At 28.6% G+C, this 72089-nt stretch overlaps 4 protein-coding genes across 5 annotated transcripts in view; all 4 read right to left on the bottom strand.

Annotated features, from left to right (window-relative positions):
* LOC136081869 (SCO-spondin-like) overlaps positions 1-11196 on the bottom strand; it is a 105548-nt gene extending 94352 nt beyond the window's left edge. Inside the window, exons 1-2 of the mRNA XM_065800172.1 lie at positions 11167-11196; positions 3651-3706 (exon numbers count right to left, since the gene is read on the bottom strand). Coding sequence (XP_065656244.1) covers positions 3651-3702 — 52 coding nt within the window. The 5' untranslated portion in view covers positions 3703-3706; positions 11167-11196. The remainder of the gene's footprint in view (positions 1-3650; positions 3707-11166) is intronic.
* Positions 11197-22205: 11009 nt separating this feature from the next.
* LOC136081868 (uncharacterized) lies at positions 22206-24868 on the bottom strand. The gene is made up of 5 exons (XM_065800171.1): positions 24130-24868; positions 23767-23997; positions 23371-23599; positions 22570-22729; positions 22206-22454 (listed from the first exon to the last, which is right to left on the bottom strand). The coding sequence occupies exons 1-3, from the start codon at positions 24293-24295 to the stop codon at positions 23415-23417; spliced, it is 582 nt and encodes a 193-aa protein (XP_065656243.1). The 5' UTR covers positions 24296-24868; the 3' UTR covers positions 22206-22454; positions 22570-22729; positions 23371-23414.
* Positions 24869-25457: 589 nt separating this feature from the next.
* On the bottom strand, positions 25458-46377 carry LOC136081867 (uncharacterized). Of its 2 annotated transcripts, XM_065800169.1 has the most exons (6): positions 46183-46377; positions 46012-46093; positions 44877-44969; positions 30772-30869; positions 28318-30680; positions 25458-27900 (listed from the first exon to the last, which is right to left on the bottom strand). In XM_065800169.1, the coding sequence occupies exons 5-6, from the start codon at positions 28552-28554 to the stop codon at positions 25777-25779; spliced, it is 2361 nt and encodes a 786-aa protein (XP_065656241.1). In that variant the 5' UTR covers positions 28555-30680; positions 30772-30869; positions 44877-44969; positions 46012-46093; positions 46183-46377; the 3' UTR covers positions 25458-25776. The 2 variants fall into 2 exon arrangements, with proteins under 2 accessions (XP_065656241.1, XP_065656242.1); XM_065800170.1 differs by lacking the exon at positions 44877-44969.
* A 14974-nt stretch (positions 46378-61351) lies between these two features.
* LOC136081408 (E3 SUMO-protein ligase ZBED1-like) lies at positions 61352-63196 on the bottom strand. The gene has a single exon (XM_065798722.1). It carries the CDS (start codon positions 63194-63196, stop codon positions 61352-61354), a length of 1845 nt encoding a protein of 614 aa, XP_065654794.1.
* Positions 63197-72089: the final 8893 nt, after the last annotated feature.

Genomic DNA, 72089 nt, shown 5'->3' with positions numbered 1-72089 from the left:
CTATATTATTAATGCCAAAAAATTAGCAACACCAAATTATTTTCGACAATAGACATATCCCGCATTCCAATGACGTAATGATGTAATAACATCAGGCAATGATAAAACGTAAATATTGAAATAATTGTTAAAAAAATGAACTCTCAAGTAGAGCATGTTCTGGTAGATTTACAAAATTATTTAACTGAAATACCAATTGTTTTAGAAATAAATAGAAATTTAAATATTTTACCTAACTTTAAATCTGCAGATGAAACTTTAGCATGGTGTAAAAGTTTAAAATACTTGCCACTATTCACTATTAAAGAAATAGAAAACTACAGAAAAAAAAAAGCTAAAAACAAAAGTATTGCAATAAAAAAAAACATTTGAAAGAGGTAAAAGATTTAAATCTGAACGATATATATCATCCGATAGTATTTACACTTCATATAACCTAACGTGTATCATAGTAAAAGCAAAATGCAAAGCAAGCATGAAAAATGAAGTTCGTGATTTAAAAGTTTATATTAGCAGATTGACTAGCTCTGTTAGAAAAGCATATTGCTCATGCCCTGCTGGAAATAGTGGTTATTGTAATCACGTGATGGCTATATTATTTGAACTTGCAGAATATTCTTTAAATTTACTTGAGTATGTACCTGAAGAGATTGCTTGTACAAGTAAATCAAGGCAGTGGGGCATTCCAGGTCATAAAACTAAAACAATTAAAAATCCTGTTATGTTTACAAATGTTCAAAAATTTGAATTTAGACGTGGCATTAAGCCTACTTTATATGATCCAAGGCGAATAAAATGTAAAAAAGAAACTTTAAAAGGAAATATTTACAATCTAAAATCAAATGTTGCTTTTTTCAATAAAGATATTGGTATTGTTAATTGTGTACCTGGCATTTTTAGTTTTACTAAAACATCATTTGGAAATTTTCCAATTGGTTCTCCTTTATCTTATCAACTTCAGAAAAATAAGAGTTTTGAACTTATCACTAATATTGAAAAACTTAAAGCCATTTCTTTTAATGTGTCTGATACCCTACCTCCTTTACCTCTTGGCTTTTGTAATAAAAATCATTGCTATATACCTTGCAATTGGGAGCTTAAGGAGAAACATAAAGACTTTTTGTAATCAATAAAAGTATCTTCTGAACAAAGCAGAAAGTATGAAGCTGATACAGTTACACAAAATAAAAATCAGCTGTGGTTTAATCTAAGAAAACATAGCTTAACTTCAAGTATTTCTCATAAAATTTATATACGCAAAAGAAAATTTGAAACTCTTGCTCAACAGTTAACTAATAACTCATAAAAATTTGACTTGCCTAAATTTATTCAAGAGTCTTTAGACCACGGGCTTGCTTATGAGCCGCATGCACGAGAGAAATATATTGATGTTTTGAAAAATAGATTAAATCGCAATATTTCAGTTAGGACAACTGGAATTGTAATACAACCTAATTTATTTTGGTTATCTGCGAGTCCGGATGGTCTTGTATATGATAAAGAGGCTAAATATTATTATGGTTTAATTGAAATTAAATATCCTAGAATGAAAAAGCACTTGTCAATTTCCCAATGTTTGATTGACAATGATTTTTATATTAGACTAGACAATGGACAACCTTATTTAAAAAAAGATCATTATACTAGTTATTATACACAAATACAAATGGCTATGGGGTTAAGTAATTCCCAGTTTTGTGACTTTGTTGTGTACACATTTAAAGGAATTGCTATTATAAGAACACCTTTCGACCATCAGTTCTTTTTTAATTAATTACAAAGTTAAATAATTTTTACATTAACTATTTTTTACCACAAGTATTGGACAATAATGTAAATACCAAAGAAAGTATATTATCCTCTATATGTAAATAAATGTTTTTACTTTTGATTTTTGATAAGTGATGGCAAAAAGTTACATAAAAGACAAGTTACTGTCCATAGTTGGTTAATTGAACCATGAAACACCAAAGGAATTTCTGTAGCATCTTCTTTACTTAGCTGTAGTTGTCCATTTAAAAAAGATGGTATATTTAATTTAACATTGATTGTGTTTAAATGGTATGAAATGGTAAACCCACGATCAGCCATAACTGAATCATTTTAGTTCCTTATTAAGGAAACCTGATCTTACAACAATTTCTTTGTCAGAAATAGCTCCATCATAAAGTTGACTTATAAAAGTTATAGCTCATGAAGGAGAAATACCTAACAAACCTTTGTAAGTTACATGATGTTTATAACTAGAGAATAAAGAACTCTGGTGTCTCAGTGATAAAGGTTTCTGACAAAATAGTTCAGTACAATCAATAATGCATCTTGTTGATAGAAATGTTATCTTAAAGCTTTCTGGCATAAACTTATTAACTTGTTAACGTAAAGGCCAAATAGGTACACTTCCCAAAGAAAAATATAGTAAGTTTGTCCATTTATTAAATAACGAGATGCTGTTGATTTTGAAATTTTAAATAACTAAGATGTGTGCAAAATGGTAAATCCATTTTTTAGCCACACTAAAAACATAAATAACTGATTTTCTGTGTTTAATTTTGTTTTTGGACCAGTTTTTGCCTGATTACCTAACCTGTGCAAATTTTCAGATAATCCTGAGTTGTGGTATTTAACATTTTTACCATTTTTTCCTGGATTTAAAAAGTTGTACAAATTAATATACTGTTTATGTTCAATGCCAGTATATTTTTGAAACAGTTTTTTGTCTGTTGACATATTTTCATAACTAAGTATATATTTACTTTTATATTGATTCAGTCGATTTTTATTTTTTTATTTTTAGATTTTAAAATGCTTATTTGAGATTTCAACTCGTGTTTTTCTTTTTCCAGTAGATCAATTTTGTTTTGAAGTTCAACACAACATAAGCAAACTTTCCCAATCTCAAAATCAATTAGTAGTTCTCTATCGTTAGTTGTAAAATTGTCTTCATTTCTAGAAACGTTTTTAATATTAAAGTTTTCGATAAATTTTCTTTTTTTAGGCGAACATCGTTTTTGTACATCAACTTGTTTTTTAAATTCAAAAATAGATGGAATTGCTTCTTTTTTTAAAGTTTTTCTGCCAATATTAGATAAAAATTGAATTTCTTTATTTTTATAATGAAGCTCGCATACTAGAGTCGTGTCCTTCATAACAAAATTATCATTACCACCTTTTCTTCTAAATTGAGAAATAATTTTTGCCCACTTATTTCGACGAGCAGTATTCTTGGGTATTTTAAAAAATCCAATTCCTGACTTTTTTTTTTTGAAAATCGCAAAATGAACTTTTGCATTGTGGAATACAGCAATAAGCTCCACTTCCTCCTCCTTTATTTAATGTACAACAGGCAAAATCACTCATGTTAATTTGAAATAATTAAAACTACAATATTCTAATGTTTACGCTTTATCATTGCCTGAAGTCATTACATCATTACGTCATTGGAATGCGGGATACGTCTATTAGTTTGCTATAAACTGCTTTATTTGAAGTTTTACAGAAAAATCTTAATTGTAAATTACAGTAATCTATTCGAGATACGATTCATTTTTTTGACTTTTGGAAAGTAAAAATTGTATTAAGATAAACGAGTTGTTATTGTGCAAAAAAAAAAAAAAATTTATATTTCAAACCAATGTATGAAAAATGCTTACCTTCTACAAACACAACCAAGTAAACAAACAAGATGCCAACTGCGTACTTCATATCACTTTTTTTAATCATTAAAAAACTTATTGTATCAATAAAACACTAAAAAAATATTTTATACAAAAACACAAAAACATAAAAAACAATTGCGATATCAATGATATTTTTGTATAATGCAGATATAATCTATGAATTTCTTGGTGCTTCAAATGTAGTACATCAATGTATGCAATAATGACAGATTAACTCAGTAATAATGCAAACTAAATAGTTTGGATTATTACTGAGTTAATAATTAGTTTGGATTATTAACTAAGTAATAATGCAAACTATTTAGTTTGCATTACCCCAACCTCTGATTAGCCCAGCTAATTTTAAACAATCATTGGTAAAAATTCTTGACTAATTGTTTAGATAAAAAAAGGTAAAGAGGTTGTTTATTAATAATTAACATAATTAATGGACGACTTTAAAAATGAACTTGATTCATAGAATTAAATCGCTTTATATTTATATTTTCTTTATTTTGGTAATAAATATTACCAAAACATTTGTTGTTAAAAGTTTTTACTTTTAACAATAATAAGATTTTCAAAACAAAAGATTTTTACAACAAAATGATTTTTTGCTCTCTAATTAAACTTGCTATAAAATCTATAGTACAGTTAAGTGTACAATAGATATTACAGCAAGTTTAATTAAGGAGCAAAAAATAATTTTGTTTTGAAAAACTTTTGTTTTGAAAATTTTTTTATTTTCAAAACTTTTAATAATAATTTTTATATTGGAAACACTAGTATTTCCAAAATCAAGCTTTTTATAATAAAAAGTAAAAATATTATAATAAAAAAAAACTTTGATATTAAAAATAATAGTTTAAGAGTACATCGTATCAGCCAGTAATTTTTATGTTAAAACCATTGTCTCAATATTATGAAACAATTATTATACGATGGAAAAGTAACGGCAAGTGTTCGGAGGAATCTTTTTTTTAAAAGAATGAGGTAAGTTGAAACAGTTGAGTTATTGAGTTTTCTTGAAAATTTAAGGAATATCTTTAAATCATTTTAAAAGAAAAATCTAAAAGTTTGACACCATATTGCGGTTTGAAGTTTCATAAAACATTGACTTTTTTTTTTCATAAAAAGTTTTCCATATTTCGATATAACAACTTCATGCAGTTAAAAAAGTTGTTTGAAATGAGAGATCGGGCTGAGTTTTTGATAACACTAGTAATATCAAGTTTTAAACATTAAGGAAAAAATTGAGTTTTTAAAATATCTGCAACATACTTTTTCCGGTTACCCAAAACTACCCCAGGGGTGTTCAAAAACGCAAATTCTGTACTTTTGAGCACCAAGTCTGTGGTTAATTTAAGCTTATACTAGAGAGTTAAAATTTTTTAACAAAAAAAATCTGTTTTTTTTTGTTACTGAAAAACCAGTCAAATTTATTTTAAACTCAATATTAGTCTAAAAATCATGTCTCAAAACCTCGCCTGCTTTAAAAACGATAAAGTTTGTGCTAACTCGGAGAAGCAAATGGTCAATGTGCAAACGAGCTATTGACTTATAGTTTTTTGAAAATGTTCTAAACACCTATATACTTTCAATAAATTAAAAGACTTGATTGGGTGGTTTTGCTTAAATGAAGATATCTTTAATTCAAAATGACGCACAAAAAAAAAACTCTTAGAATTGGTAGGTATTTATTAAATAGAGTTTTCCAATTTTGGTTGTTCTTTGGTAGTTGTTTAATATATGATATTTATTTATTTGTGAACCCTGAATTCAAATATCTTACTTATTTTAGCTATGAAAAGGTATATGATTTTAATTAAATTGTTAAATACATTTAAAAAATAAAAATGATTACTCTATTTTTTTTATTAATGTACAAATTATTATAATATTTGTAAAATTATTTCTCTAATATATTTTTAATATTATATATAATTTAATATTATACATATATTTAATACAATTTATATGAGTTTATAGAAATTATATATATTATATATATATAATTTCTATAAACTCATAAATATTTTTAATTAATTGGTATTAAAATGCCTAGCAATTATTATTAATTATTATAATTATTAGCATTTTGTATAACCATAATTATTATTAATTATGGTTATACAAAATGCTCTTTATTTTCTTAAGCTTCTTATGGGGAGCATTTAAGATCAAGACTAACTGAATTTTTAAAAAAACTTAACACAAGTAGTTATCAATGATTTTACCGAAAAACATGTAAATGAGTCGTGAATACATTTAGAACTAAGTAATGAATAAGTTATATGTGCTTTTCTTAAACAAAAGTATGACAGATACTGGTATGTACCAAGCAATACGTGTTATAAAGCTCCTCCGACAAGTAAGGGTAGAGATAGACAAAAGGATATCCAAAAAGCAACAAGAAACCAGTGTGAAATTATTAATTAATGTTTTCCAGTATCTGGTCAGCTGGGCAGATTTCACAGAGACCGAGTAGAGACCAATTCCATTTACACAAATTTATTGTCTCTGGAAAGCTCTTTTTCTTCAAAAAATGTTAATGAATTCTGAGTAAGAAGCACTCCAGATTTAAACCCTGTAAAATGGCATATTAGAAAAGCACATATCAATGAGGCATCAACTTTACAATTACCTACCATAAAAGTAAATTCAATGAAGCTGTAGATATCTTCAAAAACATCTGTTCTGAAAAAGTACCAGGACAAAGAGGCCAATTTTAGGAGATTTCGGAAGACTCAACGTAGCCAATATCAGTTATTCTAGATAATTTGATACTGCTCCATACATCTTATAAAAACACTCAAACATATTCAGCCAAAAAGTACATGTTTTATCCGCAATACCACCACTGCTAAATTGTTCAAAAGAATAACTCCTAAAAACTTTTAAATGTATTTAGTAATATTATTTAATTTAACAGCACTGGATTATTTATCTTTTTATTCTTAAATATACAGTTAACTTTTTCTTTAGCTACACAGCTGATTTGGCCAAAATGCAAAGAAGGGAAAGAGGAGCACTTAAATTTAAACGAAACAAGAAGTTAACTCGTTCATACTTTCTAAGTAATATATTTATCAGGATTTATTTGAGGTATAGCTTATTATGTCTTGTTTTCAAAACTGAGTCTTAAAATATCAATAAGTTATTCTAAATATTAGCATGTTTTATTTTAAATATTTATTTACATTCCGCAGGTACTACCCGAGAGCGAATCCATAAAAGGGAGGGGAGGGGCAATAGGGTGATTGAAAGAAGAACTTAAATACTATTCTGTCAAAAGAATATTTTTGCATGAAGCATATTTTTCGATACGTATAACAAAACAAAGCCAAAGAGTATGTTAAGAGCTAAATTAACAAAGATACTAGCTTTTGTTTAGTAATTGGTCTCAAGAAATAGTTCCTATTGAGTTCAGAGAAGGACAGAAATATATCAATGCATATTGACTGCTTTTATTTACAAAAAGGATGTTCGTGAATTAAAGAATAGAGTATATAACACAATAACACAAAAATTGATTAGGACACATGAGATACTTTATGTCTGGCTGATCATATAGTAAACCAGTTTACTCAAAATGTTCCAAGTGTGAAACAAATATAAAAAAAAGTGATAATGCTGGTAAGAATACAATTATTATAATTGTTACTAAAAAACAAAACACAATTTAATTTCTTATTAGGTTTACAGAGTATTAGTTTATGCTCTTGTAATGTGTGATGATATAGTTTACTTTTTTATCCACCACTAGATTTTATAAATCACTATCTGTTTTTGTTTTAGGGTCTTTTTCAACTAATGAATGGGCTTCTTTAAAATGAGAACAATGAAAGATAAAAAAGGTGTCAAATCATTAAATCCTATTGAATACCTTAATTGACAGCAACTTCTCTTTTCAGTTGACAGAATGTTAAAAAAACCCAGCAAAGTTTGCTTAAAAAAACTGAACAAGTTGAAGCTATTAAGGAATATACTAATTACTCAATACTTGATGATGATGATGTGCTTATCAGCCTCATGGTTATTACGGATATAACCTTTTATTGGCCACACCACAAACAAGAGTTTATTAAAGACAGGTGTAACATCCACAAGATATTAAACATTCCTGAGCAAGAACATATAAAGCATTTTGTTTTTAGCATAGACGACATGGAAGTGAATAACAATTGAAGTAAAGAATAAACCAGTATTTTATATTATAGATTCATTAATAGATTTCATAGTATTTTTAAAGTTATTTTTATGATTTATAGACTATTATTGAGTTTTAAATAAGTTGTACTGTTTAAACATTCTAATGTAAGCCTACATTAATCAGAGAATTGGTGCTCAAAAGTACAGAATTTGCATTATTGAACGCCCCTGGGGTAGTTTTGGGTAACCGGAAAAAATATGTTGCGGATATTTTAAAAACTCGATTTTTTTCCTTAATTTTTAAAACTCGACACTTTCTCTAATTTTAATCGACTTTTTTAACTGCATGAAGTTGCTGCATCGAATTAAGGAAAACTTTAAAAAATGGCAACGTTTTATGAAACTTCAAACCGCAATAACTTTTCAAGCGCTTTGAACTACGGTGTCCAATTTTTAAGTTTTTCCCAAGAAATGATTTGAAAATATCCATAAAATTTTCAGGAAAATCTAATCACTCAACTATTTCAAGCTGCTAATTTTTGCCTTACTTTTATCTTATAAAAAACGACTATTAGAAATACTGAGCGCAACCTATTGGTAGTTGGTACAAAATAGTTCAAACAAAATAAAAATGTACACCAAAAACTGAATACATTTTTAAAACTACCCTATCTTTGCTTACCATCCACAAGCTAATGACCTTGTAAGGAAAGACAGAACCAGACAATTAAGAAAGCAATTATCAACTTCTTAAATGAAAATGTTTAAGATTGGCCCTCAGTTTTAGATGGAACCCTTTTTCCTTAACGACAATTCAATGGGGTATTTACAATTTTACCTTATGTATAACCAACAACCCTGTCTTCCAATTGATGTAAAGTACACAGATGTACTCAATGGGATAATTGCAATACGATAAAGAGGTTTTACAAAAAGCGTTACGAATGAAAAGAGGACTTGAAGAAAAAGCCATGAAAAATATCGTTTGTTCACAAAAAAAAAAAAAAAAATAGACTATGAAAGAAAGCATGCAACATCATCAAAAAATTTTGTTGGTCAAAAAATACTATTGATAAGTCTTAAAAGAGAAAATAAAAAAAACAGAAAAATGACTTTCTTGTGGCTTGATCCATATGAGAGACTTGATATTTTGACAAACGCAACATATTTATTAAGAAACAGTAAAGGGAACAACGCATTAAAAAAGAAATACTTTTTAAATCATATAAAAGTATTTGTCGAAGAGAGAAGCAATTCAAACGTGTATCATTTTATTTCTGAGTGCGATGGTTAGGATAAATGTCAACATAATCTCAAATTAATGAAACACCAAAAAATAGCTGAGGAACAAAGACTCAAAATATTTATAATGCCAGATCTTATTGATGGAGAAGAAAGTTATGTACCTTCAAAAATACATGTTTGCAAAGGTGATGGAAATTGTTTTTTTCGAGCAATTTTGTTTTTGCTGACAAGTTCTGACAGCAAAAAAAAAATTGCTCGAAAAAAACAATTTTCATCACCTTTATCAAGCCACATATACGTGTTTGTGATGTTGTTGTTAAGCACATGGTATCAAAACCTTGTTCCAGTCTCTAATCAGGATATTTAGGTGATGATGTGGCAAAAACCAGCATGGGTGAAATATCCAGCATCCATTAAACTCGACCAACAAACAACTCATAAAATTCTTTTAGAAAATAAAAACAATCATTATCATGTTGTTTTGTCGCTAAAAACTTTGTAAATCAAATGATGTTTATACTGAGCTAAAAAGATGCTTGTATATCAGTTGTTTTACATGTCGTTTTTTATAAAAAAAATAATAATAATAATTTGCGCAAGGTTGCATATTCTTCACAACTTAATAGAACTTAAATAAACTTGTTTATATTAAAACTTTACTGAAGTGGTTTTATAGTTTACTAGGTTATTTAATTTATTCTTTGATTTTTTTTTGTCGCACAATAAAGAAGAATCGCTTTACTTGATGACAGTAAAATAACAACGAGCGCAGTAAAATTATAACGTTAAAATATTCCTGTCTCAGCAATATTTTAACGTTATATTTTACTGCAAATTAAGTTTGAACAGTTGAAAATTTCCGCGCAGTAAAATTTTAACGCAGTAATTTAAAAATTGCTACAAAGGCATTTCAAATGTAAAGAACTTGATAATATTTAAATGTTTAAACCACAACAAATATTATTGTAAATGCATCATATAACAAAACACAACCAAAAATAATGCAAACAAACAATCAAACAAAAAAACTCGTAAAAGTAAATGTGGTTTTAAATTATTTTGATTTTGGCAACAACGTGTAATTTTGAAGGTTATTAAAATTAGCGTGACACAAACTTAGAAAGGTGTACCTTTCTAAGTTTCAAACTATAGTTTGTAAATTAAAAAAAGTAAACTAAAAAAAGTTTTATAAAACGCATCAGTAAAATTATTTTTAAAAATGACATCAGTTTATTATCCAAGCAAAGGACTATGTTAATGAAGCAAACAAGGCTCTGAATCTGTTCATCTTGCTAACCGTGTCCCTTAAGGTACCCCAAAAGTTACTGGAAACAAAGAAGAATTGTGGACCAATTTTGTTTCTTATTTACATTAATGATCATCCTAATTATTATTACAGACAATATTACAAAATTTCAAGTTTGTGCCATTTCTGAAAGTTTTTAAACACCAAAAATTCAAGACCCCGTTTAAACCCACTTTCTTTTGTAAGATACCGACAGAATATCTGAATTTTAAAAATTCAGATTGCACAAGGCATGGTCGTTTTAAAAGTTCTGTTTCTAGTGTATTTTTTGAATAAACTATTTCTAATAGGGTGTGTAAGAGTCAGTATATTTCGTTTCTTTTTTAAAAGAATTACATTTTTATAACGCTTATAATAACAGATAAATCTTTGAAATGTATAACTAAAATTATGCTTTTACGTCAAAATTATTATAAGTTTTCAAATTTTTAATTGCAAGAAATGTTCACCGAAAAAATAAATGTATACTCTAGACCCTAAACCTTTTAGATATTATCTTTTACATAAAGACATATACGTATTTGGTTACTTCTTATCATATGTAAAATATTTGAAATATAATGGATTGCGACAAACTTTTATTATATTTTAGGTTTAGTAACTTATATATTTTTAAAAAAAAACATTAATTAAAATTGAATATGTTATGCTTATATCAAAGAAAGATGTTTTAAAAGATTGCAGCGATTGGAGCCTGGGAATAAAAATATCCTTAAACCATACATCTCGGTAATTTACCCAATTACTCAGAAAATATAAATAGAGAATTTTAAATAAAAATTTTAAAAAACAACAAATAAAAGTTACCTTATTTGTTCACATGAGCAGAAAATTTTGAAAAACACTCTGCTAATAAAGAGTTTACTCGTTTTAATTGTATTAAAGGGGATTGTCCTTAGGAATTAAAAGTCTAGAAGTTTGATTTTTTTGTTGATAACAAGACAATGATTAAAAATAGCTTATAAGAAATGAGTGGGATTAGTGGAGTAAAAAATTATTCATGAATACTTATAAAGTTAAGATATTTTATTTTACTTTATAAGTATTTATTCATAATTGTACAGCATATGAGCGAATTTTACAATTTTTTTTTTATGTATCTGGACTATTATTCTCTTAGGTTAAAAATTATAAGTGGCAGATGTACCGACAGTGAATTACTTACAAAGGTATAGGTTTTCGATACCATCTCGAAGTATACGTAAATATTTTTGAACGCTTTTTGATACAAAGTTCCAGCAAACATTTTTCGTTGTTTTGACGTTAAACTTAGGTCAATTTTTTCGATTTTTTTCTTTTTACTAAAGATCGACGTATTTTTGACGTCAAAATACAGACATTAATCCAAGTTAAGAAAAGCTCTCGGTATGTATAAAGAATTCAAAGGGAATTAAAAATTTGTCAGACTTAGTAAATTAGGTTTTTAATTAGGTTAATATTGATAAAACAAGATTATTGTGACTATAGTTTAATTAAATTTGGGAGTTTAAATCAATATTAACCAAATTAAAGTATATATATATATATACATTGTATATATATATATATATATATACAAATTAAAGTATATATATATATATATATATATATATATATATATATATATATATATATATACATGTTTTAAATATCTAACTAAAGAGCATTAAGTTAAAAGTAAGAGCATATAAAAGCAAGAGTTAAGTAAATAATGCAAAACTTGATAAGTAACAAGTGTTCATTCAAATTAAGTTGGTATGAACCTAAGTTGCACAATCTAAGATCTTGTGCAACATCTGTCCGCATTCTCTATGCCATCTTTCTAACTTGAATTCTTTTAACTTTTACTCTAATATCCTTCGTTCTTTTTAAAATCACTTACACTTGTTCTGCGAAGCGGGTTGTGCTCCTTAACGAGCTGAACTCGTCTTTGAAGGCTTTGATATGCGACTTCTTTATGCCAATTAACCGGAGGAGGATAAACCACGATACCTAATTAAAGAGTAGTAAAAGAAACTCGATACCAGACTACCTAAATCTTTTTACTGGTATACTTCATATATTATAATGTCTTTAGAACTTTTGGTTAAAACGTCATCAGTTTAGATAAAATATCACTGTTATCAGATTTCAAGATTATCAGTTATAGAAGTTTTGAAAAAGACGAATCAGATGTTTTAGGATTGTCTATGAAACCACCATATACCCAATTGGTTATAAAGGAACTTTTTTGATAACATTTTAATAACTTGTTTAATAAAATTTTCACATCATCATGATATCGCATCATCACAGTGTTGAAAAATGTTTTTACACAAGTTGAGTCCCTCACTGTGAACGACAGAAACCGTCAGGTTTGAAATCTCCCCAAATCAGATTTTATTTTATATATACTTAGTTACACATAGAATAATAAAAAATTGTAATTAAAACCTCCATTTGAGTGGAAAAATGCATAAAAATCAAAAAATAAAATTAACACTTTTAATTTATTTTAATTATCCGCCATTTTTCAACAAAATAATTTTAATTTGACGGCGGTTTTTGTTTTTAAACATTCTCTGGTACACAACGACTTAAAGTGTGATTAAGTGGAAGTCAGCAATATATGTGCTGTTTGTTTTAAAGCCTTTAGTAAAAAGTCATCAAAGCTTCATAAAATGACCAAAGCTATTGAAGAAAAAATAAAAAATTTCATTTGGGATAGCTATGATTAGAGTTTAGTTAACCATCCTAAAGTTATTTGTAGCAATTGTTATGAAAACCTTTATTGTTTAGAAAAAAATGATACAAAATACCTTATTAAATGGCTGAACGAAATTTCTCAGGTTAGTTATTAAACTGAATTAAAAATTATATTTATGACTAAGCGTTAAATTACTTAAATTTGTTTCTTTTTTTTAATTTTGTAAAAAGAAAGAACTGTGTCTCTATGAACCTCCATAAATTTTAAAGAAAAGGTATTTAGGCAGCTTATTTTAGCATTTAAAATGCTATCTAGGTAATGTGTTATACTACTTATATTACCAGTTTATATAGTTTCATATAAATAGAATAATGGATTTAAGTAGTCTTTTTTAATTTACAAGGTCATTGAAATTCAGTTTTGCTCTAAACCATAAATAGTAAACTAGTCTAAATTGAGAAATATTTTTTTGATTGGATAAACCGTCAAGTTGTCAAAGGAATTTCAGATGTTTTAGAAATGTCAAAAGATAACAAAATTATTACTTCTGAGTTAAGTAAAGATAAAAATGAAAGAATGTGTTTTATATGTTGTGGAACTGTTAAGCCAGGAATTATTCACCTTTGTGGGGATGATCAAGCTGTAAAAAATTTAGTTAATGCAGCATATCCATTGGGATCAGCAAGTGCAGAACGTGTTGCTTCAAGTATCCTAAAAACTAAAATGCAAAATAAAAATATTTTTAGAAGTGAAAAATTTACAATTGCTACTCATGGGAAACCATTGAGTATTGTAGCTGGAACTACGGATAAAAAAAGTGATCGTGCAAGTTTAAATCAACTGTCTTTTGGAACAATTACGGAGCTTGTAAAATGTTTAAAACTATTCTAGTGTAAAACCAAAATAATGTGTTCTATATTTAGAAAGAACCTTGGCTTTCAAAAGTAGTATTGAAAGAAATATATTTAAAAAGTTAGAAACTTTGAAAGCTGAAACGAATGAATATTTTTTATGTAAAGAAGAAGATTTTTTTGAACCTTGTGATATAGTAAATATATCATATAAAGGATATTGATGAATTTATACATGTTATAATCACTGAAAGAAATATTGACCCTCTTTCTACATATATAAGGTTTGCAGTAAATCTGGTCAAGGTTTTTTAAAGGTCACAATGAATGTTTTTAATCCGCATGATAAAAATAGCAACCAACCTTACCTTGATGATGCTGGAGTGAAGCATTGTTTAATTCTTACTTTTGTAGAAGGAATATCTAAACACAATGGAAATCTTAAGAAATCAGTCAATCGTCTTAATCTTCAAAATATTAAGTATTCTGTTTCATTCGATTTAAAGAGTGCAAACTCAATGTTTGGCATTACAAGCCATGCTGAAAAATATAGTTTTTTGTGGTGTGAAGGAGAGAGTCTTTTAAATTGTAGAGTAAAACGAAATCTTGGTTCTCTTGATTATCAATAAAGTAAAAACGTAGAAGTTGGAAAACCAAAATCAAAGATTGCTGATTATGAAAATGTAATTAATCCAAGAGTTTTATATATTGAAGAAGAACCGGACACAATTATAGAAAATTTAGTTCCAGTACCTGAGTTGGATATATTGAAATAGTTTCAACTTTTGGAAAGCTTTTATCAAAACTATAGCCTGGCTTTGAACAATGATTAAAGTCAAATTTCAAATTATAAACTTTATATATGGCAATATTGCCTTTTAGATAAACCTTTTAGATAAGTTAGATGTTCTTGCTCGTGAAATTGCTGATCAAAGAAAACTTGGTTATTTCCATTTATTGAATGTTTAAGAAAGTTATAAGCAGTAAACCAAGCTACCATCGGAGAAAAAATCATTGGTAATATGTAATCCGCTAATATGGAATTTAAGAAGACTTATGCTAATTTAATGGAATATATTAATCATTATTTTAAAAATATTTCTTTAAATATGACATGGAAAGTTCATATTGGAATTAATATTGTACCATTTCTAAAAAGTACCAATACTGATAAGGGACTTAGAATTTACTCAGAGCAAGCAGGTGAATCTGTTCATCATGAGTATAAAAAAACATGGTCTAAGTATAAGAGGCGACAAAACCACTCTGGTTATGCTAAACGATTGAAGTCAAGTGTTGTCGAATTTTCAACATTTAATAAATAGTTAACATGTATATGATTTAAGTTAATATATTGTTGACCCACAATAGTGTCAAAAAGTGTTGCTTCTTAAGTATTTTAATAGCATGTAAGATTAAGTATCGATAAAATTTAATACTATTTAAGTAATTCTACAGCTTAGTCTTGATATTTGTTCACATTAAATCCATTTATTATATTTTGTTTTTGTTTTTTACCTCAACTTTTTTGCTATGTTATCTGTTGGAGAATATATGTTCAAGAACTTTTTAATGCATTTATAATATAAGTATACACGTATTGTATTGGATGTGGGGAGACTTCAAACCTGGCGGTCACTGTGGTTTACAGTGGTGTAAACGAAAGAATTTGAACCCACACGAAGCCCTTCAACCACTTTGACATGCTTTATCATCTTTTTAGTAAACAAAAGACTTATTAAACTTTATAAAACGGCTTATAAATGGTATAAATCAAAATTAAGGAGATATTGCCGAAATAAAATTTTTAAGTAAAAGTAAATCTGTAAAATTTGATATAATTTATATAACTTGAAGTTTACATGTTAGATATTTGCGTTGACTTTCGTTCAAATAGATAACAATAATAATAAATACAGCAATACAACAACAACAATAAATAAATACAAATCATTAAGGATTGTGGTTTTAAAAAAATGCCTAATAGCTTTGTAAAATAAAAGATGTTTTTATTTACACATTAACAAATTAACCAAACTTAACAAATTTTAATAGTTTTCAATTGTATGACTATATTGAACAAACACGTCATCTGATTAATTTAAATTAAAATTAATAGAATTAAAAAAAGAAAAAAATACACCACATGGATTAACTGGAAGTCAATTTATTTGTACATAATAACAAAACAAAATAGTTAAAGAAAAGTTTTATTTACACAAAAAAAATTTAACTACATATGCTTCATCAATTAACAATTGGTGGGTTAACCAACCAACTACAAAAACTTATTTTAAATTAGCATCTTGTCAAGATACAATTTCAATAAATCACCTATTAAATAGAACACGTTTCATTTAGTAAAACATTAAAAAATTAAACTTTAGTAACTTTAAAAAAAGATTAAAAAATTAACAAATACAAATAAAAGTATATTCGGCGGATTCTTGATTCACGTGTTAGTAAAACGATGATTTATTTTAGCCGTTTTTTAATTGAAATCAACTAAGATATGCCACCCTCTCCTAACCCCATAAATCAAGTACACCTCCGCCGTATATTCAATAATTAATCATTTATGATAATAATTATAGAAGATTCAAAAATGTTTCAGAAATTTATAAAAGTTAAATTTTAACTTTTTATTATTTTAAAAATTTTTGAATTTAATAAAATGGTTTATTTTAAATATAAAATTAGAATTTTCAATTATATACTTAACAAAAACATATTTTTTAAACCCCCTTACTGTTTAAAATAAGTAAAGGTCGCCGCGTGGCAAGTTCAAATCATCAGCTTGCTTTTTTTTTTTTTAATTTTTGTTATTTAAAATGCAAAATAAAACAACTTTCTTTCTTTGGAAACAAACTTCTTTCATCGAAAGCGTTCTACTCTGTATTTTAGAAAAACCGAAAAAGAATAAATTTCAAAAAAATTAAAAAAAAGCGGTGTTAGAAATCAAACCTGGACTTCCTGACTTTTAGCTTTGCGTGCTAACCACTCGGCAATGCAGGCATAATAACTAACTAAAATTTCAAAACTATATAACATATTAAAGACTTTATCAAACGGAAATAAGTGCTACAGATCAAATCTTAAGGAGATGTTGCTACAATGCAATTTTCAAGTGAATGCAAAACTAAAAAACTTGACATATGCTTTAGTACGTTTTCAACATTACATAATTTGAAGTTAGATATTTGCATATACTTTTGTTGACTTTCTTATAAAAAAAAGTGCTGCTACTTTTCTCGCTATTACCTCGGTCGTAATGGCTGCCGAGAGTATTGTGTCAAACACGCTTGAATGAGTATTAATACGTTCCTTATATCATATGATACCGTATTGCATTTTTACAAAAACATTATTTTTGACGTCATAGTGTTTTTACAAATAATTTATTATTTTTTACTGAATAAAGTAAGCAAACCAAAAATATCGGTAAAATGTCGGTTTAACTTTGTAAAACTATTTCAAAAAATGCCGCTTAAAATTCCAACCCGCATAGAATTTGAGTAGTTGGCGGCGCCTTTGATTCATAATAATGCGTTAAACGTCAATCTATTAAAACGTCCTAATTTAACTAAGAGATCGTCCATAAATTACGCAACACAAAATATATTTTAAAAACGTAAGTAGGAGATATAGACTTTTTTGCGGGGCGATTTTCATTAAACTTAATTGACTATTTTGATTTTTTATTTAGATTAAGACTCTGCGAGGAAAAACTTTTGATCTTTCTTGTTTTGTTTATTGTGAAATTTTGCGTTACGTAAATTATGGGCGATCCCTAACGTTATTTTGGATAAAGTAACAACTGAATTACTTAATCTAGATCCAAATTTTGTGCCATTAAAGAATAAAATCCCTTACATGGACTTAATAACTAATATTGAATTGTGCGCTTTGCGACTCGAAAAGTAGGATAAATCAACACAGGCAGAATCTCTGAGACAAAACTATTCTAAAATTTTCACAAATTTGTTAAAAATAAAATTTAAAGATAATCTAACTAAATAACAACGTATTTCTTTAAGAAAATTAAAAATGATTTAAGATATTAAGATTTATCTCTTTGATAAGATTCCTATTCAAGGGCCATCACGAAGAAAACCACGGTTAGAATCCCAGTCAGCTTTAAGGTAGTTGTAAGAGGTACAATAATAGGGGGATTCAGGTGATGAAGAAGAATGAGATATTAGTTTTAGAGAGATCAAACTGTGATCAGAAGCACCTAAGGGTGAATGTGGAGAAACTGAGCACTGACTAAGATCAGAAACAAGACATAAGTCTAGTAGAGAAGGTAATTGATTCGGGTTGTCTGGAAAGCGAGTTGGAAAGTTGACTATTTAAGTTAAAGATTGAGAAAGGCAAAAGTTGTGGGCCTGTAGAATCACTGACACTAGAGCCAAGCAATTCAGAGTGGTGAGCATTAAAGTCACCGACAACAACTATATTAGCTGATGGATAAAGAGAGAGGGCTCGGTCAATATGATTAGAAATAATATAAAAAAGAGTGCAGTCTTGAGATGGCGGAGAGCGGTATAGAACAAAAAGAAAGACGATAGAGTGAAGTGGTGCTAAACAAAAGCACATGAAAGAATAGTCTGCGGATTCAAACCTAGTTTCACGATAAATGGATGAATTCTTACGAATGTAAATGCCCAGGCCAAGCATGTGATTATTGGAGTCTTTACGATTTAGTTAATTAAATTAGTTAATTACGATTTTTAGTTATTTAAAATTTATTTAGAAAAAGTTATTTAAAAAATTAAAAAGTTATTTAAAAAATTTTTTAGTTAATTAAATTGATTAATTACGATTTAGTTAATTAAAGGAAGTTAACCATCAACACTAAGATTGGAAGATGAGACAGCTGAACTTGAATTAGTCTCACAAAGAGCAAGTAGGTCTGGTGAACTTTGCAAGAGATAAGATTCAACAGAAGAAAAGTTACTTTGAAGACCACGAATGTTAGTATATAGTAAATAGGTTTAGAAAACTTGGTGATAATGATGATTTTTTGTGTTTTATAGTTTTTGGTATTTTATTGATTTTTTAATTTGTTGAAGAACTTGACTCAAAGTTTAGATGGTACTTAGAACACCGTTTAATAGCCCAAGCAATTGCCTCATTACTATTGATAAATCCTAAGCCGTAACAAAGGGCTCTAAATGAGGCATCCGCAATGCACACCAAAAGTACAAACAGGGACACCATCCATGCGCAACATGGCACTGTTAATACTTTGATATTTTTCAGCTGTTGATGGAATCAGCCTCTCTGAGAGCAACTTCAGAGTTCGGGAAACCTGACTACCAGCTGGCCTCAGACCATAAAACTGAGTTTTAGAGCTGTACCCTCATTAGGAGAAAATAGAATGAGTTGCCTAGTCATAAAAACATAGACACAAGCAAAATCCATGCATTGAGTCAGGAAGATCCAGCATTTAACATCCTAAAACTGAAACAATATATTAAAAATACATCTGCGCCAGCCTAATAGATAAAGAAGGGGTGCGAGGTTGATCAAAAGAATCAGTTTACCCCTTAAGACTTAACAGATAGAATCAGTTTACCCCTTAAGTTTTACCTTAAGGTGTTTTTTACTACCTTGTATAAAGGTAGACTAAAATATCTTATTATGTAGGGCATATTTTTCTACCTTAAAGGGTAGGATACGTCATATACCTTTAAAGGTAAAAAATTCATACTTTTTTTTTACTGTGCAGATCCTTAAACTGTTGGTTTAAACAATGATAGAAAACTCACTGTCTGGTAAACATTGATGAGGTATATCAGGACGTAATATATTCTTCTTGGATTGCACGAATAACTATTTATTTTTCTTTTGCCCTTGCAAAAGAAAAATAAATAGTTATTCTTGCAATCCAAGAAGAATATATTACGTCCTGATATACCTCGTCAATGTTTACCAGACAGTGAAGAATATATTACGTCCTGAATATATTAAATTTTGGCAGTAAAATAAAATTTGTGCAATGACTGTTTGTGTGATATGTTCAATAACAAAACGGGTGAAGACTACAGTTTATTGTAAATACTTTATTCCTAATATTTAAAAAATATCTTTTTTTTCTTAAAAATTATAGAAAAACAGTTCAAATTTAATTCCAACGTATCACTACTGAAAAACGAGACTGGATTTAATGATACATAATTTCTTTAGGGTATAAGATAAAATAAAAAGAAAAAATGTTTTAAAATTTTTATTCTAGTTTTAAAATACTGTATGTGTTTTGAGATTAGAAAATGTCTGTATGAATTTTATTTAAGTTACAGAAATTTTGGTAAAAAGTTTACTCATGACCACTTTAAAACTAAGAATATACCTAAAAGTACTATTTACAAGATAATTAAACGTGCTGAAAATAAATATGGTTACCAAAGAGTTCAAGGAAGTAGAGGAAGAGCTAAAGAAATTAACAAGACAAACATTGAAAGGCTCAAACTTATATTTGACTACAAAGACGGAGTTTTTCAACGACAGACCTCAAATAAGTTCAACTGTACTCGGCAACACATTAGTAAAATATTAAAACAAATTGAACCCAAATAGCAACTCAACCAAAAATATTTATATAAGCCTAGCCGTATACATAATAAAACTCGTCGTTATCATCTAGTATGATCATAGTTTTTTATGATTTTAATTCTGAAATTAATCTGCAAAAGATAAGCAAACGTGTTAACCTAAGACACAAGACCATTGCAAATTATATTACGATATCAAATGAATACTTCGCAGAACCATTATAGATTAAGAATGTCTTAAATCCAAAAAAAATAAATGGAAAACAAAGTTTTGAGATGGATTGATCAGATTTGGACTCAAAGGAGAACTTAATTCCAATAAAAATAATCCAGATCTTGATAGATATGCGAATTAAAATTTTTAAATTGATCAAATACTAGATACAAAAACTGTGGTCAAAAATTACTTTTTATATATCAAAATTTTTATAACTTCTTCAATTTTTATCGAAATCATAAAAATTGGTATTAAAAAATAGGAGTAACATTGAGGTACAACTTTTTATCGGCTTCTCACTGCAAAGCATATCTTGAGGGACAGAGGGGGTGCAGAACTACCGCGTTACCTTAAAAAATGAATTTTATTTTCTTCATAAAAGTGTTTTTTTACAAAAAAAATTTCATAATATAAGACTAAAATTTTATTCCAGATCACAAATAAATATGAGAGTATGAGAACATCTTAGAGCTGCAGGGGAGTTGTAATGGTTTAACAATTCCTATTTTCAAAAATTTCTTCTAATAAATAGATTGTGAAACATTAATAAAAATAATAAAATAATAACAAAATAAGTGAAATTAATACAATTTACAATACATTCAATTAAATTTATTTTGCTATTTTAACAAGCTTATACAAGTATTAGTGCATTATACATTATAATATGGCGACCACCCCCCTCCTTCCTCTCAATTAAAAAAATAAAGAAGAAAATTTTTAACAAAAAAAATTTTAAATAAAATTTTTTAATTACTTTAAGGTACAAAGTTACAAAAATTATATTCCAGGTCACAAAAAAATATGAAAGGGGCATTTTGGATATGGATTTTGAAGTAGGGTGTGGTGGTAATGGTTTAACACCCTCTCCCAAGTAGCAAACAATATTGGCGCGATATTGTTTACAATATTGGCGCAATATTGTTAACTATATCGCGCCAATATTGTAATGTCAACATTTTGCCAATATTGGCGATACAATATTGCGCCAATATTGTTAAATCAATATTGGCCAATATTGGCAAAATGTTGACATTGCAATATTGGCGCGATATAGTTTACAATATTGGCACAATATTGTAAATAATATTGCGCCAATATTGGGGATTTAATACTGACCAATATTGGCGTAATATAGTTTACAATATTATGCAAATATTGTAAACTATTGTATTGTCTGTTATAAATTTTTATTTTACATGTATATTTTATTAAAATACAATATTGTATTTTATTAAAATACTGTACTATAGTACCAATTTGCGTTATTCTTTTGGGTTAAGCAATTAATTGTTTAGCCCAAAAGAATAACGAATACTATTAGATTGTAAACTTGAGTTAATGTCAAGGAGGCAACAATATAGGAACCCTTCTAAAAAACAAGATTTTTAAAATCTAATAATAAATTTATTAATGGTTATATCCAACTGATACAAATGAAAAAAAGAAAGAAAACCAAAATATAACAAAATATAACAATCAACGCTATTTAAAAACACTTTTCTTTATATATATATATATATATATATATATATATATATATATATATATATATATATATATATATATATATAAAAATATATATATATATATATACACACTATTGCATTATAGTCTCACTATCAAATAGTGGACATTGAACTTCAATATCTTGTCGAAAATCATTTTCATCGCTCAATAGTGGACGTGGCTCAGTTGTGGTTCTATTCTTTCTTCCACCGTTTCTATCAATGGCCGTGGCCAGAAAGCTACCAATTCTTTCTTAAATTTTTTGTCATTAGCATTTTCAAACTTTTTTTTTATGGCAGCTGTAAACAAATTTAAATTTAATAATGGTAAATAAAACATAAATAAAATGTAATTTTACATATTATTAAATTTGTAAATTAAAGGAATAAGAGGATAAATAATTATTTAAATTACCTATAACCACCTTGCATGACGTAAGTGCCGAAAATGATTTCTTTTGTTTTCTGCCATACAATGAATATAGCAAACATACTTCTTTGGCCATTAGCTGTTTTAAGATAGCCGTAGTAAGTTGCTTATAATCGTCTCCTCCAACCGATGCAAGGAAGTTCATCTTAAGTAATAAAAAAAAAACCACATATTATTTAAGAAAAAATAAAAAATAAATGTAATTGATTTTGAAAAAGATGAATGGTTACATAAATGTGTGTGTTTCATACAGGTTTCCAAATGTGACAATATGATTATATATAATGTGATATTTAAATACGATATAGAAGAAAAAAAGCAATTTGTTACTAATAGACCCATGAGGTCAACCTGATTTGCAGATCAAGATGGCAAATTTTCATAAATGTTTTATTAAGTGATAATAACATTAGGAAAAAAACCGTACAAAATTCCTTCCAGGTTTATGAGCTTCTCATACCCTTACCCACAGTTATACAATATTAACAGATTTTTCATTCACCAGCATTGGTTGTCTTTGCTACACACAAAAGCGGGCCCTAAAGTTGCTAAAGTGGGGCTCCATATGACTCTAAGATTAGTAGACTCATTGCTCTACTAAATGAGCTAATTGTGCATAAAAGTTAAAAATCACAACACAATTTAGTAAGTATACTTTATATAAAGCATTTTATTCCATATCTAAAATAAATGTATCGTATATATAAATGTAAGGTATACTAATTTTAAATGCACATGGAACTGTTTCTAAAAACTATTAACGGATATGAATTCTTTGATACATACCAAAGATTCATAGGTGTCTTTATTCCTTAATTTTTCATCCAGGTCTAGAAGATCTTTTTCCTCTCCGGCAAATAATTCCATTGCATTGATGGGGATGGTCCTGCTATGCTATGATTGCAAACTGTAGGAGGCAACACTAAACCTTTTTCTAAATTGATTAGACGAGTGTTTATTTTTTTCAAATCATATTGAATGCCCACAAGCAGATCTAAACTTTTCTTCTCAAACGCTGCAATAAAATATGTAAAATGACATAAATAAGAATGACTGATTATGACTTAAATAAAAAGCAAATAGATTAGATCTAAGAACACACAAAAAAAAAGAAAAAAAAAGGTATAAACAGTACATTCAATTAAACATTCAAATAAATAACCAAACTATGTAATTCTTTACCAGCAAATCGGGTGCCTAAAGCAGCCACAACAGTAGCGAGGCTCTGGTCAGGAGAGGGAGATATTGGTTGATAATGGTTCGATATAGATGGTTCAATATATTGAACAGCATTACAACTTGCTAACTTTTTAGCTGGAGGCATGGGATATTCGTCGTCACTTTCAACGGCCGTTTCAGCACTTGATGCAAACTCTAATGTTTCCATCTGTTCTAAAGCAGTTTCATCACTGTCTAAAAATATATAAAGTAAAGATGAATATAGCTGTTCACATCATTAGCATCTTGCACAAATGTAACCTAAAAGACAAAGCAAGACTAAACACTAAAACAAGCAAAAATGACATAGTAAACAACGACAATTACCAGAATAATAAAGAATTCTTATTTTCAGATGTTTCCAGTTACTTTCAGGAGTAAGTGTGGCTTCCCGAATTGCAGCTGAAAGGCGAGATGATCGTAAGTGATTTGGCCAACACACCAAACTTTCACTGATCAGCCATGACGAATAGATAACGTCCATGGCACACATACCTTTTTTTTTTTTTCATCAAGAAATTCAGCAACAGCAAATTTTTTAAACTTGGTTGCCATCCTTAATTTAACCGTACAATATGTGTATATAAATAAAAAAAATTCAAAAAATTCAAAAAGTAATATAATTAAATAAGTAATTTTTTAAGTTTAGTGGTTCCACACTTGTGTGATCAGCGTAATTAATGAAAGAGCCGAAAAAATAAAACTGTTTAGGTTCTATCTTTTTTGGGTGCATTCTTATTGGTTCATTTTTTTTAATCATGAAACTCAGTTTTATTTTGTTTTAAAATGTTTGGTGATTTTAATTTCTACGAATTTCAAGTTTTAGCTAATTACAATGGGGCAAGAGTTTTAAATGTTTTCACGGTATATGGAAAGGTAAATTATGAGGTGATTTATCAAATATTTTAATGCTGGAAACAAGGAGACTATATACTCTTGAATAAGAGACATTTTCAGATTGAAAATATTTAAAACATTTGTTTGAACTGTTTTATGCTGCCCTTCCGTGTTATATATTTCAGTGATTTTATTTTGTTTGATTCTTGGATTGAAAAAAATTTACATAAAATAATAAATTATATATGAAAAGCCTACTTTAAAAAAACTATTTTAAAAACTTATATAATATATTATATAAAATTTTATAAACTTATATAATATATTATATATATTATATATAATATATTATATAATATATTATATATATTAATATATAATATATATATATATTATATAATATATTATATATATTATATAATATATTATATATATTATATTATATATTATATTATATTATATATATATTATTATATATATTATATATAATATATTATTATATTTATATAATTATATTAATTATATTATTATAATTATATTATTATATATTATTATTATCTATAATATATTATATATATTATATATACTTATATAATATTATATATATATTATATATATTTATATATAATATATATTTATATATATATTATATATATTATATATACTTATATAATATATTATATATATTTATATAATATATTATATATATTATATATACTTATATAATATATTATATATATTATATATAATATATTATATATATAATTATTTTATAAACTTATATAATATATTATATAAAAACTACTTTAAAAAAATATATAACATTAAGAGTTTAAGAAACGCTATTCGTTAGGATCTCTCCTTAACTACGCTGAGATGCAACACTAAAAAAAATAAAAATTAATCGGTACTATTTAATTTCATATTCATTTTTATATATAAAAAAAAGAGTTTGTTAACTTGCATATTGCAGTAAATGTACAGTGAATTGTATAAATTTGCTTTTTAAGATAAAAAAAACTACTGTAAACTTAAACTCAATCTGAAAGCAAAATCTACTTTAGTGAATAAATTATTATCTCTTTCTATAAAATAATGAAATAACATTAGAATAGCGTCCTAACATTTCAAGTATGTCTAGTGGCCCCAATGAAGTAAAGCAAAACTAACAAAATAATTTTCTCTAGGTAATAATATGCATTTTTTCAGTATAGAAGTTATTGGAAAAGGAAAAAATTGATCAGATAGTTGACTAACTCTAAAAACATTGAGCAAAGAAGATTCACAAGGATAGGTGTAGAAATTTTCTTTTAGTCCAAAAACACGTGTAATTATCATAACATCGTCAGCATCAATAACATTTTCAATAAGGACAACTTTTCCATTATCAAGTAAAGCACAGTTGTTGGAATTTGCAGAAAAATATGAGAAACCAGCATATTCAACCTTTAGATATTGCTTTCCATAGTATCCTAACGTAGGGCCGTTGCTGTGTATCCTTTTCAAACTTGCTATCAGGTTCATGTTGCGACTAACATATGTGTTGCTATCAACTCTTTCTGACAAACGTCGACACAACTGCTGCAGTGGCATGTGACCACTTCTTAACAATCGTTTCATAATGCCTAAAGCATTTTCAAAAGGAAATGCACTGTACTCATCAAGTGAACCATACTGTCTTACGTCATCACAAATGTGACAAAGGCTATGCATTGTATAGGTTATGGAACTGCTGCCATATAATTCTGGCATTTGCATGACAAATATGTTTAACAACTTTTCTGCATAATCAACATGCGTCCAACACATATTTGGATTAGCTAAAATACTAATTGCAACATGCAATAACATAAAATGCTGGTACAGATTATTGGTAAGATGGATTCGTAATACAAGAGGCCCAAGGTAGCACAAAAATAACCGAAACTCTGTGGCTTTCCATTGATCAATGTCCTTTAGTGATCTTGGCTTACGTGCAAATTCAACAGTAACATTAGCTGCAAAATTTTTCAAGCCATTTGAAATTATATCTGCAATTAGCGTGCTTATTTTTACAGCACGTTTTCCACGAATCCAATGCAGAAGTAATCTTCGTGTGGCACCAAGACAAACTAGATGCATATATTCTAGTGGGAATTGAGAGATGTGACCAATATTAGGCTCTAACAATGGGGATACTGCATCTGGTTTGTGATGCTGAACTTGTTGGAATAAAGCAAATGAAGCATCTGTTCTCTTCAATGCATTTATATCAGGAAATACAGTTCTATTATCTACCCTAGTTCCCTTTTGAATGCATCGCTCACAACCATAAAACCCATTATGTCCTTTTATACATTTAACAAAAGCACATGCCGGTGCATCACACACAAAGCCTTTAGCATGCACGGTAAAGTGATTTTCACCTATAAATAAACCTTGTTCCTTCAAAACATTGAATTCAGCTACAAAACTAGCTAGAAAAATAGCTGAACTTTTTGGTTTGCTGTTGCCACAAAATATGCTAACTACAAACGGTTTATAAATATTGTCGCCAAGTGTAACACTGCAAAGTATTGGCCAAAACTGTTTTCCCGAGCTCTTATACAAAGGCAATCCATCAATGCAAAACAATAAATTGACTTTGCAGCTTTTAATGCTGTTAAACACTAGTAAATTAGTTAACTGATGTTTCAAACCAAAATAAACAAACTCTGCTTTTTGCCCATACATGTCTTGCATGATAATAATGTAAGAACTGCTTTTTGTTTTTAATAACGTTCTACTATCTTTGGGCAAATCTGGATATTGTTTTGACAAGATCTTTAGTAAGTCTGATAGAGCACTATGTGTTACGTTGTGTTTGACTGACCAGCAAACAAGCAGTTCTTTCAAAGTAACCTCATCCTCAGCCTCTTCATTGTCACTGGAACAAGAAGGATAATAGCCTTGCTCATCATCAGTTACATTACAGTCATCATCGGCATTGATAGTCAAATTTGAGGATTGGTTTTCATCAAAATGTGATATGTCACCAAACTCAACATTTAAGGATTTTAATGTATCTTCAACCAAACAATTGTTATAAGAGTTTTGAGATAACATATTATGATTAATAGATTCATCACTAAAGTTTTTTGCTTTTTCAAAGTCACAGTTAAGTAATTCATTCCTATTATCAGCATTACTTGCTGAGTGAATTTCACTTAAATGTTGCTTAACTACTCTTTTAATATAATGTGATTTAGCAGATCGAGTTGAACTTATTGATTTTTTCATTACCTATAAAATTGCATGACACTATAGCATTAAAAAAAAGTAAAATAAAATAATGTATATATATATATATATATATATATATATATATATATATATATATATTAAATATATTATACCAAAAAAACAAATATAGGCAGTATTACAAAATTGTAATTGGTTATACATAAATTGAAAACCTTATAATAATTAGCAAATAAAGAAATTAGATTAGAAATGAAGAGTAGATTAACCTAAATCTAAATTTAATAATACCTTATTTAAAATTTATTAATTTAAGAACTTAGTAATGTGTAAATAATTTACTAAATTATATGGCGTATTTATTACTTAATTGAATATCTTTAACAGTAAATAGAACGCAAAAACTATATCTTACAGATGTAACCAACTCAATGTATTTTCATATAAAAGTAAACTTACTATTTCAATTTTGATACTTATATTATAGCAATATTTATCCACTTCTTCTCGTGATGCAATCCGTTTTAAATTGATTACAACCACGTCTTCTCGTGATACAATCCGTAAATTTTCAACTAAAAGGATTTCTTTACTTTTACCACTTCTTCTCGTGATACAATCTGTTTCAAAATAAGTTACAACCACTTCTTCTCGTGATTCAATCTGTAAATGTTTAATTAAGAGTACTGTGGACATGAAGGGACAAAACCAAAGGACTTTATGAATATCAGATAATGTTACGCATGCGTACCAATATGTAAATTGGCAATATTGGCCAATATTGGAATAATAATAACGAAACAATATTGGGCCAATATTGGCAAACAATATTGCACCAATATTCGCGTAGCAATATTAGCCAATATTGGGATGCCAATATTGCGCCAATATTGGCATTCTAATATTAGTAAAACAATATTGGCGTAATATTGTTATGCTAATATTGGCCAATATTGATATGTCAATATTGGCGCAATATTGTTTGCTAATATTGGCACAATATTGTATATCTTGGCCAAGATTGGCCAAGATACCCAATATCGCGCCAATATTGTTTGCTACTTGGGCTACTATCAAAAATGTTTACTCCATATAAATAAACTTATATTTAAATCTGAAGTTAGTATAAGTTTAAAATACATACAACAAAAATTATATTAATCAAGAATTTACATGTAATTGTAATGTACATTAACTTAGGATAGGGTGTGTCCTTCTCCTTCCTCCAAACCCTTTATAACCCCAAAAAAATAAAAAATAAAAATCCCTAATCTAAAAAGGTTTTGAGATAAGTTAAAAAATCAATTACTAAATGAAAAGCCTTTAAAGCAAAACTTGAATTTTTCTAAGTTTGGGTTTTGTTTAGTGGTCTTCTCTTTTTTTTCTTTTATTAAGTTTATCTAATCTTTTATCATACATCAGAAATGGAATACTCAGTATTATACCATTAATGCGGAGTTTTTTCCTAGCAACTGTATTTAACAATATGTCATCAAAATCATCAAATTGCCAACTAGACAATTTATGTAAATGATCAATTTTGTTAAAAGAATAGCGCAAGTACTCTCGCTAAAACGTTTTTTTCATCTATCATTTATTTATTGGTAATTGTATAACTGGCTTTTTAAAATCTCTGTTCATATATTAGCATGCATCAGTCAAGTTTTTTTTTAATTACTTAAGTGGACCACAAGTCTGCATTTTTTTTTAGATATACGATTTTAATCCAGATTTTTCCAGATCCAGATAATTCTATCCAGATGATTGAAAGTTCTATAATTTTCATCTTAAATTGCGTAAAATATAATATCTTGTTGCATTAAATGATTTATATAAAGCATCGCCAAACATTCCAATTAACTCTTCACTATCTATAATGTAAAACCATGCACTTACAGCTTTAAATTGTGGCTGTTTTCCACAATTTAAAGCTGCGAAACTTTAACTAATACCATGTAAGAAAAACGCCTTCAAATTAAAAAATTAAACCATCTGCAAAATTAAAATAAATTAATTTACCAATTATTTAACGTTATTTGAGTAATTTACAACTGACATAGGTCATATCAGTGTATGGCAGAACTATTTTCCTAGACATTACTAAGTTCAACACAATACGTTTTTAGTTACTGACCCAAAATACACTTCATCATGTTTTATATTGACGAAAAAGTAAAGCTAAATTCTTGTTATATTTTTTATAACATGAACTTTAATTAATAAGATTAATATGAAGTATATTTTGACACTAATAAAGAACAGTATATTGACAGTTTATTTGAAGTATATTTTCTCATATATTTTGACACTAATAAAGGACCTCCCTTCCTCGTTTTTGCCTTAATGGCCAGGAGAATAAAGTTATTTTTATTAAGAATAATCTAGTTTTTGATGAAGACTTTTTACCAAAATAATAAAATGTAAAACAATGATTTACATTTTTAAGAATTTTTTCTTTTTAATATATATAAGAATTTAACATATATAAGAATTTTTTCTTTCCTCAAAAGTGTTGCAAATGCAAACTAAGCTAATTAATTAGTTAAACCCGTTATAAAATTTAAGTGACTTCGTATTTCACAAATGCGCTAAACTACAATATTCTCCATGTATTTAAAGGCTTTTAGTTTGTTTTTAGTTGCGACCCCTCTTTAAAAACATCCCTTAAGTTACGTACAACAAATTATTAGGCATAAAAAAGAGAAATTAAAAAAAAATTGAACTAAATGCATATATTTATATCATTTTAACTGACAAAAAATTTACAATAAAAGGAAATCAGGTTTTTTTTTATAAATCGTATAAATGCGTCAATCGTAAATCTTAAAGAAAAAAAAAATGGAATTATGATACCATAATTACAAAAAAATAAATAAAAATAAAAAACCACATAAAAACTTAAAATCGATTTACCTATTTATAGTAACCTATGTTGAAATGACAGTTAATATAAACATTTATCGAAAATGTAACAATAAAATCTGTTTCCAAGTACAAAAAGATTAACAATACTAAAAAAAAATAAAAATCAAATTAAGATATAAATTGCATTTTTAGCAAAATGTTGTCTTGGCTTTTAGTAAATAAATAAAAGCAGTAAGTTCCAATAATGAAACTACCAATTATTCATTTTTAACAATAGCCACCAACGTAAAGGTAAGTGAAGCAGTCTATCAACACAAAACATCACAACAATAACACATAACAATAGAATATTTACACACTTGATCCTAAAATCCAGCGAAAATAACAAACCAAATTAAAATATGAAAGACAATATTAGAAAACCAATTTTAAGTTAACTATATTTATCTTTTTACTAAACATATAAATACATAAAAGTATATTTGATTTATATTCAATATTAGTTATTCAATTACTTCAAATTTAGGACATTAAAACGCCCTAGATTTAAAGATCAAGGTTGCATACTCTCTCATACACATTACGCTAAACATTAACAGATATTATGTATTTCCAGAATAATTAAAAAAAGGCTAGACAACACAACCTAGCTCTAAAGCAGTAACACCGCCTGGCACTAAATACTGCCGAGTCACACATCTGCTATAAGTACACCGCTTGGCTGGCAAGGTTATCAATCTTGCTCAACATAATGCCAAGTCACACCACTTTGAAAACATGGAAACAACATAATTTTAACATATATACAACTATAAACAAATATGGTTTTATATAACAAATATAAACACATTTTATAACAATATTAAATGACAGGTATATTTATCAAAAACTATAAAAAAAAAAATTAAAATAATAAATAAAGTTATACATACAAAATGTGCTCACAACCTACAAACAGTAAATTTTCGAAATGAAAATCTAAAGACTATAAATTAAGAACATTAAAAAATATAACATTATTTGTGTAACACTTTCCACCTACCATACCTTAAATGAGATGTTTATCAATTTTGAAAAAACAAACTATTAAATGCTCTAGTTCTTAAACATGCAACATATAGTTGACCATGAGAGAAACACGGTTTTTTGAGATATATCCCAACTCTATCAAATGTCTGACCTTGACTTTTATTAATTGTCATTGAATAAGCCAATCTGACAGGAAACTGACAACATTTCAGAACAAAAGGTAAATTAGAATCTGAAAACCCGTTTACCACCGGAAACACCTATCAAAACCTCTGCATCAATATAATTATTTTGAAGAGCACTAACTTTCATTCGAGTACCATTGCATAGCCCAGCTTTGAGATCTAAATTCCTAAGTAGCATAATTACACAACCCATTTTCAATTTTAAACAATGAGGTGGCATACCTGAAGGAGTTTAGCTGTTCAAAAACTCAACAGGAAAGTTATTTCTTTCATTAAGGTCATCAGTATCATTTCTTTCATTAAGGTAGTCAGTATCAAAATTTATGTAAGTGCTGATCAAATGATCAGCACTTACATAAATTTTGACCTCACCCGGCAGACATTCAAGCACTTCTTCATTGATTGATAATGAATCAACATTAGTTGGTGTTAAAATCTTGCATTTAGAATAATCATTTTAATCAGCATCTCTAAAAATCTTTTCAACAATCGATTTTCTCTAATACTGCACTGATTTGGTATTTCAATGCATCCTTTAAAAGGATCCTCCTCTTTAACAGGCATTGTTCCACTACCAAGTTTAAATAGCCATTGGGAAAATTCTCTTTCCCCATCATGTGCTCTCATATTTTCAGTTAATGTAAATTTCTGCACCCATCGCCACTGTAAGGAACATTTTATACACGATTCTACAATTTCAGCTGGTTGTCCTCTTTTTACAACAGGCAGTATTTGCCTGAAGTCACCACTAAAAAGAATGACTTTTCCTCCAAACGGAAAGTTGTTGTTGCAAACATCTTTAAACAACCTATCAATTGCATTTAAGGCATGTTTAGGTATCATGGATGTTTCATCAAGCAAAAACAAACTAACTTTTTTAAAAAATGTCCATGTATAGAGTTATGGGTTACATTACATGTGCTGTTATCCAATATTGGGACAGGAAGTTTGAATAAACCATGCAATGTAGATCCATTTGAGTTGCTGCTATGCCAGTCCATGCAGCTGTAGCAGATTTAAAACCCCTACTTATGGTTTCAGCAACCAAATAATTATACGTAAACGTTTTTCCACTACCAGCTGGTCCATCCATAAAAAACAATCGGGAATGTTGATTTTCTACACTTGGATGCTCATTTAATGCAGCATGGACAGCATTACTTACATTTAATTAATTGACATTAAGAAGCGGTCTCATTCTATTAGCTTCGTCAATTGATTGCTAAACATTATCATTTAAATTTTCTAGATTAAAATCTATGAATTCATCAACAACAGGCAAATTATAATCAGATAGCATTTTACCACTTTGATTAATAATCTTTTCGATTTGACGAAGAGTAGCTTGTTTAGCTAATATAAATGGAACTTGGCGATGAATGAAATCCTTCATCATAAAAGCTTTGTATGTATTCCAAAGATGCATAGGGTCGTCAGGTTCACAAAAGGTTAAAATAACTGAAAACAGTCTAATTTGCTTAGGCATTTGCGTTAAAACTGCCTCAGAAAAAGTATTCTGCCATTCAGTGTCATCTTGCAACAAACCTTTTAAAACACATGCTTCACGAAAGGTTTCAAGAACTATTCCATTAACAGTATGCAAATCAGCCCAAAATGTTGCTCCTTTTGCCTGCAAAAGTAACAATCTAAGAAAAAATAATTCTCCAGTTGGACTAACTTTATACATTCTTACTATCACCTTATTTCCACCTCTTTGTCTAACCTTCCATTTACAATGTTTATCATCAAATACAAAGTGATATGGAATGTTTACATATGAATAGCGATGCGCTCCTTCATTTTCAGAATTTAATTTAAACCATGCTGTAAGGTATGTATCGCGTTGGGCAGCACGATCTAAAACCACTTGTTCTTCTTATTCTCTAAAATACACAATCCAATTCGCAGGAAGATGAATCTTAAGACGGATAATAGTGTGTGACATATGACTTATAGGATACTCAAATATTCGCCACAGTGCCTCAGGTGCACTAACATAATGACAATCTAAAAAAGTATTTACTTCATTGTGATTAACATTCATTTATCATTTATTGTTCATTTATCAAAACATTCGCACAATCATGCCATTTGTATATGTATTTGTACAAATATTTAACAGCCTTTACAGACATGCAAGCTTCAACATTAATGTGGGGTTGATATTTCTTAGATAACCAAGGATTGTAAGGTACCACCCAACGGTTATCTACATTGTTGCCTTTAATATTGATAACCAACCCATCATCACGATGTTTATATTGTGGATAACCATTGTGAACAGCTACTGTGTTGGCATTAAATTCTTTAGGATAATTTTTGCTGCACACTCCATCTTTTATGCAGGGAGAATTAGGATTCAGTATCCCACATGGGCCGTGAATCATGCAAGTTTTAATAATATCATAAAGTTCACGATTAACAACCGGATCTGGAACTTCTGCACATATTAAATTATTGATATCCTGTGCTGTTTCAAGTTTATCATCATTGGCTAAATGAAGTAAAATGTGAGCATGCGGCAAACCACGCTTTTGAAACTCAATAACCTGAACATGCGTTATAAATTTGCCAAATACACCATGTTTGAATATATCATTGAGGAGGTTATTTAACTTGAGTTTAAATACTCAAGTGACCAAATCAGGTCTATCATTTGCAGTCTGACCTGGATTTAAATTTTCTGTTATTTCACGCCATTTTGGGTTGCAAGTAAAAGTAATAAAAAGATCTGGTTTACCATGCTTTTTAATAACTGCCATAGCATCTTCAAAATTTTCTTTTAAAGCTCTAGGACTTCTTACATAAGATGATGGCAAAATAACTACTCGCCCTGGTCTAACATTACGTTTGTTCGCAATGTTGTTAACATGTTCATGTAAGGCATAATACTGCTCGCTTCTCAGTTATTGTGATTATTTCTGATAAAAGCAAGACGCTGGCCTTCAATTTTTACATATGCATCTACAGCATATTGCTGAAATAGTTTCTTGCCATAAAATAATGAACAGAAAAATTGCCGAACAGAAAGTCTATAATTGTAGAGCTGAGATAATGTAACATGATTTCTAACCAGTGTGGCACGCTCAGGGTTATGCACTAACTGATTATGCCAACCAGCATCACCTCTTGGGAAAAAGAGAGGATAAATCATAGGATCTAAGTTGGGTGACATACTTGATACAATTTTTAAAGGATGACCTCTTGGGTAAATAACAACTTCCCTGGAAGTTGGGGGAGCACCATCTTTGCCAACAAATACAACTGCAACTTCATCGTGTGAAGGTAGATTATAGCAACGCCTATCACCCCCTTCAAGTAAAGACATTTTTACAACAGAAGCTTGGCGACCTTCTATAGCCGCTTGACGTATTTTTTCATCTTCTACTTCAGCCATATTTTTAAATGCAAGAGCAAATGGACTTAGTTCAGTAATTATAGTTTGCAATTGAAACATTAAATCACGTAAACAAAGATTATTACCACGTTGTTGCATTCTAAAATTTACTGCTGCAAGTGGATTATATATATATATAGCTGAGAATATATTGGTGGAATATCTTGATCTGGTCTAAGATTACCTACACGATGATAAATCTGGCCACAAATTTTAAAACATGGAGGCCCATGATTCATTGGTTGAAGTACAGTTGCTTTAAAAGAAGCGAAAGAAAGACAGGCATTATAATTTCGAACATGTTTAAAAAAATTAACATTAGCATTACGATCTACATAATTCCCTGTAAATAAATCCTGTAAAAACTTGTGTGAATGGTGAAAGTGGAGGTAAAGCTACCTTACCAATATGGCAACGTAGAAAATGTGTTTCATCTGGAAATTTCTTAGCACCACAGTGCTGACAAATTTGATTCATTTCTCCTAAATAATTATAATCTGGAATAGTATTACTTCTTGCTATAGAATACATTCGTCCTTGTTGAACAGATCTTCTTACATTTTGGCGATGATTAACTTCACCTCGATTTAGCCTATTTCTTTCATTTTGGCGACGATTAACATTTTCTCGATCAAGCCTATTTCTTTCATTTTGGCGACAATTAACTTCATCTTGATTAAGCCTATTTCTTTCATTTTGTAAATGATTAATTTCATCTCGCCTAAGTCTATTTCTTTCATTTCGTCTACGATTATTTTCAACACGCCTTATAGCACTTACATCGTCTTGTAAATACATAAATTCATCTAGCCTATCATCCATTTCAATGTCATCATTATCATTAAACATTTATATCAAAGCAACACTAATTATAATAAATAACTCAAAAAATCTTATTCGAAAAATTATAAAATAAAGAAACCAAATAAATGCAAAATAAAATTAATTTGCCATCATCAAAAGTAATACACCTGTATTACTTTTTCTAAAGTTTATTTAATTAAAGTTAAGAAAAATCTGCAACCATATTAGCTAAGACTTGTAAAAAAAAGTTAAAATTTATTTTGTTTCTAATAAAAAAAATTTAGAAAATAAACAAATATCCTTTTTTATTAGAAACAGTAAAGTGTTTCTAATAAAATATATATATATATATATTTTGTTATACATATACATATACATATATATATATATATATATATATATATATATATATATATATATATATATATATATATATATATATATATATATATATATATATATACATACATACATATATCCTTGGAGTCACAGACAGCACCATAGTTCATGTGTTGGGAGAAAACATTGAACAAAACGCATAATAAAACTTATAACTGCGTTATGTACAAAACAGGTTATTAACGCGGGTTTGTAAATCTCCCCCTCCCCCTCCAACACACAAACTATGACGCTGCTGTAACTCCAAGGATATATATATATATATATATATATATATATATATATATATATATATATATATATATATATATATATATATATATATACAGTGCTCGAAGTGGGAAAAAAAAGGTAGTGGGATGGTTTTTAATATTTTCTAATCACCATCCCACCTATCCTAAAATTATAGATTTTGTATTTTATGTAGATTAAATAAAGAAATTATAAATCCCAAGAGTATCCCTATAGTAAAAAACCTATATTAAAAAAACAACTTGAGGTCCGTTATATTCTTAAGAAACTGTGACCGTAAAATATTGAGTTGAGTTTCACATCAAACGTCATTAAGCAATCAAAAAACAATGGTATATTTAAACATTTTATTTTTAAACAAGTCTTATTTTTTTGTATTTACCAATTTTTAAATAATTGAAAAAAAATTTGGTCAGAATATCTTCCAAAATGTTTCACTTTCATTTATAGACTTTAATGCCGGCGCTTCACAATTCCTAAAATTAGCATCGCGATGTCCTTTCCCAAACCACTTAATGACATAATCCTTTGGATCGAAATGCGTAATTGGTGGACCTACTAATGAAATGAACATTAAACTCGACACAGTTTTTATTAATAAAGAGTTTCGCAAGGAAGATAAGATTATATTCATTGTAGAAAAAGAACGCTCACATTCAGCTGTTGAAACAATCAAGGTATTTATAGCAGTTCTCAGAGGCTGAAGATCATTAGGGGTTTTATTTTATATTATATATTTTTAAGTCACCAGTGGAAATGTATTCACAAAGCCTTTGGGCTGCCATAATTTCACAAACATTTAAAGTTTTTGCTAATTGTCTAATATCGTTATCTCCAAATCATGGATCTTGGTCTGCAAACCATTGTGGCTTATCAAAAATTTGTAAATTTTTTATTAAATTATTGTATTTTTCTTTGTTTGGATGTCTTGTAAAGATTTATGCGCAGCTCTAGTTGTAAACATTCTAGAATCAAGATTTTCACTTAGTTTACTAAAAAACTCATTTTGATTAATTTTAGAAACTTTTCCGATCTGTAGTTTGACGCCTTTAAATTAAAACTTTTCTGCTGCAAGCTGCGTTTGCGAATAATATTTACCTGAATTATTTCTCATCGATTGATATATATGGTATTTTAAGGTGATAAGCCGATGTGCATCAGGTAAAGAAGTTTGCCTATCTTGTAATTTTTTAAAAAGGTGTTCTAGTTCCTATCAAAGCATCTAGCATTAGTCCCATGTTGAGTATGAAATTGATATCACATAATTTATTTTTAAGACCTGCATATTGGGCTTTATCTCCTCCATTACGCTTTAAATCTAATGAAGATTTATGAAAGTGTTGATACAATGCTGTATAATTATTCGAAACAGCCATCACAAATCGAGCGCTAGACGACACCCATCTAGTGCCTAGAATTCGTCCAATGGAATTTAGTTTTACACTTAAAGCCATAGCAACAGTTTCCAGTTCTTTTTTGTTTTTAGGAGATGCACTGTAAATGGAATATAATTTATCAAAAAGCTTTTCATGTGACAAATTAGTAAGATATCGCGCAAAACATTATTTACTGCTAACTCTAATCGGTGATTGCTACAATGCCATAAAATCAAATTAGGAAACTGATTCAAAAGTAACTGGGCCACGCCTGCCTTTTTGCTAAGCATATTAGAAGCACCATCACATGAAAAAGACACCCAATTATGTAATAAAAATTTGTTGTCAAAACCAAAATCGTGTAAAGCGCATATAAAAGAGTTTGCAATAGACGAGGCTTCTGTATTTGTTAATTCCATAAGATCAAAATAAATACTATTGACAATATTTATTTCTGGAATGTTCACTTTCAAGCAGATTGACAGAGCAGACTTTTTGCTCATCGTGGTAGATTCGTCTATCATAAACCCTACTTTATTATCGTTATGAAGAATATATTTTACAAGCTTAGTGCGCATTTCATTTGAAATATGATAAACAATATCAGCGCATGCATGATTAGATTGTAAAATACGTCCCATTTATAAACCATTAATTCTACCTGTAATAATATTAGTTCTTTCAAATCAGAAAATGGACGATTCATTTTTGCAATGCGATAAACAGTGCGAAATATGCGGTAGGTAGTTTCGTGCTGATCGATCTGCTTTTTGAACTAAACATCTCTATGGTGTTTTTTTTGGACTGAGAAATAATTTTACAAGCCTTTTCGTGTGCTGATAGTTTGTGGCTTGAAAGCTTTTTCCTCATTGATTGTTGTTTTTTTTCTTTTGTTTCGCCATACTCCTTAACGTTGCCAAGCGTCCACTCGCTAGCCAATTTTATTCCTTTAGATTTTTCAGCACCTAAATTATTTGCTGACTTACAAACAGAACAACCAAAACCTGTTAATGAAACTGTCAACCAGTCAAATGTTTTTAATTTCTCCTTCCACTGTAAATCAGACCAGTAATCTGGAAAAATACCATCACATTGAGGAAAGGATTGGCAAGTTTCAATACTCAAAAAATCTGTCACATCTTTATTTATTTCAGTGTCATTTTCAAAATTACTTTTAGAACTATCACTGCTTAACTTTCTTTTCCTTCCGCTTGCTAGCCATTTATCCATATTTATAATAAGTAAATTTTTTTAAAATCATAACATTTAATGTTGAATAAATCTACTGTGTACTATACTTTATTTCACCAAAAAAAACTCTAATGATACTTTAACGAAAAAAAAAGCCAATGTCGCTTTTTGTTGCTTGGTAACTTTTTATTTAAAATACAAAAGAAAAGACGCAATGTTTTAAAATTATCGATTTAGTTTTTGAACTTTCTCTCTGTTTGTTTTACCTTGTAATCTTTGTCCAAGTATTTTTTATTATTTGTATCAAATAATTATTATATTCAAATATATATCATTAGTTTTTTTCAGGAATTACTTTTGTCGACTATTGAAGATATAGGTACAACCACCCAGGGCCAAATACCAACAGATCTTTTCAAAAATGGTTCCATTATGGGGGTGAGGACAGACCATCTTTTAAATGGCCTGCCGAGTTTTCAAGCAAAGGTGGTTGGATTGGAAGAGGTGGTAGAGGAGGAAGGGGTGGTAGGGGCAAGGAGGGTATTAATAAAAAAATTGTAATTAATATGTAAAAATTATATATGTGCAATTGCATCAAAATCAAATTTGGTATTTCATTTTTGAATCGTTATTTAATGGTTAAATCTTACTTGCAATTTAATACTAATTAATTTTAAATTAATATTGTTTAAAAACATATCACATCATTTTTATATTTATAAAGATTGCATTGATTAGATTATTATCAATTATTTATTTATTATTTTGTTAAAGAACTAAAACTTTTTTAGTGGAAATAGTGGTATCTCTTTTTTTTAAGTATCACTGTTGCTTATTTAATGTATATACCATTCAATAAAAACAAGATTTGTATATCTTCAGGCTTATTTTGATTCTTTTTATTATACATTTTTTATTATAAAAAAATATCTTTTAATGATTTATTTTAGATTAGTTGGAAAAAAAAAAATTTATTTAAATATGTAACTGTGTAAATGTTTAATTTTATATTCATGTTTATTTTTCTCTTTAGATAATTTAAATATTTACAGACAATATGAAAATTAGTTTATGAAATGGAAATTGTTTAAACTTGAAAACTGTATACCACAGTTGTTGTAAGTCAAATATTTTTAGCTATGTTTGTTTATTGAACGGCCGGACAAAAGTAATTCCAGGATCCTAAAACATTTGTTGTAAAGATGATTTTAATTTTTATACAATTTCTTATGATGAAATTGTAATTTATATTTTGGTATTTCAGAATTATTATGTCAATTTTCATTTATTTGTTATTGATAAAACAATTATTTTGTATAATGAAACAGATATTTAAGGATATATGAAAGTTGTGTAACTTTAAAACCTTATTTTTAATTGTGTTTGTTTTATTTTGTTGCTTATTGCAAAGGTTATTTACAATCACTGTAGTTTGATAACTGTAAAATGTGTTCTTTATTAAAACTTAATTTTAATCTTTTAAGGTATAATATGCCAAAAAAAAAGTATATTACAAAGTTATTTTTTGGAGTATTCAAGGAATATTTAGTAGATAACTTTACTTTGTCATCAGGATCAAACGTTGCGTGTACCAATGGGCATATACTTTTACTTTTTACTCTCAACGGAGAGTTATATAAAAAAACTGTTGCCAAAGTGAATGAATTTTTCAATATTACCACCAACTCAAATCAAGTTAAAAATCTGGTGAAATTAGCCAAAAAATGGGCAAAATGTTTCAAAGTTAAAAAAGAAAGTTTGGTTTCATTTTGCAACAAACCATGCGATAAAACTTTGACACTTGCACTGCAGCCTACCTCCAGTAGTATTTACAATGTTGCATGTTCTTCTGGGGAATCACCAAAAAACATTATCTTTACATCTCTGATAAGTAATGAACCTAATGGCAGTAGTAAAAATTCAAAAACTAGGCCATTTTCAAAAGAAATATTAGGTCCTAGAAAACAAAAATTAAGACAGGTTGTCTTATTTGTCTTGTTAATTAGCTAGTTCATCCATAGGTAATCGTAAGAAGCTATCTTCTTGTGAAAGCTAAACTACTCAGCTTTCCATATAAATTGAAAGTTTTCAGACAAAGTTCTCAAAGAAAAGAACAGATAATTAAAACTTTAGGAGCTACCAATAGAGACTTGAAAAATAAATTACAAACCTACTATTACAGTAGGCAAATTCGCAATTTTATTGCTGGAAAAAAGGCAATGAAAATTAAAGAGAGAGATAGGTTTAAAAAATTGACTATTAAACATAATGCTGATATTAAAATAAATACAAATGCTATTAATAGTTTAGAAAATGATATGACCCAGCTGGAGAATAGCACTATAAATAATACAATTACATTAGATGATAAAACTTATCCATTAAAAATGAGGATGATAATTTACAGCATGATATTGTCCAACATCCCAACAGCTAATATTCCATTTTTAGTGGACAAAATTGCCAAATATTTAGGTATTTTGTTTTCTCACATTCCTCACCGTAGTACTGTTGACCAAATGGCTCGTGAGCTTGGCAGTATTGCGGACCTCCAAGTATCAGAATGGACCATCAATAATAATTATCTTACTCTTGGGTTTGATGCAATAACACAAGAAGGTGTTCATGTCAACAGTATTTACTTAACATCCAAGAATAAATGCCAGGTTATTGCTATAGACCAATTACCCGGTGGGACAGCTGTTGATTATGCAAACCACATATGTAATGAAGTTGATCATACTGCTTTAGTTTATTCAGAATTTCATTTAAAGCCCTACGATAAATCTCGTCGTTTGATCATTTTAAATATATCAAACACAATGTCTGATAGAGTTTCGGTTAACCATCTTATGATTACAAAAGTTAATAAAATCTGGGCTAAAAATCTTAATGAGCTCAACTGCCATTTGCACCCTCTCGACACAATTGCTACTTCATGTCGTTTAGCAATGAAGTCACTGGAAATTGAAACGTGCCAACTATTTGGGTATGATTGTATGGCAGTCAAAGTTGTTTTGGCTATGAATAAGATGAGGTTTAAAGACGTTAAAGGCGATCCACAAGGATTTGTGAATTTTTTAGACAATAATGAATTACCACGAGGTATTATTCCAAGGTATCGTGGAAACCGTCTGCATATTCTGTTCCATACTTGTTATGTTTTTGTAAAACACTATACAAAATTTATGAATTTTTTGACAATTGGAGCAGTCAAGCAAAAAACTTTACAAAAAATTCTGCGGGAAGCATTTTGTAATACAACTGCTGTAAAAAAAAATGTATGTGCTTGCATTATTTGGAAAAATTCTTACAGGACCCTGGATAACAACGTTTTATGTATCATCTGAAAGTGTAACTTTTGATTATGTTGGTGGTATTGCAATAATTAAAAAACTTGTGCAAACAGTTGAAGATTGCAAATGTAATCCAGCTGCAATCTTTTGCAGAGAAACAGACTTTTTCGGAAATACTCTCCTACCAAATATTTTAGAACCAATAACAAAAATATGTACAATTGATGCCCAGGTTATTGCTATGACTAAGGCTTGGCTCATTGCAATAAATGAGGTTTTGAATAGGCAGTATAAGCGTTATTTTTCCATTACAATTACACAGGCACTTCTATAGAAAACAGCAAGTGCACGGCTTCATAACATAGACAGTGAGGAGTTAATGGGAATGTTCAGTGCTGCTAAAGGAAGATCCCCTAATGCAACAATTGACTATATATCTTGCAAGTTAAGAACCAAGAAGAATAAGACTGTGGATTATCTTGACAATCTTGATGACTTTTCTAGAGAAAAGGTTATTAAATGGGCTATTCAGGCAGCACGAAAAAATCGAATAAAAACTCGACTCGAACATGCAGAATTAGAACTGAAATTTCTAAAAGACAAACTGATAAACAACAAAAAATGGATGAAAAAGAAAAACAACAACTAGAGCAACAGTTATCGTTACTAAGTATCAGTGAAATTCTGAATTTGTTTCAAAACTTGACTACTAAGCAAATTCATGATTTAAATGATGTTATGTGTGAAAAAATTGTTGGGAGAAATCTATGTCATGAATGGTATGATATGAATTCAACAATGACAGCCTCATATGATGGCAGAGTGGAAAAACTTAAAAAAACACAGAACGACATCATTTACACTATTTCTTACTGGACTAAAGACGAAACTGATTCTGAAGCTATTGACTACTGTATGAAAAAGTTCCAGCTGGTTGCTGATGTTGTGTCGAGCGAATTAATATTTTCATAATTTAAATGTTGCTATATGTCATAATACTTATGCAATAGCAAACTAGGCACCTAAAGTCAAAACATGGCAAAAAAAGGTACAGCAAGTAGTGGAACTTGCAATTTTTTTGATAGACGGCTCTGGCTTACGTTCTCGTCGTGTCTATTGTTTATAATGGTTATTATTTAGTTTCATTATTGGAATTAAATATCTTAATCATTAACTAAAAGCCAAGACAAAATTGAATTAAAATATTATTTTGAATTATTTTTCAAAACTCATTCTAATATTTTTTATAAACATCTTTGATAAATATAAAATCAAAGATGTTCCTCTCGTATTTGGTGGAAGGAAAATTTTAATTATCCTGGAAGGAAATTAAAACAACTACTTTCATATGAAAATTAGTTAATATTTACACTTTTAATAATGTTTTTATGTTTTTTTAGGTTTGAGGTGGAGGGACACAACCTGCCCCTGATTCGATGTGCGCAGCTAGTATATGTTTTAATCTAGTATATAATAATACAATTTGTTGTAATCTAGTATATAATAATATCATTATAATCTAGTATATAATAATATAATTTGTATTTTTTATACTAGATTTAACTTTTTTTAATAAATATATAAATAATAATTTTTAATTATAGGGTGTTTAACCCTATAACCCACCCCTTCCCACATACACCCATTTTTTAGGTTAGTCCAACCTTTTCTCTGAAAAATTCCTATAATTTAAAAAAAAAATATTAATAGGGTGTTTTAAATAATAGAGTGTTTACCCCCTCCCCCACATACACCCTGACTTAAAGATCAACCTCATATTTGTTCTAGAAGGAAATTAAAGCAACTGCTAGCATACAAAAATTAGCAATTTCATAAATAAATACTCTTTTATAGATGAATTAATGATATTATGACAGTAAAGGTGGAGGTTGGGTGGCCCCTCTAGTCCACCAGATACAGCCTGAGGGTGTCGGCTAGTGTTAATGTGTAGATTATTCTTATATCTAACTATTGACACCAAGTTTTAAGCATTTAAATAAGAATTGACAAAGTTATAATAATTTTAGTTAAAAAAAACTTTTTTTGACCACAGTTTCATCAACAAATCCATATATCCAAAAATCGTTACTAAAAACGTCATAACTTCTTGTGGAATCACTCAATTTTGATAATTTTTTCACTTTTAAAATATTCAATTGAAGCTCTTTCTAATGATATATAACAACCTAGAATTTATTTAATTTAAAAATTTTATGTAGCATACCTAACAAAATGTTGTCATGGCTTTTAATCCAATTATTAAAAGCATGTGAAAGCATGAAACTACCCATAAATATCTTTTAACGGTAGACCCCATCTAAGAATTATAGTAGCTTATATTTTCAATATTAACATCAATAACATGAAGCTTTAAATTTAAAAGTACAATTTAAAAAAAGATTACAATAAACTAATTACTTAATAAAATTTTAAAAAGATTTTATATTACCTATCAATTTAAGCTACTAAACATTATCTACCTAATGTCAACTTTGACATTTTTAACTTGTACCATAAAAGGTCATGACTTCTTTAAGAAAACACTTGGTTAAGAAAAGTCTGGAAACTACTTAAAAACTAAGAAATAGTGTATTTTACAAAATACAGATTTGTAACTAATATTGAACAATAGGTATAACTATGCGCACTAATAATAATAATAATAATATTCACTGTGCTATTTCAGATAAAAGTCACTAATTTATGTTTCTGCTTGAAGATATTATATTAATGTATTTATATTAAGAAACAAAAGCAGCGAGTTCTAGTAATGAAACTACCTATTAATCATATTTAACAACAGACACTAACATAAAGATAAGCCAAAGGTAACAACATTACACAAAAAATTATTAAAGATGTTATGTATTTTCAGAATAGTTATATTGAAGGCTAGACTACACTTAGACCTAAAGCAGTAACACCGCTTTACTGGTAAGGTTGACGAATCTTGCTCTAGATCTATATCTCAAATATATTGTGTGTTATAGTTATACAAACTATAAAACACAATATTTTTTTTAATTTTATATAACATATACAAACACCTCATTTAACAATTATGTACACATTAGAAAAAATACATTTCATACTATTATAAAAACATTTATATAAACACATTTATAAAACAACTATATAACATATATCATCACATACACGTAATTTACAAAAACTTTTTAACTTTGAGCATAGTATAAACATATATGCAAACCTTTAACAACTATAAAACAACATTTATTAGCATCAATTATTTTTAATTTAACAAAGAACGCAGACTACAATTCACAACATTGGAATGATAAAGATGAAACCATTTAAGAACAAAATCAAAAATTTCTAATAAACAAAAATACAGATACCTTAAAATGAAGCATAACACAACATTCTTTTGACAAATTCCAGAAGAATTTTTTTTAATTTTTCTATTCCTTATTATTTCTCCTAAGAATATAAAATATATATATGGTAGTGCCACAGTTATTGGCACCTTAACGCTATTTTTGATATTAATTTCTGTACAAAAATCGTACCAGTGAATGAAACTCTTTCAAATTTGGCACAATATTAGTTAAATACCTTGTGAATGACCTGATACATTTAATTTATCATTTGCGCAAAAAATCTAGTATATATTCACATTATAAGTAAGTTGATTCGTTCTCCCGAGTTATTGGCACTTTGACTCAATTATTGGCACGCGTGACTCAATTATTGGCATCAATTTGAATTCAGATCTAGAGAACTTAAAACATCGATTGTTTTTTTTTCGTTTTAAATTTTTGTTTTTGTTTGTACATTAACTAATAAGTATATCGCATATTAAATACATATACAGTATTGGACAAAACATTTGGAACCAACATCGAACAATGCTAAAAAAAGTTCCTAATTTTACATGTCTTAAAAATGAAACGAACTATCCTACCACAGCAAACTGAGCAATCAGCTGACAGGTGACAGCACACAGGCAGAATTTTGTTGACAAGTGCCATTTTGCAGCGGACAAAACAAGTGCAACTTTTTTGGTTTGTTTCATTTTCTTAAGTCTGGTCCGTGTCAACGTCACGGAAGTTTTTTAATAATTAAAGGAAGTATCCAGAAGTTTTCAGAAGTTTCCAGAAGCTTCCAGAATTTTCCGGAAGAAGCATCTGGAAGCATCCAGTAGCATCCAGAAATATCCAGAAACATTCAAAAGCATCCAGACCCATCCAGAAGCTTCCAGAAGCATCGAAAAGAAGCATCTAGAATCTTCCAGAACAGATTCACACAGGTTCATTTTACTATATAAGAGACATGTAAATCGACATCTAATTCAGTCAGTATATGGAAGTCAATCAGTCAGTATTATCAAGACAGTTTATCGAAGTGAGTTTTATCAAAGTGTTTTATAGAAGAACATCAACACAAGAAGTGAAATACAACAAATGTTTCATTACATCAATACAGTCCACATCCAACCAAGACGTTGTGTTACACAGAGCATTATTGTATCATCACAAGGTAAATGTAACACGGTAAGCCTTGAGAAGCGTGATTATTTATTTTTATTATTTTTATGACTTCAAATGCAAAATTACTCCCGACAGTCTTGGATTGGAACTAAGAAAGAAAATTATTGGCGATTACGTAAGTGGAATGTCACAAAAAAGCATTTGTGATAAATATCGCGTGAAAAAATGGACAGTATCAAGACTATGTTCCAAATATCGTTCTACGGAGAAGTTAGCAGCAGATAACAAAGGTGGAAGACCGCGTTCCACCACTTCTAGAGAGGATTCTATGATCGTCAGATCCGTCAAGAAGGATCCCTGGATATCATCAGTCGAGATACAAAAGCAATTAGAGCTGCCTGTATCGGACCGAACAATCAGACGACGTGCTGTTGAAGCCGGATTGTTTTCTCGACGCCCTGCAAAGAAACCGCTGATTTCACTAAAAAACCATAAGAAAAGACTCCTGTTTGCTACATCTCATATTGACTGGAATGTGCAGAAATGGTGAACTGTCCTGTTCAGTGATGAAACGAAGTTCAACATCATTGGGAGCGATGGCATTTGCCGTGTACGTCGACCGGCCGGAAAACGCCTCGATTTACGTTACTGCCATAAGACCGTGAAGCATGGTGGAGGCAATGTAATGGTCTGGGGGTGTTTTTCTGCTAACGGTCTAGGTCCAATACATCGAAAAAATGGAACAATGGACCGTTTCATGTATAAAAATATCCTGAAAGATGTTATGTTACCTCATGCTGAATGGAATATGTCAATAAAATGGGTTTTTCAGCAAGACAACGATCCGAAACACACTGCAAAAGTATTCAAGCAGTGGTTTCAAGACAACCACCTATCGGTGATGAATTGGCCGACTCAATCTTTTGTTATCAATTTAATTGTTAAATATGGCAGTTACAATTAGCGAAATAAGAAATATGTTTAGAGAAATGTTTGCTGAGTATAAGAAAGACATAGAGTTACTAATAAAACAACAAGAAGAAAACGTTCTTAAAGTCATTAGTGCAAATGCAAAGATAACGAGTGATAGACAACAAAAATCAGAATTAAATATTATCGACAGTATGGAAAAAATTAAAAGACTCGAAAAGGATGTATTTGATATAAAAGAAAGCTTAAATTTTCACGAAGAACTCATTGAAAAAAAGATTAAAAATAATATTGAATCTATCGAGAAAGAAAGAGTTTCTAAAAATGTAGCGCACAAAAATATAGAGTTTACCGACCTTAAAAATAAACTAAGAGAAATTGAAGATCGGTCACGAAGAAATAATCTCAGGATTAATGGACTGAAAGAAAACGAAAATGAAACATGGACGGAAAGTGAAACAAAAGTGATCAAACTGTTTGAACAGACTTTAGGGGTAAAAAATGTTAAAATTGAACGAGCGCATCGCTGCGGACGTAAAGATGCAAAAAAACCACGAACAATCATGATAAAACTTTTAGATTACAAAGATAAAGTGGAAATTTTAAAAAATTCTTTTAAATTAAAGGGTGAAAGTATTTTCATTAATGAAGATTTTTGCTACGAAACTAATGTAATAAGAAAAGAATTGAGAGAAAGAATGAAAACTGAAAGGCAGCTGGGAAAATTTGCATATATATCGTATGATAAGCTAATTGTGCGCGATTGGGTATCAAAAAAACCGTGCCAAGAAAGCAAGAGTTAAGTTTTATTGTTTTATTTGCAATTTTTTGTTTATACAAATTCTTTTTATTTTCTATTATTATTATTTTATTTTGTTTAAAAACAAATAAACAAAAAATGGAAGAAAACTTAATAATTAAATTTTTTGATGAAAATATCATTCTCAGGGACGAAGATGACTCTGATAATTTTAATCAACAAATATTTGAAAGTCAATACTATACAGTTTTTGAATCTTTCCAATATCTACAAAAAAAGGAATTTTTTTTTTCAATTTTAAACATTAATGTTCGAAGTTTAAAAAAAAATTTTGAAAACTTTAAGTTTTTGTTAGATGAATTAAAACATGATTTTAAAATTATTTGTCTGACGGAAACTTGGTGTAAGTGTGGTGAAACAAATGCGGAATTTGAACTAATTAATTACAAATCAGTTCGCCAACCACGTAATTTTGGTATTGGTGGGGGCGTAAGTATTTTTATCCACAACTCAATTAATTATAGTTTACGTAATGATCTCTGTGTGAATGAAATAGATTGTGAGTCATTATGTATTGAATTAAAAAATAAAAACACAAAAAACATAATTGTAAATGCGACATATAGACCACCATCAGGTAATTTAAAAAAATATAAAACTCATCTGAAATCATTTATAACAGCTATCAATAAAACGCGAGATCATGTCTTTTTGGCTGGTGATCTAAACATTGACCTAAAAAAACATGCTTCAAATAATAGTGTAAAAAATTTTATAAACACTCTTCTTCAAAGTAACTTAATTCCCACAATAAACAAGCCAACTAGAGTGACTAACAACTCTTCGACACTTCTTGATAATATAATAACTAATAACTTTCATAATAACTGTCTTAACACAGGTATAATCAAAACTGACTTATCAGATCATTTCCCAACATTCTTAGTTACTAATAACATAATAAATAACAACATTCCTTCTAAAACTACCATATTTAGGCGACAGATCAATGAAAACTCTGTAAAACAGTTTCAAAACCTTTTAAGAAACAACGTTGATTGGAATCTGGTATTGCAATCAAACGATGCTAACAACTCATATGATCTATTTCTAAGTCAATTCTGCAAGCAATATGAAACAGCATTTCCTGAAAAACAAATTATAGTGAACACAAAAACAGTTATGACTCCATGGATGTCTAATGGGTTACTAAAATCCTCAAAAAGAAAACAAAAATTATATGATAAATACTTAAAAAAAAAAACTTATAAAAACGAAATGACATATAAAAACTACAAAAATGTATTCGAAAAAACAAAAAAATCTCTAAAAGGCTTTATTATGCAAAACTATTAGACAAAGCATGCGGAAACACCAAAAAAACTTGGAATGTAATTAAAGAAGTAATTGGCAAAAATAATTATACGAGAAACTCTCTGCCAAAAAAAATAACAGTTGATGATAAAAATATTTATGATAAATCAATTATTGCTGAAAAAATAAACAGTTTTTTTATTAATGCTGGTCCAATTTTGGCATCAAAAATTCCTCTGAATTCAACTTCATTTGAGTCTTATTTAAAAAATTACGATAAAGTTATGGATGAACCTAATCTTAAATTAATTGAATTGCGAACCGCCTTTTATAGTCTTAAAAACAACAAAAGTGCTGGATTTGATAAAATTAACGTTAATGTTGTAAAATCTGTTTATCATATAATCGAACCTCTTTTGTTTCACATCTTTAATCTTTCTTTTAAAACAGGTAATGTTCCGGAAAAATTAAAAATTGCACGAATCACACCAGTTTTTAAGACTGGCGATGACTCTATTATTTCTAATTATAGACCTATATCTATATTACCGTGTTTCTCAAAATTACTTGAAAGAATAATGTACAACAGGCTATTTAATTATTTATCAGAAAACAATATGTTGTACTCAAAACAGTTTGGTTTTAAGAAAAAATGTTCCACTGAACATGCAGTGATTGATATAGTCAATCAAATAACAAACGCATTTAGTACTAACTACTTTACATTAGGAGTTTTCATTGATCTGTCAAAAGCTTTTGATACTGTAAACCATAACATACTTATAAAAAAACTTGAATATTATGGAGTAAAAAATAATAACTTACTTTGGTTCAAAAGCTATTTGACCAATAGAATGCAATTCATCCAATATGCGCAAAAACAAACAATTCCATATGCTGTAACTTGTGGTGTCCCCCAGGGCTCTATTTTAGGACCCTTATTATTCTTAGTATATATAAATGATCTAAATCTAGCAACACACTTCTTAAACTGTATTTTTTTTGCAGATGACTCCAATCTTTTTTATTCTCACAGAGATATTAAAACACTTTTTGAAACAGCTAACGAAGAGTTGGGTAAGGTTAATGAATGGTTTATAAGTAATAAACTGTCTCTAAATGCGGAGAAAACCAAATTTATTTTATTTCATAAAGTAAATAAATTAGAAAATATTCCAATTAAACTCCCAAATCTAATAATCAATAACGCTAACATTAAAAGAGAAACTTCAGTTAACTTTTTGGGCGTAATATTAGATGAACATTTACGTTGGAGTGATCATATAAAAAGCATTGAGAAAAAGTTATAAAAAAATATTGCCATGATATATAGGGCTAAACCATTTCTAGATAATAAATCTTTAAAAAGTTTATATTTTTCTTTCATTCATTGTCATTTGATTTATTGTAATATTGCATGGGCAAGTACAAATCATACAAAATTAAAAAAATTGTACAGTAAACAAAAACATGCCTGCAGAATATTATTTGGAGCTGATAAAATTGTACCATGCGAGCCTCTTCTGCGTATACTGGGCGCATTAAATGTTTATAAAATAAACTTACATCAAGTTTTAATGTTTATGTATAAAACAAAAATGGGACTATCTCCTAAAATATTTCAGTCCTATTTTGAAAAAGTAGAGCATAAATATCCGACAAAATTTTCAAATAATAACTACATTGTCCCTAAATATAATTCAAAACAAATTACATATTCAATTCAATATCGTGGACCCTATTTGTGGAAAAAGTTTCCTAATATTGCAAATACGGAAAAAGTTAGTATACATCAGTTTAAAAAAGAATCGAAACAGGTGTTATTACATATGGATTTTAATATATCCGATTTTAAATGCCTCTTTTAAACTAAAAATCAATTATATAAAATATGTATCAGAGTTTATCAATTTATCAATTTTTGTTTGTTAGTTTTTTCATTATTTGAGTTATGGTGTTTCCTCTAATCTTAAAAGTTATTGGTGAAATCTTAGTTTTTCAACATTTTACTTAACTATTAATGAGTTGTTATTTATTTTACTTTTAATTAAATTGGTTAGAAATATACACACATAAAACGGTTTTTTTTTTAAATTAGGTACTCTTTTATTTTGAATTTTTTGTTCTTTATTTAAGTATTACTTTATTACAAATTGTTAAAAATTTTATTTTCATATTCTTCAACAAATACTTTGTATAATATACGTATATAGTGTGGCTCTTGAAAATACGTGCTCTTTAATTAATTAATTTATTTTTTGTTTTTGTTTTTTACTTTTCTTTCAGTTTTTCTTGTTTACTTGATTATTACTCTTAACATGAATATTGTTCTTGAAGTATTTCTTAAACTAATTGTTATTTATTTTTACATTTATAATTTTTAATAAATAGTTTGTAAAGTATAAATATATTATCCGGCTATTGTAAATACGTACGATTGGGGCTCGGTGATAAGACAAAATAATGTCTTCTACTTGCCCCGCCAGTTTTTTTATTTTATTTATAAAGCTTGTAAATTGTAAAAGTTATTAAACGGCGAAATAAACAAATAAAAAAAAAAAAAAAAAAAAAAAAAAAAAATCTCCGGATCTCAACCCTATCGAGAACCTGTGGGAGATCGTCAACCGCAGAATTAATCGTGAAGGTGTTCCTAATAAGGATCAACTGTTTGAACAAATCCAAAAGGCCTGGGCAGCAATTCTGCAAAGTTTCATTGATCGCCTGATCGAATCTATGCCTCGAAGATGAAGGCTGTGATCAACAACAAAGGATTTGCCACGAAATATTGATAGCGAAATACAGCTTGGTCAACATTTTGTCGAGTTGAACTTGTTTTGTCGAGAAGGAAATCAACTTTTTTTAATACTTTTGATTAATTTATTAATTTTCGTGTACAAATAATGAATTTTGTGATGAATAAAACTTGAAGAACTTTGTCTTTAAACAGTTACATAGTTATTTCTCTAAATTGAAAAAATGCAGCACTTTTATAGAAAGAAACTAAATTAGCATTATTTGGTTGCACTCATTTTGTCCGATACTGTATATAATAAAAGTGTTTTATCAATTAAAACCACAAAATTAAAGAGAATTCAAAGAAATAAAGTTTTTTATTTAAGTGCATTCTTGGCACGCAAAAGGAAAGTTCTTTCTTTTAATAAGTTTTTTTATGTTTGTCAGCCTTTTGTGCTCCTCAGATATTCAGTTTAGGTGCACAGCACAATCACATGTTTCACAGTTCAACCGCAACTTTGATCTTATTTTCATCTTCTATTGATCTATTGACTTTATTTGTTAGTGTTTGTCTATACTCTTGTGTAGATAGAGCATACACTAGACGTTTCTTTCTTTTATTTATAGGTTTATTGGAAATGGAACTTTAAGTATTTTTTTCTCTACCTACATTTAAATAACTCTTTTAAATAATAAAGGAAAGTTTCCCCTGGTGATACTGGACCGACCTAAAGAGTGATGCTCTGATGTTTTAGACTTCAAGTTAGGGTGCCTTTTTAGATATCTGTATGCCCAAGTTCTAGAAAGAATTCCAGTTTTAAATATAGCAGGGTGCGAGCTTTTATGTAATATTTCTGAAATTATTAGTTGTAAGTCATTTATTTTTAGAGGAAATCCTCTTCTTGACATTTCAATAAGCTACTTCTCACATGCATCTTCTATAAATAGTGGCAAAGTATGTTCTGGTCCAGGCCTACACACTAGACTGCTTAAACCAGATAGTTTTGTTTGTAGAGTACTGCGAGGAACATTATATTTTTTTGCAGCTGATTTGATAGACATCTCCGATTTTTTAAGTCAATCGCTCGCTCCATGCTTCTACTGTCATACTGCTTTATCTTAACTTGTCTGTTGTTAATAGAATTATTTGATTTTTGTATTATTTAGTAATAACTTAAATATAATTAATATTGAAAACAAAAGCTAGAAAAAAAGCTTATTTTAAAAGTTATAAACATATCCAATTAAAAATATTGCCATGCCAATGTTTGAGTTGTTGTCACAATTATTGGCACCCAAATTTAAAAAAAAGAATAACTCAGGAAATTTTTATTGTAAAATAAAAATTACTTTGTTAACTTTTAAATAATATTTCATATTACCTTTGGTGCCATTTTGGACTTCTGATTATAACTAATAAATTATGGAATCAAAATAATGTTCTCATCTTCTTCAGAAACGAAAACCGTATCAAGGTTAACGTTTTCGGCAAATTATTGCTAAAAAATTCTTCTAAAAAATGAAAACAGGCTATAAAAATAAGAAAAATAAAAACAACCAACAAACAAACGATTATTTAAATTTTTATTTTAAACAATGAACAACATCAATTCTTCTTGAGAATAAAAGTACATCAGCTCTAATTCGCTTGCTGACCCTACTCAAAAGACCGCATGGAACATAAAACCGCGCATAAAAAAGTCTAGAAACTACTTAACAACTAAGAAATAGTGTATAATACAGAATACAGAACCGTAAGTAACAATACGAACAGTAGGCGTAACTATGCGTAACTATGCGCACTAATAATATTCATTAGCGTATTAATATTTAGATAATAATAGTTATTATTATTATTATTATTACTATTCTTATTATAATAGATACACTGTGAAAGTTAATGAAATCAATTGTAGAACACAATAATATATATATATATATATATATATATATATATATATATATATATATATATATATATATATATATATATATATATATATATATATATATATATATATATATATATATATAAATAAACTGCATGTATAACATGTGGAGATATATAACATAAGAGTACCTAGAAACCTATATATATGTGTGTGCCTGTGTGTTTGCAAGCGTTTACATATAAGTATAACTTTTAAATTTTATGCTATACTATTAAAAGGAACCTCTAAGTTTTGTTTACTCACAAAGCTTGGCTTATAGTTTATTCAGCATTTATAAATGAAAAGTTTATGAGAAGGTTTGTCATTAAATGACATTTGCAGTATACAATATATTTGTGTTAGTAAACCTTCCCACACACTGTATCGGGCACTTAAGAACTAAAAGATACAAATAGAATTAGCCGATTTAATAAAAATATAAAATAAATTTTAAAATTTTTTTCAAGTGGTCCAGAAAATTTTAAATTCTTGCAGCAAAGAATCTCAACCTAATCATTTATTTACTTTTGCCAACATCTTTTTTTGAAGAATGATTTGAACAAATTAAATTGCAACTATTTGACAGTTACTTGATTAGTTTTTCTTAATTATCCTTCTCAATACGTTCTTTACAATACGTTACACATATTTTAAAACGCAATTTTCTTACGCGTTATGAAGTTTTAGAGTTATGCAGTTGTACAAGTTAGCCACAGTTAGCATGAATCATGAATGCCATTCTAGCTGACCCTAGAACGCCATTTATATAGGGTAAACACATCAAGGTACCCTGTGGTGCAAACTCTTTTTAATTTGTCCGCAAAAAATAGTTTAACTTAATGTTTAAATTAGGTGATATTTTGCCTTTACAGTGTGACAATATAAGCACATGTAAAATGAGAATCACTTTATATAATTTGATAAAAATAAATAAAAATATACCATATGACCAAATCAAACTCTGGATAAAATTTCAGCCGGATTGGTTAACTGGTTAAGGATTTAAGTCAGTTTTTTTTTTATTTCTTGTTGGTTTTTTTCTACTTATACCTTAAAACGTCACCAGTTACTGTAATATTCGGTCACAATTCTTAAAATATTTAGTTTAATTTCAATTCAATACAATGAAACATGAAACAAGAGGAAAGATATGTTATTGCCTAATCTACTAAATTGGTTGTTTAAAGCTGCAAGAAGATTATCTTCTTGCAGCTTTAAACAACCAATTTAGTAGATTAGGTACTTACAAACAACCAATTTAGTAGATTAAGTACTACAAATGGTGCTTTGTAGCACAAGCCTCCTGCCTTTAATGAAAATGTTTGCCCCACTAATGCTCATAAATAAAATTCAGGGAAAACCTTTAATATTTAGCAGCAAAAAATGCCAGAGCAGCCAAATAAATTGCATCTAGAGTTATTTCCAATAAGGAATTATCCCCTGAAAAAGCTATTCGGTGTTGTTTAATGATAAATGGTGCAAGCGTAACATCCAAAATTTACACAATCTTCTGCCACGAATTTTATCAGTCGTGAAGGGAGATCAGGGAGATCCCTTAAGGGAGATCAGGGAGATCCCTTAAGGGAGATCAGGGAGATCCCTTAAGGCCCTTTGGTAGAGAGTTTTTTGAATCCAGTATCCAGAAGCTATCAAAACTGCTCTGTAAGACTTTTATTAACATTGTTCACGGTATAAACGATACATAAATGATTCAGAGTACAAAAAAAGATAGTTATGGTGCATAACTGATTTGAACAGTAAGCTTCTTGAAAGAACTGCTTCCATAATTCAATTTATTTAATTATGCAGCAGAAAATCAAACCTTATAAAGAACATTTTACTTATTTTAATCCTTTACTGCTGTTAGTTATTATGAATTTTTATATTGTCGTGTAAAAATATTAAAGAGTATTTGATTAAATGAGTATATTAAACTATTTTAAATAAATTTCTTGCGGAGAAAATCAAAGACCACGTCTTACAATTTAATCAGATGCTTTTTATTGGTAATATAATGCAAAAAATAGGGTTTATAAAGCTGTTTTTTCACTTTATTTTGAAAGTCAATATATTTAAGAAAGTTTCTAAGGCCAACAAAAAATTTTTTAACGGAAACATTTTGTTTTTGTTTTACCAATTGATAGTCTTTTTACTAAGTTTTTTACTTTTTTTTGGGTAGTTTATACTTAAGGAAATGTTGAGATATTTACGCTATGCATTAGCCACAGTGTTGCAAAAAGCTCGCCTTTTTTTTATCAGTTGCTTGAAATTTTTATGAACTTTTACATCGCACTAAAATTTAATATTTTGCCGAACTAAAAGTTGATTTAGCAAAAAATTCATTGAAATCTATTAAATGTGTCTATTAAATGTGTAATAAATGTATTAAACTAAGTATGCGATTAGAGTAAAATTCGTAATATTTTTTTTAATTTCCTATAATTTAATATTATATTAAATTAAAACGCTTTACAACATTTTGATTTAAATACGCATTAAGTTTACATGCTGTAACAATAACAATTTTAATAACTATTTTTGTGAATAATTTAACATTGCAATATTGGTAAGGGTATAAAAAATGAAAGGCCGATGCGCTAAGAAACAAGTTAAGCGCGTTAATTAAACTCAGAATTTTTCGCTAACCAGGCGAGCGCTCTTCTATTTTATAATTTTATTTAGGTGCCCCATGAAGTCCTTACGGTCTTATCACAGAGCACCACGGTTGAGCATTTAAATGGAAGCCTACTTCTAAACTGATTGTCGCAAAATTTGCCCAGAGGTAAGATTTGAACCCCAGATACTTTGTTTTTGAGGTAAGTGCACTGCGCCACGGCTGCTCCTAATTTATTACACCACTACCACTAGTAACTTGAAGTTAACAAGTACATTACATAAAAGTCTATTATTAAAAATAACTTCAACCTGAAAGAAATAATAACTTTTTGAGCAAAGAATTAAATTATAAATTTTTACAGCAAAATTGAAACGTTATATAGTTAACTCTAGCATTTCAGGGACTATTTCATCCCATAAAATTCTGGGTAATTGATTCGAAGAAATTTAAAAAAAAAATTGGGGTCACGAGTTTAAATTCGTCCCTTTTATTTAATCCCAGAGTCTTTCCAAATCAAAAGGACTTCCTTGTTGCATAAACTTTTTAAGAAACAATGTATGTATCGTAGCTCCAATCTTGGGCTAATAGATGTCTAAATTTCTAATAATAATGTATCTATCGACTGTCTAACGTAAATCTTACTATTGACCGTCATATCTTAATGTCTCTTACCTCCAAATTTATTGAATATATCTGATATTTATCAACTAACCACTGCGTAAAAAGTTTTGGTAGGTGAGAGTGGCTAAGAAATATTAGATGAAAGGTAAAATTACATGACACAAAAACCTTTTATAATGTTTAGGATTTCATCCATTTTATCATCACAAACTTTTTTAAATGATTATAAAAAATTATTAACTGACCAACACAAAAAAAGTTTTTTGAATCCAGTAACAAGCAAATTATGCTGGACATTGACATTCAAAATGCACTTGGCCAAAACAAAAACTCTTAACATTACCATCTGGCGAAGCACCAAAGTAAGTAAAATTAATTAACAATAATAAACCTAAATCATCAACTTTTCATGTTTTCAGAGGCGATTCTACTGTGGTGTGTAGGAGGGAGGTAGTTTAGTGGGTGTCAAGCCCCACCACCCCCCAAGAAAGCAAATTTCAAATCTTAATCATATTTTTGAGAAATATAGTCGGTTAATCGGATATTTGACATATTTGAGCTTAATAATTTTTAGTTTTGAGGACTTTTTTTTTAAGAGAAAGCAGTCGGTACTATTTAAGGACCCGTCCCCCCCGCCCCCTTTCCCCTCATTTTATTCCAAGATTCGCTTCCTCATGTCATATTTTTATAGACATACTTTTTCTTTGTTGTATTTAAAAAAGCAGAATTAAAAAACAAAGCTTAAAAAGAAAATTTTTTCTAAATACAAATGCGATTTTAATAATAACACAGATACATAAAATACATTAATTTGATTAGCGTGTATGACGCACCACCAAAATCTAAATTAAAAAAAAAAGAAAAAAAAGAATTTTGATACATTTATACTATCTTGTTTATTTTAGTTAAAAATGTAAACGATGATTTCTCATTTGTTTACAACTTAATTCTAACTTACGCAAAAAAATCTAAAAAAAATCTTTTTTGCGTAAGTTAAGCGTACCTTTTGCGCAACCTTTACTTAATGCAAACGCTTTGAAATGTTTATGAATACCAAATAATAACGAAAAAATAAATTTGCGTACGTTTTCCGCGAGTTACGAAAGTTTTGAGAATCTGCACTCAAAACCGCAAGCAAAATATTATCACTCAAAGCCGTTTCTTGCACGCAAGAATAAGTAGCAAAGTATTTCAACACTCTGTACAGAATATTAAACGAAGCAAGAATTAGCAAAAACTGGGTGATCAAGGAAAGCAACACATAGCTTGCACACGTGGTGCTAAACGACCATTGAAATTGGGTGGCAAAAATGAAATATTTACTTATACAGTTAGAAATTGCATAAATGCTGCTGATTATTGTCTTGCACCATACATTATTTTATAAAAAAAAAAGTCTGTATAAAAATTAATGCTTAAATGATCCAGACGATATCGTATACGCAACATCTTTGTCTGGATGGATGGAAGATAAGCGATTCGTGCAGTGGCTTACTAGCGTGAACGTTCCCGCCATTAATAAAAATTACAGGTAAATAGTTTAGTTAATTTGTTAAAAATTAGTTAATCAGTTAATCAAATAAATCAAACTCGACATTTCTAAAGCTTTTGATAAAGTTTGGCATGCTGGTCTTCCTCATAATGTCTCCTCTTACGGTGTAACATCTTTAAGACTATTGAATCTTTCCTTATCAATCGTAGTATAAAAGCTGTCTTCGGCGGGCAGCACTCTTCTTTATATTCTGTAACTAGGGATAGCAAAAATCCCGGAAATTTTCAATTTCGGGATTGAAAAAGTTGTCCACGGGAAATCCCGGTATATTCCGGGATTGAATAAAAAAAATTGTAGAAAGAGAAGCATAAGATGAACTAACGTTTTAACTACTTATCAAATACTTAAAAGTGATTAATTTAATTATGATACAAATAAAGTACTTCGTTAATGAACCTAAATAATTTAGATTATAAAACAATACTTTCAAATGATAACACAGTATAAATAAAAATAATAACTAAAAAAAATAAGAACATACATGAATATACATGTTTATATTTGTTTTTGAAAGTACTACCCTAAAAAATCAAAGTGTAAATCATTTCATCGCTTAATCATATTTGATTTTTTGAACATGTAAAACTGAGAATGCTTTTTCGGAATTCATATTTGTTGGCCGTATAGATAATATATAATCATATTTTTTTAAGGTGATCTAATCATAAGCTACTACTTTCGAACAACAGTATTTCTTTTTGAATTTTATAAGTTATTTTTTACCTTTAAATTTTGTGCTTATATTGCTGCCAATCTTTTTTCCATCACTTCAATTAATATTCATTTTAATTGTTTTTATATTATTCTACTCAAGTCTGCTGCTGTTATTATATTTGCCGAGTACAAACACATTATTAGGTTTATCATAATTTTTTTATTTTTGGTATTTGTATTTGGTAGAAAAACTAGAATTTTTTATAAAGTAAGCTGGCCACGAAGATATACTAAGCTCCTTAACGGTGTTCTCCACTCTTAAATTCGGTGACTCAAAGCATTATACATTGTTTTCCGATTTCAGATTGTTGTTTATTTATTTTTGTCAACCTAAACTTTTATGCATTGTCAGAAGAAATTAAAGTTGCTTCTTGTCGACAAAGTGCTACCACAGTTGCTTTATTGGGAATAAAAGTACTACTAAATCAGATATCATGCTACATTCTTTCTCGTTTATCTTAATTGAATTATCGATGTTGGAATCCAATTATAAATCTAGAAGTGCCTTTTAGCACAATAGTTTTTTTAATTTTAAGTTCTCATTTAGGCTGCTACATCGGATTTTGCAATCCATGATTAAATGGATGAACTTTCTAAACTCAATTTTTACATACTTTTGTAAATAATTTTCATTTCTGTTTAGGAACCTTTTAAACATTTTTACAATTATCCTGACGTTTTTGTTATAATTTGATGCCTAATTTTAACTTCAGATGTTTCATTAACTAACAATGAATCATTTGAATCTCGTATAGGATCTTTCTCTTCAAAAACAATTTTAACTTAAAATAACGATAACTAAAGTTTTTTTAATAAACCTTCTATATTTTGTAGGGCTGGTACTGATTAATTTTTTTTTGTTCGATTAATCGTCTAAAATTTTAATCGATTAATCTATTAATTTCGAATAATTCTGAAGTCGACAGAATAACCTGCTTTTCACCACTGGTGAGGTAAAGTTGTTATCGGTAAACGTTAACTAACTACAGAATTCACAAACGTTAACAAACAAGACACTTAATGCCTGCTATACTGTATTCAGTTTAATTGACAAGTACAAGTAGGCATCACTTTAGTCAGTCACGTAAACAAACGAGGACGTTAACGTTTTCTGGAAGTAGACAAGATCGCAGTTTGTTGACAATGTACCTTGACGAACTAAACAGTCTTTCAAAAGGAACAGAAGTGGCAGGTACACACAAAATTGTCTGCACAAAACTGCTCAGGTTAGGGTAACGATGCCTGTTCAGTTGCCACCACATGAGGGGATTCTCAGTTTCTGGAATTACACCTTCTTCTTGATATCGTGTAAGCTCAGCCAGTGAGCCATGTACTGTTTGTGATTCATCTGATGAGGATTGCGATTCCGAGTCGCTGACCAACAGAGTAAGTTTCAGTTTCTTCCGCACAGGTTCTGATGCCTCGCCAGTGCTGGTAGTAGTTTCACGTTCAGCTCTCTGTCTTTGGTTACAGTACACCCAAAATGCATTAGAAAGTATTGTCCAAACTGCTTCACGTTTCTCTCTTGAGAGACAGCCGAGTTTCTTGTAACGTGGGTCTAATGCCACAGCCATTTGCAACGTTGGCAATGCATCAATGTTTTCAATGCGACCTGAGAAGTCATTTAGTGTTGCAGATTTGAAACGTGCTATATACCCTGGATCGTCATCATTAACCCGCAGAAGTCTGCGCAAAAATGCTTCTAACGGAAGTACAGCCGAACATGTAGCATACTGTTCACTACCAATATACTCAGTAGCATCTGCAAGTGGACCCAATACCGAGACAAATTTTGACATTTTCTCCCAGTCCAACTCCCTTAGTTTATCTCCAGTGTAATTCTCGGGATGGTCAATATGATACTGCTTAATGGCATCTTTCACTTCCAGCAATCTGGCTAACATTAGGTAGGTACTGTTCCACCGCGTAACTACATCCTGCTGCAATTTGTGAAACTTCACATCGTCAGACCTGTTAGAGGTACTGGCTTGGCTGGCCTTTAGCTCTGGTGTATTCCTTGAACTGCGCTTAAAATGTCCAACTAGGTGTCGACATTTAGCCAGAATAGGAGATGAATCAGCTGCTTTCAAACCTGCTAGTATGCTCAGTTGAAGACAGTGTGCACTACACGGTATATGGCTGTAATCCGTCCGTCCTATAGCAGCAACCATATTTCGTGCACTGTCCGTTACGATGCAGCTAATTTTTTCAGCAATGTTCCACGTTGCGGCAAACTCTTCATAGAAACTGGCAACATTATCAGCAGTGTGCCTTTCTTCAACATTTATGCAAGCTAAAGCGACAGACGTCAGTTTCCACTCAGAATTAATCCAATGACCTGTTATCCCACAGTACGATTCATTGTTGGTGGAGGTCCAAAAGTCAGTAGTTAGAGCAATACTATGAAAGCATTCTAGAGCTTTCTTATGCTCATTCAACTTCTCATTGTACATCTCTTCAATGACAGTGTCGATTGTACGGCGACTGGGCAAAGTATAAGTCTGGTTTTGAAGGGCAATACGAAGCACCGCCTCTAGTCCAGCATCTTCTACAATTGCTGTTGGACGTCCAGAACTGGCAATCCAATGAGCTATTGCCACTTTCAGGTCGGCTGAGACCTTTTCAATGACAGGCTTGTTTGACTGACACGTAAATAAATTGGTGATTGATTTTATCTGAGGGGTCATCTTACGTTCACAGTCGACAACCTGTTGATATTTCAGAGGATGCTTGTGCTGAAGGTGATAAGTCAGCGATGTGTTTGAGCCACGGAAAGCAAGCTGTTTATTGCAGTGAACGCAGTATATTTTGTTACCTTCGTCCACTTTACCATCAGCATTCAACTTGAAAACAAAATGCTTGCTTAACTTTCCAGTTAAATGTTTGACAGAAACGTTGCTTTCATTAGTTGCCGCAGTCATATTTGCAAAACAAACTTTGTTTACTTTAGAAACGGATATAGAAATGTAATATAGAATATAGTTATCTAAAACCGCGTTTGAGGATAACTGCTAGGGTTACTTTTTCATAAATCTATCAACATCATCTAATTGGCGTTTGTGGTAAACATTTTAAATTGAAAAATCATAATCATCTAATTTATTAGTCGCAAAAGTAACATTTTTAACAAGTATTTCTATATTTATAATTGCCATATTTTATTCGTAAATCTAGTCAAATTCTGCACATGTCCTAGTTGGATAAGAGGAAAGCTTATTATTAATTTTTATAGTTTTGGCAAAGCTGACGGTTTTTTTTTCTGCATTCCAGTATGTGTTCTTAGATTTTCCGATGAACGTTTCAAATTTTATGACTGTTATCTTAAATAAGTTAGAGTAGCGCATTTTTTGTTTCGATTTTTGTTTCACAAATTCCTCTGTTTTAATTTTTAATCATTTGATATTTAACCTTTGCCTAATTATACTAAATTTTCTGAGATTATTCATGATCCATGATGACATTAAGCCTTCACTTCTTTTAATTACATTGTATTTTGAAAAATTAACGTCGTTTATTTCATAAGAAATTTTAAAGAAGGTTTAATAACACCCTTAACACCTCCAGAGCACTGTCCTTATCTGAAAAACTGTGATTTTGATTGACTCTGTAATGGTAAAGCAAACTTCTTTAAATATCTTAAATTGTTCTCAGAAAAATTTTTAAATGCTTAAACTTCTATCTATTTTAGGTTAATAATAATGTTTTTAGTTTTGAGCATTTTTTTAAGCATTCCATATGCTGATCCACCTAATAGTGAACCACAGCATATTGAAGCAGCTGTGATTTTTTTGATTTTGTAGTTTTTAAAGTAAAACTTAGTTTCACAAGTTTTGATATTTTAATCACATTATTTTATAATAGTATATGTCATAAAAGTAACATATTGTTTAAAAACAATGGTTTGAAATAAGATTTAAAGTTAGATGTAAAAGTCAAGGAAAATAACTCTCAACCATACTTTTTTTTCACTAATAGACTTTTTTATAAACCAATAGCAACATATTAGAAATAAAATCAATAGAAATAGCGCTTTGATTTTAGCTTGGCAAAGTTAAATGTAATAATTTTTTAACAGTATCATTTTAAACCTGGTTTCGTAACAGGTTGTCCGTAAGTTTTGTAACAAGTCCTGTATGAGTCGTTTTAAAACCACCAACTCCTTAACCCTCACCCCCTCCCTCCTTTCCTAGAGCGTGACGTTGATTATGGACGACCTTAAAATCCGTTGACCATAGTTTAAGAAATTTCTTAAAACACAAAATATATTTTATAAGATGCTAGTTAGTAAATATATTCCTTAAAACAAGAAATATATTTCTTATTTTTGGAAATAAATTTAGAAGTATTTATTTTTTAAAACAAGAAACGCATTTCTTGTTTTGAAAAACAAAAAATTTCTTGTTTTGTAATAAGAAACTCAATTTTGCTGAGCTTAGAGTAAAATATTTTTAAGATAATGCAGTGCGTGTGATAAATGAAGAGAAGCTTTAGATGCTACTCCAAATAAAGAGTTTTTGTAAAAATTAAAAAGTTAAAAAAGAAAAGGAGTGGATGCAATGAGCTAGCTACGGTGACTGCTCTCTTACTATGAGTTCCTTAGCAATGAGTCATTAACTCAAAACACTTAAATTTCTAAAAGAGGAAGGGAGAAGAAGCACGGCACTGTGTTCGAATAAATCAAATAATCCTTAACGCTTTCAAGCGCAACTAAATCCATATATAAGTTGATTGGTAAATTCCATTGCCTTTTACATAGCACAGAATGTACATTTTCAGTATCAATTTTTGACTTACGGTGGTTGACACATCAATCATTAACGAAATCTGAATCTTTAATTTTATGAGTTCTGGAATAATTTTTTTCGTTATTTTAGTACCTATATGATTGACAAAATTAATGCATACGTTTGTAGAATGAAGGATACAACCTATTTCCATTTTGTTATTTTCTTGAAAATCAAATTCCATTTCAAAGTTATTAAAAGACTGTTTTCCTTTTGCAAATTTATATGCAGTTCAAAAAATTTTTGCAGTCATGATTTTTCGCGCGTTAAAGACTCTCAAATATTGTTTGCAAGAGCTTCTTCTTTTAGCTCCTTCTAGCATCTTTTAGCAGATTGTAATCAAATATTTTTTTTCATAGCAAACTAAGCTGTTTCTTTCTTACTTCACCATAACAAGAAACTAAATAAAGTTTCAACGTCAAGTATTTTCATTTTTTTTGATGTAGTGTTGCCATCATTCTGGTTTTTTGAAACTAAAATCTGTTCTTTAGTTTAACGTCTTGCAGCATTTCTATTCCTAATTGATGTAGTTGTCTGCATAAGATAAACCTGAAAATTTTTGGCTTCTTATGTTTATTTTGCAATTGATTAGATTTTTTTCTTAACTAGAGAGTGAGGTGAGAAAAGCTTGTGATTTCTTTCATATTTTTCACACTATAGTTTGCGGTAATTTGTTTAACTGATACTTTTATATCACTTTTTATATACACTGAATAACTTATAACTTTGAAATGATGATAACAGTAAATTTATTTATGATACTGTCACAAATTAAGAAATTTTTTGGATTAAAAATGCTTAATATTAAAAAATGTACAAAGTTCATTAAACAATAATACGAGAAAAAAAAATATATATATATATACATATATATACACATATACATATAACTTAAAGAAAGGTGGGTTCAATCTAAAAAAAGCATTACATCGATACATTTTGATCCATTTTATTCTACAACGAAAGATGGAAATGTGTTAACCAATCTTTTAAGATAACCATTTCGGATTTGCTTGATCCAATTGTTTTGATATCAAATGACGTTTTTTAAAAAAATACATTGTTTGATACCAAAATGAGGTACCGTAAACCGGGGTTACTTTGAACGTTTTTGAGATATTTTTACTTGCTCTTCCTTCACTATTGACAATATTTGAAATTTAACAAAATTAATATAGGGGCTAAGATTGACTCTTACATAATTCAAAATCAAAATAATATTTAAATAAAAGGATTTTGTATAATATTAATTTTAATAGTCATTCAAAGTTACCCCACAAATGGGGTAACTTTGAATGCGTTTTTTTGTAGAAGCAAAACCTATTCAAAAACGCACTGTTTTGTTTTAAGTTTAATAAAAACAACAGTCTAGCTTCACACTGATTTATTTTTGCTAAAATAAAATAACATGATTTTATAACAAACACCCATTTAGTATTTTGTTTTATTTTAATGGGTTAAGTGCACTAGCATAAATAAAGTCTCATTTACTGACAGACAATGCAAGCGCAACATCTTTACATTTTGCAAAAATATCCTCAAAAAAAAAAAAATTTAAAAAGGGAAAAAGTATTCTTTTTTTCTTTCCTTTGAGCCTGCTTTTTCCCTCACATCAACATAAAACAATAGTTAAGTAAATTAATTACTGCGTGGGTTACTAAAATTACAACTACCATCTGGCAAATGATTTAAGATTATACTTATATCTAATGGGTAAATACTATATTTTTTTCAAAACCACTAAGCTACTAAGTTGCTGATTACCTTTTGATCTAAAAAAATGTAATGTTTATAAGTAAAGAAAGAACAAAGGAGATTTACTTTTTGTAATTGTCTGTGCTTTTTTTGGAACAAGAGTTTTTCAATTGATCAAGCATTTTCCTCTAATACTATTAAAGAGGTCCATACAATGTAACATCATGAGTTCGCAATAAATGGGTAGAGTTACCAGTTATATAACAAGATACTGTTTTAAATAACAGTACTTTCAACAAACTTAATTCAACACAATATTGAATGCTCATACACATATTATATGACATGTTTTTCATACAAAATTTAAAATTAATTAGTGTTTTGCAAAAAAATTATTTAGATACACAGACACACACAGACAAATATATATATATATATATGTATATATATATATATATATATATATATATATATATATATATATATATATATATATATATATATATATATATATATATATATATATATATATATATATATATATATATATATATGTGTGTGTGTGTGTGTGTAAGTGTGTGTGTGTGTGTGTCTACGATGTAGACACACACACATATGTTTATATTTGTGTATATATATATATATATATATATATATATATATACTATATATATATATATGTATTTATATATGTGTGTGTGTGTGTGTTTACGATGAAGACACACACATATGTTTATATATATGTGTATATATATATATATATATATATTTATATATATAAATATATATATATATATATATATATATATATATATATATATATATATATTTATATATGTGTGTGTGTGTGTGTGTGTGTGTGTATACCATGTAGACACACATATGTTTATATATGTGTATGTGTTTATGCTTTTACACACACACATATATAAATATTTATATTTCTGTGTGTGTTCACATACAGAAACAATGTGTATGTTTGTGTGACTAATTGTTTATACAAATGATACTTTAATTTTTATTCATAATAATGTTATATATAATTCATGTATGACAAAGGAATTTTTTAAGTTATTTCATATTTTTGACTATTTATGTAGTGGGGTTACTTTGAACCTTATTCAAAGTTACTTCATTTGCGAAAAAATGTATACAATAAAGTATGTTATGCTATAGCAATGGAGCATAACTGTAGTAGGCTAAAAAACGTCTTTAGATTTTATATGCCTAATTAATTTATAAACAAAAATTATGCAACTTAGACAACAAGCTGCTACACTAGCTGAGGCAGTGTACAAAGTATTCTGACTAATTTATTTTGAGAAATATCCGAAATATTTAATTCGTTTTTTAAGGAACAATAAAAACCCATAAACAAAGTAAAACTTTAAATAATCAAAAACTATACTATTTTTAACACTTTGATGTTTAAGGTTTAAACAAATTCATATAAGTACTAAGCATCTTGCATTATAATCTAGCTAATTATCCCTGGATGTCCAAGTAGTCTCTTCTATTTTGTCTTACTTTTTATCCATTCTGTTTAAAAGCATTTCGATTATATGAAAAAATTGTAAAGTAGTTTTTTTGTTAATTTAAACTTTAAGGTGAAATTTTAGCTTTAAAAATATCTAGGTTAGAGTTAAGGGATATATTTTGCCGTATTTAGCTAGGCGTATTTAACTTTAAAAGTAAGAAAATGAAAGAGGAAAATTAGTTAGTAATTTAGAGTTGTAAAAATGAATGATTGGTTGTTGGCTATTGTTTGATTTGATAAGGAAGGAATGTTGGTTGGTAAGGAAAGAAAGTTGATAAGGAAGAAATTTATTTTCTGTTAACTTACGACATTTTCCTATCGCATTTTTTTAAATATATAGGTTTTCTGCAAAAACATGACGCTATTTTTCGCATGAAAAAAAATTTACAAAACTTTAAATAAAAACACTAATTAATAACTCTTTAGAGAAATAGAGTAAAGAATCAACATGGAAAAACGCTATCTATTTATAATAGTTCTTTATTTATAATAAATATTGCAACAATCACCAAAATATCTGAGTTTAAACATGTTTACAAAACTAAATTAAAATTTATTAAAAATTTTTAAATTTTTTACTGATCCAGCTTGAGCAGAATACCACGGATCACCAAGGTAAACCTTAACATTTTTGAAATCACGTGCATCGTTGTTTTGTACAGTAAAAATAACAATGCCATTCAGACTCACTTCATAAACATAGACAAAAGAATCAAGCCGCTGACTGATTTCAATTTTTGACCATTGATTTAAGGACATTGATGACGCTGTAGTAAAGTAATAATTTTTGTTTCCATTAATAGCAGAGGCAATCAATAATTTTCCTGATCCATCATCGTGGAACCATACACCGGGAATTCTATCACCATAGTTTTCAACATCTTGTCCTATAGTCATATGAAAAACACTATGCCATCCTGTTTGATATAATGTTGGTTTTACTTCAAATGAAACACTAAACTGTCTTTTTAAGATCAGTAGTGTCGCAACCAAGTAGTTTTTCTTAACCACTATTTCGAAGGCATCGTCAATTTAATCTATTAAAAAAAAACAAGTCCCACTTTATATGACGAATATATATAACTACTTACTCTAAACCTAAAAAAACCTAAATTTTGACAAATTAAAATTTTTAAACGTCAAAGATTTTTAAAGCCTTATTACACTGAAAGTTTTTATTCTTATTAGGTACTGTATACAATTTATATTTAAAAAAATTTTTATTTAACTTTTGAGATGTTTTTTTTGTTATAACAAGTAAAAAGTAACAAACAGGGGTTTTAGCAAGCACGGGGTTGCTAGAAAAAATTTCCGAAAATTATTAAACGTTCCCTACCGTGTATTAAGCACCTAAGAGTACTGCTTTAAACAAATTACTTTTATAAGTATATAAATATATATTTATATATATATATATATATATATATATATATATATATATATATGTATATATATATATATATATATATATATATATATATATATATATATATATATATATATATATATATATATATATATATATATATAAAATATACATCATATGTATTAAATACCTCTTGGAAGGATAATGGCATTTAGAAGCGGATCATTACCTAATAATAAATAATATATAAAAGTAAAAACATTTATATAAATAAAAATTTCTTTTTTTATTGCTATTTTGTACTGTAATTATCTATCTAAAGCTTTTATATACAGATACACGAAATATTTTTACTTACTTAATGGTCCGTTAGCAATAAGTAAACTTCTTATTAAACCAGCTTGAACATCATACCAAGGATCTGAAGCATAAATTTTCACATTACTAAAACTTTGAGCTTGGTTATTAACTTCAGAAAAAATGATTTCTCCATTTAGCATGATAGTGTATACGTATATAGAGTTTTTAAAAACTTGAAAAACTTCAACATTGGACCACCGATTTAATCCGATTGGATTTGTGGTAAAAACTCTGTCGACATTACCATTAATTGGCGCTGAAATGTAGAGACCTCCTTTTCCATCAGTGTGAAACCAGATGCCAGTAGTTCGATCACCATAATGACCAAAATCAGAACCAATAGAGAAATGAATGACACTATTCCAGCCAGCAACAAATTTATATGAATAGACATCAAATGATACTAAATACTCCTTATCTAACTTTGGCAGAATTGCAATAAGTTTTGCTTTTATTAATGGAGCAGAAATGCTACCGACAAAGTATTCTACAAAAAAAATATTCAGTAAATTTAATAAAAAAAGTAGAAATTAGAAACAATTAAAAAGTCATTTAAAAAATAAGTTTCAGCTCACGAGCAATTCCATTAATTATTTGAAGATTTAATATTGAACCATCTTAACCAAAATACCAAGGATCAGAAACATATACTATAATGTTTTTGAAATCTCTAGCATCAGAATTTTCAACTCTATGAATACTGATTCCATTTAGATCAATAGAATACTAATACTTTCCATCATGCATACTTTGATATATTTTAACACTGGACCATCGATTTAACGGAAACGGAGCTGTTGCAACATAATAGTTATTATTACAATGCAGCAAAAATGAAAAGTTTTCCGTAGCCGTCTTTATGAAACCAAACACCTGGAAATCTGTCACCATAAGCTCCGTAATCTTTACCCTGGGTTAAATGAAAAACGCTCTTCCAGCCGCTAGAGTAACTTTTAGGATAAACCTTAAAAAAGATAGTGTATTCCTTCCTTAAAATATCGAGTGTTCCAAGAACTAAACCTTGATTTAAGACTAATTGGTTTCTATGGATAATAAAATCTAAATAAAAAATATAAAATCTTATTTTAAAATTACTATGTAATTAGATTTAAGAAATATACTATTTTTTTGATTGAATATTTAAAAAACCAAATACAAAAAAATGCAAAAAAGTAAATAAATATATAACACAAGGTATAAATACAAAACAATTTATCATATACTTGAAACTTGAAATTAATTACATAATATTACACATTACTATTATTTAAATAACAATTTTGCTATAAATTGTAAATTAAATTTTAAAAATAGTAAAAGTTTATTATTCTTCTACGGAATAAAAAAGCTAAACGTAAAAATAAGAAATTATGAAGTCATATTATTTCATATTTTAACTTTTTAAATTTAAAAACTTTTTTTTTAAAGTTTAACTCTATTGGTTCCATAATAGTGTGAGTTTAGTTTGTTTTTAAAATATTATTAGTTACTTAAATTGTTTATTTAATATTTAAACGACAGCATATAAATGTTATTTAAAAATTATTATTAGTTTATGATATTAGAATAAACTAGTAATATTTCACTGACCTTTTGTGATCATATTAACATAATAATTATGACAATATTATGTAACTGGAAATTTTATGAAAAAATGTTTTAAAAAATTAATTAAAATAATTAATTAGAAAGAAAACATTAAAAGGCTTGAAACATAAAAGTCAATCAAATAAATAATGGTGATTTCAGTTAAAGCTTAGCAAAAAATGGTTTCACGGTTGTTGTTACATTGTCACCATCATCTCATCCAGCAAGCACAAGTATATTCATTGTACTTACAATGTAGGTCCGTCTGTTTGCAAACTAAAACTGAACCTTCAAAAATAATTTTAAACAAATCGAACCCAAATAGCAACTAAACTAAAAATATTTACATAAGCTTAGCCGTATACATAATAGAATTATCATCTACTACGATCATAGTTTTATACGATTTCAATTTTTAGACTTTAATTCTTAAATTAATTTGCAGAAGATAAATAAACGTGTTTTCCCAAGAGATAAGACCATTG

This window comes from Hydra vulgaris, chromosome 06 (assembly GCF_038396675.1).
Source record: "Hydra vulgaris chromosome 06, alternate assembly HydraT2T_AEP".
In the NCBI taxonomy this organism is placed as follows: Eukaryota; Metazoa; Cnidaria; class Hydrozoa; order Anthoathecata; family Hydridae; genus Hydra; species Hydra vulgaris.
Note: the sequence above shows the minus strand (reverse complement) of the source record. Positions and strands in the feature narration are given on the sequence as shown.

Bases quoted from the DNA above. Each gene is read 5' to 3' on its own strand.
- LOC136081867 (XM_065800169.1), bottom strand. From the start codon at position 28,554: ATGTCCACAGTACTCTTAATTAAACATTTACAGATTGAATCACGAGAA. The intron at 27,901-28,317 runs GTAAGTTTACTT...GCAATTTTATAG, and splicing joins TAAGTATCAAAATTGAAATA to GTAATGAAAAAATCAATAAG.
- LOC136081408 (XM_065798722.1), bottom strand. From the start codon at position 63,196: ATGACTGCGGCAACTAATGAAAGCAACGTTTCTGTCAAACATTTAACT.
- LOC136081868 (XM_065800171.1), bottom strand. From the start codon at position 24,295: ATGTGTGCCATGGACGTTATCTATTCGTCATGGCTGATCAGTGAAAGT. The intron at 23,998-24,129 runs GTAATTGTCGTT...ATATATTTTTAG, and splicing joins AAGAATTCTTTATTATTCTG to ACAGTGATGAAACTGCTTTA. The intron at 23,600-23,766 runs GTAAAGAATTAC...ATTTTATTGCAG, and splicing joins TTTAGGCACCCGATTTGCTG to CGTTTGAGAAGAAAAGTTTA.